General features: G+C 41.2%; 1 protein-coding gene across 1 annotated transcript; it reads right to left on the bottom strand.

Annotated features, from left to right (window-relative positions):
* Positions 1 to 13,048: 13,048 nt before the first annotated feature.
* On the bottom strand, positions 13,049 to 71,343 carry epha5 (EPH receptor A5; the record flags this gene model as incomplete). Its single annotated transcript, XM_080047309.1, has 19 exons — positions 13,049 to 13,160; positions 14,004 to 14,168; positions 15,469 to 15,662; positions 18,931 to 19,080; positions 20,409 to 20,550; positions 20,728 to 20,795; positions 24,447 to 24,508; positions 25,223 to 25,408; positions 26,259 to 26,384; positions 27,167 to 27,234; positions 30,725 to 30,827; positions 30,976 to 31,045; positions 31,230 to 31,319; positions 32,515 to 32,639; positions 40,365 to 40,703; positions 41,434 to 41,589; positions 54,379 to 55,099; positions 63,858 to 63,922; positions 71,241 to 71,343. The coding sequence occupies 19 exons, from the start codon at positions 71,341 to 71,343 to the stop codon at positions 13,049 to 13,051; spliced, it is 3,045 nt and encodes a 1,014-aa protein (XP_079903435.1).
* Between the last annotated feature and the right edge of the window lie 746 nt (positions 71,344 to 72,089).

Genomic DNA, 72,089 nt, shown 5'->3' with positions numbered 1-72,089 from the left:
CATAGGAACTATTAATGGAAACACCATGGGGACAGATAGATAAAGCCCCTCATTGCCAGAGTACTGATCTGTAATCACCGCTGTCTTCAAGCAGGGAAGACAAACTGGACCCAGAGGACTGTTTTCCTGATTCTGGGCTTTGACTGATCCCTCAGCAGTATCTGCTCACTCAATTTCTGCAGTGTCAAGACAAAAACGTATGTAAATGACCATGTTTACATAGATGCCTAGACTCTGATTTCACGTATATCATCCCCTATCAAAAGAGCCCAAAAGAGACCATGTTTCCTTAAGTCAAATTGCTTGTAAAACGGTTTGAAAATCACCTTGCCTGTGCCATGAAAGACAGGTTTTTGTTGACACAGGATCAAGTTAAAAAGGCTTTTGGCCAATGAGGCAAGCAGGTTTGGAATTGCAGTTCCTGTATTTGGTCTTATCGTGGTTCTATTTTAAGTTTTTTTACGATGTTAAAATTGGTTCCGTCTTGCCTTTGGTGTCAGTGAGCTGATAAAATATGCATGGTTTGGACTTTTCACCTTTCCGATTTTTATTCCTTGTATAAATCAAAGGAAAATGGAGCCTTTTATGGTTGGAGCTCATCCATGTTTGATGTGCAGCCAGGAGGGAGACCTAGATAATAGAAGCTATCAGAGACATACAGCACTCTGTGTGCATGTGTGTGTGTGTGTGTAAGTGTGTGTGTGCGTGTGTGTGCATGTGTGTGTGTGCAGAGGCGTATGTGTGTGTCCTTTTTCGGATTCTGTTTCCTTCCCAGGCATTAATGGACTTGAATGTATTACGACATACACTTTTAGACGGTCGGGTACTGAGCTAAATGGGTTCACACACACACACACACACACACACACACACACACACACACACACACACACACACACACACACACACACACACACACACACACACACACACACGTACGTGCCGGCACACAGACATACCTGTATTTAATAACTGCCAAAAGATCTGACAGCAGTCAAATGCGACAACATGAGACGGAGTCAGCCACTGCGCTGAATGAGGTCAAGCCAGCAAGAATGTATTTTGTGTCTATCTCTGACATTGTAAAGAAGCAGGAAGACTTTTGAATTGTGTGGTCTGAAACGCTCCCCATCCTAAACGTATGCATCATTCATTCACTCCTCATCCATTCATACACATCCCCCATTCAAAGTAATTCAAACATTTCATGAGTTTTCTGCCAGGGAGTTGAGAAAATAAGGGGGAAAATACCTCGAGGGCAATATCACGAAAGTAAGTGATCAAAGTACAGCGAAGAGATTCCCCACCAGCTGTGGATCATAACTAATCGCCTGCTGGGATAGTCCTCACAGAAACTTCACTCACATTTTTCTATCTGTGCGTTTAAGTCCGTGGCCCCTCAGAAGCTCGCTATCGCAGCGGGACAAAAAAATCGATTCAGTCATTTTAGAAACATGACTTAATAATGACTTATTACACACTGCAGTGAGCACTACTGTTGAAGCAGAGAGTCAGACAGAGCAACCACATCTCTGAAACGTATTCATTCAAGTTCATTACTTTGTTTTAGCGAAATATGTTTGTTACATTACCTTCTTCATATATCTTCATATTGAACACTCCTGCAAGTTGGGGGGGGGGGCTACTGATAGGTAATTTCCTCAAGTGACATCACGCAAGTTAGTTGTGAAGAATACAAGTTTGAAAATGAACAAAATCAGAGGGTGTGGACTTAACATGAATGTAGTGAAAAGGAAGACAAATAAACATGGACCTTGCTGTCAACAGTTTGTAATGGGACTATTTCTTTGGAAGTGACAAAACACATACAGTAGCATAAATAAAATGACATGACAATGACATGTACTGCCACTGAAATGTTGCGATGGCAGACATTGAGATCTAGAACATCTCAAAAACCTTCAACACTTAAATGATCTGCATGGCTAGATACATACAACCATGGGTTTTGTGAGTTACATTTAATGTTAAAAACTGTAGATAGATAGAAAACAAACCACCTTGGACACACTCTGTATGCCCTTTCTCCTCCGACACACATTCACTTGTTCTTGTGCTACAGGATTGTCACGCTGCTTTCTGCATTGACAATCAATGTACAACGGCCCGGTGAACATACCTCACAATTGAAATTCATTACATGGAATTCTAAGGAGACAGGGCTGAACTGAGAGCCACTTTAATACACATACATGATGCATTACACATGGGTGATACTGAGCAATCTATTGGCTAATGTTCATAAGGGGAGAGAGGCTGACTAAGGAAGAACATTAATACATCCTCAGTGTACACACACACACACACACACACATACACACACACACACACCACACACTTTTTTATTGAAATACAATAATCCAAGTGATGCATTGCAGTCATTAGTTTATCTATGCAGAGCACGTTGAATATTAAGACAAATGGGATGTCTCGCAGCTATTAACTCCAGTTTATACATATCTGAGAAGAACCACACATTTTCATATCATGAACACACAGAAAATGGTGGTCCTGGTTTTTTGGTAAAATTACCATAAAATTGCATTTTCCCGTACATAGCAGGGAATTGCCTCCTTACATTTCTATGCTCTCTCGGGAGTTTTATAATTCTGATTGAACCCACTTTCTGGAAAATGAGAGCCTGATCATCTCTGGCACAAACATTTTCTTGTTTACTGGTTCGATGTGAATTTCAACTGAATAACATTGAACTAGATTAGATTGTACATAAATTAACCCTGCTTTCATCTCAACTGATATAAACTATAGACTAAACCAAATGAAAATTAAATTAATGAAACATACTCGTGTAAAATTCAATTTACCAGATCATAATGAAGTTCAACTGAGGTCGCCTAATTAAAAAATGTAAACAATTCAATTCCACGCGGGGAATAATTCATAGACATATGCTAACGTCGCAAAACCAGAAGCATCTGGCTCCGTGCTCCCTCTGGATGCTTTCACAGAGCCCTGCTGCTGCTTTACCCTTATTGTATATGCAACACGCTGAACCCAGTAAGTATTATGAGTAGGTGTGTAGGCATCCCAGCTGTGAGGCATATCTCAAGGTTAATAAACATTACATTGCGTGTGGAAGCCGCAGTGTTGTAGGGAATGTGATATAAGAAAAGAGCAACTATACTCTAAAAGCCTCCAGCACGGTTATCTGTGTTTATTTTTGGCATTCATCTCCTGACACGCTAGAACAAAATATCCTTTATCCAGTAGACCAACATTGCCATACTAAAGCGCTTAATCTATTGTACACGTTACACAGCCACTGATCCTGCTTGGACAGTTCACAGTGTGAATAGAAGAAAAAAAATATATATAGCAAAGCTCTGAGTAGCTGCTAGGTGACTTAATTGAATAACACAGTTTTATGACTGTAAAAATCAGAGTAATTGTTGCCCATCTGTAACATGGTATCCCCAACACTGCTGCACATACATACACACACACACACACACACACACACGCATGTTGTACCCGTGCACAAATGTAGCCATGCGTGTCGAGGCTGATTATGGAGAATGTATGGCAATCAGAGCCTGTGGGGGATAATTCCCTTCCAGCTCTCAGTGGGTAATGTCAAAATAATTATCCGAGCAGACAGCGCAGTGGGCAGGCAGCAACCTCTTCATTATGGCGCAAGGTTGAGGGGGCTAACAACCTCCGAATGCAGCCGTGCACGCCACACGAGGTTTTGACATGGAACTCTTCAAATCCTTTTCAACTTCATCCTTAGTTTTTGATTTTTAAATTAGTATTTATTTTTAGCACTCCTCATGCACCATCCTTTCTTGTTCACAGGGGTTATTTCACAGCCCTATGTCTCTCGCACTTTTTTTTTGTCCAGCAGCTAAAGTCAATGCTGTTGAAGCATTCACAGAAAACTATAAGTTAGTTTCTCAACTCATTTTATAGATTTTAATTTTTATAATTATAATCCGTTTCTCTTTGCATCACAGCATTCTTATAAAGTCATTCGAGAGAATCATGAATTAAATTGTGTTGTGAACCTTTTGCGGGACTGGTTCTTTGTTGGTGAAAATAGGAACAAAGAGCGTGTGCCCAGCCAAGTCAGTTAAAATCTGTGTGTGTGTGTGTGTGTGTGTGGGTGCCTGTGTGTGTAATTGTGTGTGTGTAAGTGTGTCCACTTGTGCGAGGTATTGTAGTTATTAATATATTACCTCCCAGCGTTTCAGGTTAACTGCACTTTCATCTCACCTTGACTGACCTTCCACGTATGGACACACACACACACACACACACACACACACACACACACACACACACACACACACACACAAAACACAAACACCCACCCACACATACAGCCATTGCACAAAAGGGACTTCACATTAGGGACATTTCTGCTCATATGATTGACTGCTTCGAATAAAGGACCTTGGAAAAACATCTGGGCGAGTGACAAATATGTCCCTCTGGCTGCCGTTTTATGAAGGCGACAGATACTGTGGACGAGAGCGAGAGAGAGAGAGAGAGAGCAATAGAGAGACAGAGAGAGGGAGGGGGGGGGGGGGAGAGAGAGAGAGCCAATGTCTGTGTTGAGTTATCTGCCGCGCTCCACAAAGACCTGCCAGACTGCTACCGCCGTCAAGGTTTGTCTGCGAGTGTGTGCGCATGTGTGTGTGTGTTTGTGTGTGTGTGTGTGTGTTAATGTGTGTCCTTGCCAGCCACTTGACATCACACAGCCCTCTCATGGCAGCCCTCTCGGATCAGTAGCAGAATGGATAAGGCTATTTACCAGCAGCTTATTTGGTGTGGGTCAGACCCCCAGTAACAGTTTAATGGGTGTTGAGGGCTGCATGCTATACACAGAGGCAGGCAGCTTTATCTGGCCGCATGCACCTTGAGCTCTCACCATCTGCAAGAAAAGTGATCTAGAGAATAAAATTTTGACATCTAAGAGGTTGTAGCGTGGACATATGAAGGAAAATATGTATTCTGATGATTGCATTTTACAAGTGGACATTATACATTATACTTCAAATCAATGGCAATTTCATGGTACATTCCCATACTACTAAGAACTCATTTGAATGCTTATACTGTAGCCTGCAAGTGGACTGATGAACCATGTTTATATCATGCTGAGAGACTTGTTTCGTTTTCTCATTGAACTGATTAAATGCTTCATTGAGCATGCCCATGTAAACACTGTCTAAAGAATGGCTAGGGATTTCAATTATGCTGTTAGAATCATGTAACATGAATAAATAAATATTCCACTTAATGGCTTTTATTTGTACGAGCACGTACAAGTTACATGGATTGTAATTGAGATTTTATTAATGCAAAGAAATTGGCCACAACAAGCAGTTTCTCTACATAATAGGCACATTGGGCAGGCATGCACAGACCAGTATATGCGCCCACAAGCAGTTGCTATTTCAGCTCCATATAAGTGGGAGGTCATTGCCACCCCGCAGAGCTCATAATAATTTCCCTGCAAAGTTCTGCATTTATAAAAAGGCTAGGTCAGGTCAACTTTTGAAATAGCATTGGAATTTTAAACACACAGACAACTATAAAGTCTGTACCAGCACCACACTCTGACTGCAAAGTACTCCATGGACGGCCTTTTCCTGCAGCAACTCTTATGATAACGTTTTAGACAATCAAAGTGCATACAAGGTCATAAACAGCCCACCTTAATAAAACCAACACAGAATCATGTACGTAGATGCGCACACATGAGAGAAAAAAAACGGTCCAAAAATTGAATTAATACCCACATACATGCCGACATACTTACTCAAAACCCCATATAATTCACATACACCCCACACAACCACAGCTAAACTGACAGCTAAGGTTCTGCTGAAGGTCATTTACGATGATTAAAGAGGCATCTCTGCAATGATTTCCAAATGACCCTCGGGAGTCGGGACGCCTCGACCACGGACACTCCTTCAATAGAAAATTACTTTATCGTGCCTTGGGATACCTGACTCTAAAACTGACACAGTGACAGTCTAATAGACAGCGAGACAGTAAAGAGCAGCAGTCTGGGACAGAGATGTGAAACGGGGGGAAAACACAATAGGCAGACAGGAAGAAGAACCTAATAGAGTTGCAAATTGAATGTCATGCAGATATGGGGAAGTAAAGGCATGTCGTAGCATTCAGAGGGAGCCGGTCAAAAACAGAGAGAGGAGGACAAGTATGTGAAGACATACAGAGAGACAGCCGGTCTGTCCATCCATCCAAGAACAATCAACAATCCCATTCAGCACTAGTGGGAATATACGCCGCCTGTGCAATCCCAACACTCAAGCACACACACACACACACACACACCCTGCAGCTCTTTTTTCCCAATCCGCTGATACATAGGTTTTGGTAATAGCCAAGCTGATGGTGTGATGGCTAATTTCACCTTCACACACATTGTGTGTGTGATTGTGTGCGAGTGTGCGCGAGTGAAATAATCATTTGGAGTCATTGCAGGCGGTGGATTCCCCCAGAGATCAACCAGGTTTGATGTAACATCATAACACACACACACACAGCAATTCAGTGCTGCTATTTACATATAAACTACTGTAGAACTGTAATGACTGAGCATCACCTTCACACACGCTCCAAGGTTATCGTAAAACTCATGAAAGTGTATGAGTGAGGGATTTTTTTTCATTGTGCATGCAAAGGAGATAAAGCAAATCATTTTCCATTGTTAAAACGGTCATATGGATAGAAGCTCCATGATGACCATGCACCACATTCTGTGTGTGATTTTGTAGAAAACATAAAAAAACCCCATCATACATTCTAGTCCTATCAATATGTTCTGTTAGCAAGGCTTTCACATACAGTATTTGGCTCTTTTGTGAAAAGAGCGAGCACACAGTAGCCTAGCCTATCATGAGCAGCTGAATTCAGCAGCTACTTCATCTGACAGACACATTATTGCTTGTTCTTGCATCATTAGGTTTTTAAAAACATCATGCATTTTACAGAACCTCGCAGCTTATTATCACCATAACCCAGTGATGAACTGCAATCTGCTGGATTGTGTTGTTAGCCGTGGTGCACTATTGTCAATAACTTTCATCAGATAGCACTGCATATAGATGGGGTCTGTGTTACATCGGGAGGTTATTTTTTTTATTTGGGTAGTATTTGATTTGATTCCTAGATCAAAATCTGTTTCTGTGTTCATCTATCCATCCTCCCCTCCCCATCCCCTACCAGTCTCAATCTACACACAAAAAGAAAAAGCCGCAAACTGGCTCCCTCGTTACCCTGACAGTCGGTATCTCAACCAATAAACCATGTCTAATTGCATTGCTTGGAAACATCTTTCAGCGATTACATTGTTTGGCTGAAATAGCTAATTACGTAGAAACCAACCAGGGATATAAACAAAGAAGAAAAAAACAGATCACAAATCCTAACAAAGTAGGCTACATCGCAATAAAGTTTACAGCCTGTAGTTTGGTCTATTAACTGGTGGAGATTAACAGCACTTACAGCAAGAAGTGTTTGTATTACATTTGCCACTTTCCATAAAGTTAACTCAAAACATGCGTGGCTTTGTCATTGAGAACACTGGAAACAGCTAGGAATCTACAGCCATGCTATCTGCTTTATGAGGCTGTACCATACAATGTCTATTTGAGGCACAGTGGGGCTTTGCTAAATGCTAATGCTGACAATGTTAGCATGCTGATGTGTAACATCTGCCAACTTAGTTGAGAGTGTCAGCATGCTAGCATTCGCTAATTGCACCAAATGAGGTACAACCTATAGGTTGAAAGGACAGTCTGTTTGTTTCACAGGTATCTGGTAATAATCCAAAGTGTTGTACAAATTGACACATGGACTGCAATGCTATCAGACAGTGAAATAAAGAGTCAATTTTTGAAATGTTTAATTGCAAAAATATAGAATTTGATAACACACTACAAAAACATCAACACAAACATAATACATGACAGTCTCAAAGACGAACCAATAGCACATCAATAGCCAAGTATTTAACTGTGCTTTCAAATGATCACGAAACAGTTCTGCAGTTGTTTAAAACCATATGTGTAAGTTTCTGACAACATTATAATTGTCTTTGTCCTGGGGAAAACCTAATAACCACATACCTGCTTTTGTAAGTCAACACTGAGTGAAAGCTGAACATCTTTACCTAAGAGCAAATGTGTCATGATCCAATACATGTACCTGTTTTCCACTTCCTGAGAAGTTTAATATACAGTAGTAAAGTGAGTAGGGCCACTGGTAATATAAATTATTTTCCCCACTGCAGATTTGCATTTAGAAGTTTACTACTAGCAAAAAATCTCAATGTTACTGAACACACAGACACAGGAGACGTTGATAACATTATACCTGTGCTAAGTGTTTCAGCTCAGTAGCTTTTTGAGAAACATCTTTTAAATAGTCTCTGCTTAATTTCTGAGGTTTTCAAAGACACCAACATAGTGTTTTTCATCAATATGCTTCCACTAAGATGTTAGTGCAACATGTTATGGTTTTTATGTCCCCATGCATTTGCGTACGGCAATTAGTTTTTTTGTTGTTGCTATTAACATCAGGTATTGCTTTTGTACATTTGCTTGAATTCAGTCAAACCTTAGATCCAACTGTTTATGATGTGCTTTTATAATGGAGCCAATGCCAACAAATTCAAGAACTTTTTGGAAATTCCTGTGTGTTGATGTAACTTTCACGAGAGGGTAATGTTATTTGTTTAACAACAAAGTTGTTGATGTGGCATCAAACATGTTGCGCAATTACATTTGACTCAAAATTGGCTCCTGCATTTACACTTCACTGAATGGTCGATGAAGTCACCTTAGAGTCACAACACTGCAATAAATGTGGCCTTGGCTGGATTGCTGTGCTTTGTTATGTTCTGCTTAATAAGAGGATAAAAACCATGCCTTTGCCTAAATGCTGAGAAGAAATCGTTTGAATTCCTGAAGGAACACCTATCAGCTAAACTGTATTTATTGTTTGCAATGACTACAAATCAATACCTGTTTTTAGAGTTTTGTACATAGCTGTGCTTATGCTGAAATGCCACAAGCACTCATACAAAATGTCTGACTGACGTTTGTTGACATCAAGGGCTAGTGCTATTGACCTTTGTACAAAATCACGTCATCCGCTCACTGTCCTTTAAAGGTTTCTGTCAAACCCTGTGCTTACGTTCTGAAGGTGTATCGCTGTGCCGTACACAAGCTAATGGTGCTCTACATCAATTATGCTTTAGATGCTTTACGATATATAGCTTTAATTTGTTTGTTTTTAAAATATCACCAATGTAAAATGGTACACCATGGGACGCATTGAGAATATGAAGTAATATAATCAGGGACCACTGTAATTATAGTAATTATATAGTAAATAAGAAAAACTTTGATACTGAAAAGTCGGTCACCTAAAGACATGTTTAGTCAAAGAAAAAGAGCAACCGATTTCTCATAAAGTGCAAAATAAATTAGTTCCAACATACACATTGTCTGACATTCTTGTTATTGCCTGTAGATATTGTCGGCAAAAAGCAAATACAAAGAAAGTCGGGGCACAATTGGGGCATAGTATTTTGGCAGGGAGAGGAATTAATGGTGCTTGAAAAATGAGAGGCACTTATAAGGGTGTACTATTCACCAATTGTTCATGGCCCAGACATAGGCTTTAAGTTTAAAATGAAGTTTAAAAGGGTGGTTGTAAAAAGCCAATTCCATGAAATTTGGGTATAATTAAAATACTGTGAAACTTCATCAAACACCTATGGTTTGAGGAAAATGTCATTTGAAACATGCTGGGTGGTAGATTAAAAACACCCAGCACATACAATTTCACTGTACATGCCTTATAATGTAGAATATAAAAGGTACATCATATTACTGATGCATTCCCCCACTACATTTAAGATCTGCATAGCCACACTAGTTTACACATTGTATATCCATTATATTGCCAAACTGATTTTTACATTTTTGAAGGGAGAAACAAGACCAGATGAATCAGATAAATCTACAGTGGCTTATACATTTACAAAACCACACATGTTGCTTAATGGATCCCAGTTCCACATCATTACACCTGCAAAATAGTATAGAAATGTAGACTAAAGAGGCTATGCAGTTGTTAATCTTTCAAGCAAACCTTCACTCTGGTAGAACATTTCCACTTCTTAAAACACATACCCATATTGATTACAGATGTGACCATTCCCCACTTTCATTCCTTTAATGAAACCAGTCAAGAAGTACGATCTTGATCTCGACTGCAGGTGGAAAAAAGCTTAAATGCCACCAAGGCCAGGCAGCTTTTTCAATCACCTATGCCGTCCTTTACTTTGAGGGAGGTTCTCTAAAAAAAGTGAAATACCTTTTGAAAACCTTACATTCTCCTTGTGTGCTTTTCTATTCTCTCAATACAGTCGAGTGATACCACCTCTTATAAAACTAGCTTTACAATCTCATTTCGTTTCCACTCTTATGCCACAGCACTAGCGATACACTGTGTACAACCAAGACAAATATTAGCATGTCATCTGCAAACAACATATATATTACTGTCAGAACTCAGTTGCTGCTTAGGTGAACAAAACGGTGAATAGGGTCAAGTTTCAGCAATAAAGCACCGAGTAACAACGTATAGCATACCATACCAAAGAGAAATAAAGCAAGGGCTTGATCATTGACATCATTATATACGTTGAAACCATACCATAAGCTCATATATCAATCCCTGTGCATACTTCTCTGGATTTTAGAGACAACCAAGTACTTATTGCCGTCTCATTTAGGGCAGATGAAAATATTTCTAGGTCTTGCACCAAAACTCGAAATGAAACACAATAACAAACAATATAACATGAATATATATTTGATAATTCTGCATACCCTTAAGGGCACCCTTATGCATGGGACAGATGTGCTGGTTGTCCCCAAATGACAGTGGCCCAGGTCTAAGTAGCAGGAATGCTGATTTAGAATATTTGTCACTATTTACTATTTACGTACTACTCTGAGATGCTTGATCAATACCAACCTGTCCACATGATGGTAGACAGAAGAACAGCGCTCCCTGCTTTAAATATATAACACATTATATACATCAAAGACATGTTGGCAGAGCTGCTCAGTAGTCCAAGGGGGAATATAATGATGAAACACAAACTGTCTGCATCATTTATGCTCATTTCTTTTTTTAAACAAGTAGAAATAAATGAATGATTATCAAGTTGATCAATATTACCTCCCCTATTCTCAGCAGTCCTGTAAGAGTGAGGTTTATTGTGGTGTGGCAGACATGTGGTGGAGAGAGACTCTGGTGAACTGAACATATTGCTGAGGGTTTTCTGTGCGACCTGAAGGTTTGTCGGTTGTAATTATAGGCTCCATGAACATCTGAGTGCACTCTTGAGTGAAGGCTGCATTGGGATCCTAGTAGAGATTCCATTAAAATCCGAGCAAAGGTACCATTTGAATATCAATAAGCAGTCCCACTATCTGAGTGATCCTTTCCATTAGAATCTGAATGGCATTTCCATTATTACATGAACAAATGTTCTGTCAGGATCGGCTGAACTTTCCATGTACTGTATTTCCAAGAGGAAAGTTTCATTGGATGGAATTCTCCAACTGAATCATGCAGGAAGTGTCCATGGACATCAAGTGACATTTCCATTGGAACCTGTGTGACTGTTTCATTTGAATGTCTGATCCTGATGTGTGACTGATTTCAAAGTGTGAAATTGTTGCCAGAACCTTAACAAAAGGCATCTGACTAACTGTTCCACAAAAAACATGCATGAAGTCTCCAGTAGATGAGGCCATTATAAATTAGAATCTGCATGGTTTAGGAGCTGATTTTTTACTTCACTTTAAGTGGGTTCTTTAGGAACCCATCAAGATCTGTGCGGATATCCCTACAGAGATGACAGAAAGCTATTCCCTTACATAATCTGCGGCTTCATGCAGAAGCTGGTTTGAAGGACCAGAATGGTCCTATTGCCACATTCAATTCATATGCCACATAACAGGTTTATGCTGCAACTGAGCGTTCTGTTCTGTGTAGTGCTATACATTCAGCCAGTTATAGAGTATCCAAAACCATAATATCTTTTTCAGACTATTCTTATTTTGTAAGTTCATTAAGACCCACACTTTTCTTGAGAAAACCATTTCAAGAGGGTTCCCACGTCACTGGCCAGTCTTGCATTACTTTGGAGGATAATGATGTAAATTATGCTGTGTATGGGTCTGGACCTTCAATGAGTTGTACAGCTAGATTACAACTGTGGTCTTGTGGCATGGACACCTTTCAAAAAAGGTAAACGCCAAGCAACCCAATGGCAAAGCAAATACTAAAACTGATCTAGACTCTTCTCCCGGTCCATTATGACATGTTTACCCTGCCTGAGAATGGTGTTCAATTCAATGACTCGTGATCAAACTGTGAGAGTTCCAGAGAATATTTGCCAGAGAAAAGGTCGATACTGTTCAGATCCACTGGGGTCAGATCACCTGAGACGGGCTGAAAGAGTTCAGTTTGGGCCCGCTGCATGAAAGTCCCATACATGTGATACGGCCAAAAAGTGCTGGGTGCTCTCAGAGCGGTCTTAGTTTCATGTTTGATCTGAGAGAATCCAAACAGTGCAAGAGATATAAAAATCCCCAAGATTCACACGAATGTTACATTTAGAATGAATAGTCTTCACTTCAGCTTAGCTCACTATCGTGTTCCCTTCATGTAGCACCACTCAGTTCAGTCCAAGGTTGGTTTGGTTTCAGTGTTGCAATGTCAAATATCCCCAATGACACCACAAGCAAACTCCACACACAAGAGCCACACAAATGTGCATCTTTCAGTTAAGATCCATAAACACTGGGTTTCCCTTGTCCATAGAAAGTGCTAAGCCGCTCTAGGTCCAACAGCAAACAAGTCTTTTCGCCACATACTAGGTCCATATATTGTGTGTACGTTTATATGCGTGTATGTGCGTGTGCATGACTGTACATATACATCAGATGTTTACACCAGAGTTGGTGGTGTTCATATGGACTCTCATCTCCTGAATACTAGTGATGATTTTTTTCTGATGTCCAGCCAGGTTCACTCCTACTCTTCGCAAATCCCTGGAAAACAGCACACAAACAACAACACATTTATCAAGCAGTCTGGACACAAATGAAGTAAAATAAATGATGCAAATGATAAAAAGTACCATACTTAAAGTTGTATACATTTTCCCTACAATTTTTTGATATTTTAGACAATTAGTTTTATGATGCCATGTTTATTGATGGTGTGGCCTAGTGTTGTTGTAAAAAAAGATAATTAATATATAACCTTACTCGTACTGCAAATTCCCTGATACCCTTAAACAATTTAAAACTGATTGTTTTTTCAGAAGCTTGCAACCTTGTACTATATACTGTATTCTCATTTTGCTTTGACCCTCAACATGTGTTTTGACAATGTTCATTACTTCTGTGAACTAAGGAAAACCCTGTAATAATGAACAATGTATTGTAATGTGCTGTATCTGATGCAGTAAGTGTCCTTAAAACTGCATTACACATGTGATTGTTGCATTTGAGTATTGATCATGTAATTTGACTACATTTTGTTTCATTTGAGTCTTGTTCATGTAATTGTACTACATTTTGAACTTTAAATGGTCAGACCACCCAATCTTCTTTTAAGGAGGAAGTTCTTAAGAAATAGATATAATGAAAAATGCATGGCAGTGAAATCTGTGGATTATCCAAAGTAACGTGGGATAACCTGCTGTTGATTTTTTTTAAATGTAATTCTTCACTACTGTAAGTCCCACAAACTAAATTATTGAACCCTATTGCATTGTAGTGGCAACGTAGCATCCAAGAGACAGAAACAAGTGTGAATAAACCCAGAGAATATATGCGTGGGTACATGTTATAGTGCGTGTTTGTTTGTATGTGAGTAAGTGGCCTTACTCTGATGTCATCTGAGCCACTGTCTCCAGTGTAGAGTAACCTCCTTCCATGAAGAGCTCAGTGTAGCGGCCCATCTTGATGGAGTCAAGCCACTCCCCTACAGTCTGGATACTAGTGCTGCCGTCCCCTTCAACACTGGCATGCTCGACTAACAGGTTGGAAACCCTGGTGGGTAGATTAGCATGCAGTGAGACAGTCATCAAATTAAAGCCCAAGATTATTTCAAACAGTATCCATTGTTAGGCTGACAGACTGTCAGATTAAAAGGACTTAATTGTCACCGGCCCCGTGGAGATGCATTCACTGTCTAATCAACTACAGTTTGAAGCCCCAGGTTTGAGCTCAAAAGTCCTGACAGTTAGCAGTGGAGGCTTCATGATGCTACTTATGCACCAGCAAGCAAAGTGGAAAAAAGGTTATTTTCCAAAAACTTTGACATTCAGCTCACTCTTTCTGCTAACAAATAGAGCTCTCCGTGCTATTATAAGAAATGTTCACGCTAGCTAACACTATTCTCCACGCTGTAGCTACAAGAGGAGTCCCATGCGGAACAAACACTATCCTCATTGGCGTCCGTTTCATCATAGCTAACTGTCATATGTTATTGCATGGGCTGTTAGACATGGCATTGATTTAATAAGTGTACTTCTGTGTCTGTGTGTGTGTGTGTCTGTGTGTGCGTGTGAGCGAGGAAGGGGAAAAGAGAAAGGTAGACAAAACATCACACATTATTTCATTACCTCTGCAAAGAAAATAAGGTATTGAGGGTGTCTGATTAAATGTCTGCTTCCGAGCACTTAGAGACATTGCATGCCATTATCCACTAATGCAATGCATATACATAGTGGGGAATTACTAATTGAATGTTCAAATGTTGCGATAATCAAAAGGAAACCCCACTGAATACAATTCACACTAATGTGTACTTTTAGGGAAAGTGAGCTACTTTCATTTATTCCTCTCCTCTTCTTTAGCGGCATGCAGCCGTTAGTGACTATGTCCATACTGATTTAATTATGCAGTCACACAAGATTTAAATGGATACTCTGTTTAAATTTCATCCAAACAATCTATGACTATTAACTTGCAACGCTGGATTTTAATTCACTTAAATATGAATTGGTCAATTAAAACACAATGCATTTCAAAGATAAAATGTTCCCCCTCTTTAAAAAAATAAATACAAGTTTACTAGAAAGTAGCGGGAACACATTTCTGAAACATGTTATAATGTTGATAAAAATATATATTAACATCTTATACTAGTGTAAATGTTTGCCTCATCAATCCCCAAAAATACTTTTTGTGTCTAGTGTGTGTGGCTTTCAAATTTAAATGTCTAAATTCGTAAACCTATTCTTAAACAAGAAAAAACATGACCATGCCACTTGTATCCAAGCAATTAACATCTCCATTTCAAATAGCCAAAATAGAAATTATGTTTTTGTGTGGTGTGAATCCATACCTGTGTGAGGAGTTGACCAGTTTTTTTAACGAGCTGGGGTTGCGAATGAGCTTGTCTAGTAGACAGACAATCTCGTCAAACTTGGGGCGGGTGCTGCGTTCTCGCTGCCAACAGTCCATCATTAGGTGATACAGAGCCTCAGGGCAGTCCATAGGACCTGGCAACCTGTAGCTCTCCTCTACTGCCTTTATCACCTGCAATCAGACAGAAAGATGGGTATGGATGGAGACAGGAAGAGGTTAGCTTTGTAAATGCCACGATGTAGGACAATACCTTATACAAATGACTTCTCCTTTAAGAAGTTGAGAAACAGTAGTAGTGAGATAGAGGGAAAGAGTCAAAGAGTAACAACCTATTTACAGTACACAAGGGTTAGGGTTAACAGAATGGAAACCATAGAGCAGTACAACTCCAAAGACCCATGTATGTCTCCATACTTGGAACTGCTACACCTTCACTTTATAAAACCCCAATAGAAATTTGTCTTGCAGCCAGGGAAAACACATAGAAAATAAAACGTAATAAAAATGACATGCACAACGTATGCTTAAGCCTCCTGTACAAGCTCACATAAGATAATGTGCAACCAACCCTAACCATCAGCGTCCCATCCAGTCGTCTTCCATTAAAACCAAATCATCAGCTCACTCAACCTGACTATTTAACTATGTTTTGATGGATTGGGGGCATAATCATTTCTCACCTTATTAGACATGGCCTTTGGTATTCATGATTCTTAGCCGAGCAGTTACTGAATCTTGATTAATGTTTAACATGCATTGATCAGTTTTTAAAGTCGACACAATTTTGTCCGTAAAGTGAACAGCACTGACCGACCAGCTGACTGCATGTGTTTTAAGAGGAGAGTTATGAGGTTTTATGATGACGCCACACACACACAAATCCGCCCTATCACCTTTATTCCATTTAAAAGAGATGGACAACGAGAGCTCACAACTAAGGGAGAGAGAGTGGCATATATGAGAAAATATATGGCTATGGATACGGAGCCTAAAATTAATACAATTAACCATTTCCAACATGTCTGCCGCTCAAACGTGATACCTTTTTTTCACAGCAGGACACAAGAAACTTCAGAAGTTATTGTACTCCCAACCTCCCCAGGTAGTTGCTGCTCTCCATATGACCCCATACTCAAACATCAATCAAGTTGGTAAGGCAAAAAACAAATCCCCCCGTGAGAATCAACATTGTAACACACCATAAACACATTATTTGTATATTTTACACGCTGCATCGCCCAGTTAATCATACCCGTGAGTAAAATACAAGCAGTACTGCATAACTGAAATATTATTTTGGGGGGCTAAAAATTGAGTCAGATGAATAATAAATAAACCTAGCTCTATATCCGTTAGACCCTGCAGTGGAAAAGCATGCTGGAGTTCTCGGCGCATAGTTCTGCTACCAGTGCAATACGCTTGGAGGGAATTGATTTGTTGAGTTCATGACAGCCTTTACTTGTGTCAAATTCACACAAAAGACAGAGGTAAGAGCACACACGAACACGCGCACACAGACAGACACACACGCACGCACACACACACACACACACACACACACAGCGAGATAGAGAAGCTCAGCATCGAGTCATCGCCGGGCGCCGATAGGGAGAAGAACACACAGCTGACTGGCAGGGAGGAAAGATCAGAGAGGGGAAAAAGGAAGAGTGGGCGTACGAGAGGCAAGGCAGAATATACAGAGAGAGATTGCAGTTTTTTTTGGAGAGACAAAAGAAAGGAAGAGAGAGAGGGAAGTGTGGAAGGGAAAAGGGGCTAGAAATGGGAAGAGGCAGGAGGAGTTCGGAGCTTGGAGAAAGAGAGTGTGAGAGAGAGGAGCCTGCATGCCCGCACTCTCTCTGGCACAGATCAGAGAAAATCCAGCATAACACTTTCAATTAAACATCAAACGTCTTCTCCTCTGCCATCCTCTCATCCTCCTCTCCTCCCCTCTCTCTCCCTCTCCAGACTTCTCCGAGACAGACGGCCTAATAACCAAAAAGGGCGAGGACGGGGACGGGTGGGGGGTGGGGGGGGGTTGAAGAGGTCATTCGAGGGATGTGCGTGCATATGTGGTTGTGTGTGTGTGTGTGTGTGTGTGTGTGTTTGTTTGTTTGTGTGTGTGCATATGTGTGTGTGTGTGTGTGTGTGTGTGTGTGTGTGTGTGTGCCTATGGGCGGGTGGGAAACGGGTGCATGCTTGAGTGTGCTGGCTAAATAACATGCTATACACTGATTCATCGTCATGTGACACGATTGCACTAGTCATTCAAATGACCTCCGGGTTGCAAGGCAATGCCAGCATCTCCTCCTCTTTTCACCAGCATATTTCTTCCTCTTCTTCCCTGACTCACTCTCTCTCCGTCTCCTCTTTGATGAACAGTCACATGCAGGTCATTTGGGTATTTAGCTGAGTAGGGCTCTGTCACTACAGCTATAACAGTTCACTCAACAGCCATTCATTTAGAAGTGTTTAAATTTAGTATTGTTCAAAATATTTTCAAAAAGAACGGGAATAATGCTGCAATCAGGATATACATTTCCGCATCTAAAAAAGCTTAAGTGCTAATGGTTGATACAAAGGTAGCCTAAGTGAGTGGGCAGACTGCTGTTTTCCACCTGCCACGTGTTTTGTTTTGCATCGCGCTGCACCGCTGTGTGTATTCACCTGTATTCACTCCTTTTGCTTACGCACGCCTTTTTTTTCTGCATCACACAATGTCTCTGTTTGGGCTCCCATTAAAGCTATTCATTCTCATTGTCACCACTTTGCAGTAATAGATTTATAATAATAGGTTCCGGCACAAACCCTCATTATATCAACCCACTGTCAAGTCCCGAGGAGAACAATGCACTCCCTACTCTAATGGAAGTAAATGTTGCATGCAAGCACACTACACAGATTGTATGCTGTGGGCGGAAAAAGTTTATAGAGTTGTATTCAGGATGTACAGCTTTAAGTTGTTCAGTTTGTATGTTTTTTTTTAGAATCCTCCTAGCATGGCATTTTTTGAGCTGAAGAGTTGATCATTCGAGTAGTATGAGTAGGAGTATTTTTTTATGAATTTGTTCAAAATTCATTCTTGACTTTCGGAAACAGCAATTGACAAAAACTGCTCTCTCAACTGTATTTCCTTTAAGGTACTTGAAGCAAAAGCTTAACAAAAAGAACATACTTCTAGTCTTTATATTGAAATATAAAGCTACAAAGCCAAAAGGTAGTCCCCTCCCCAGTGAGTTTTCATTGTGTTCGTTTTTCTTACAGTTATAAACAAACACGATTGTTAATTAGTGAGAAAAAAGGGAACTCTATACAACTACAAGTCCATGTGCCGTTTGTACGGACCACCCAAAAGGCGAAAAAATAAACATGCTTCAGAGTGAACAAAAACATACAGCATTGCAGACTACCAATTTCCATAGGAATGTCATATCAAACTTACATCTTGATTGGACATCTCCCAGTACGGCCTCTCTCCATACGACATCACCTCCCACATGACGATCCCGTAGCTCCACACGTCGCTGGCTGAAGTGAACTTCCTGTAGGCGATCGCCTCTGGAGCCGTCCAGCGAATAGGAATCTTCCCTCCCTGTGACAACAAAGCAAGCACATTTATGGGATAATGCAAAATACAGCAATGCTTGATAAAAATAACTATGATGCCACAAATGACCTTCCAGCATATAAATACAGCTGCAGTCATTCAAAAGTTTTACGTTTTTGTTACACAAAGACAAAAAAACCAGAACAGACCCTTAATAGAGACACTTCTGCCGCCACGTGCGGTCCAACCCCACAATTACACTAATGAATACCAATTTGGGAGCACATTCACCACACCAAGTTTCACTTTATATATCGCAATCTCCCTGTGCTAACTGTCGGGTGGCCCGGAGAGTCCGCTACTTCGTTTTTATTTTTCTCATCTTCATTATCGCGCTTTCATTGCAAAAGGGATAGGAAGGTTCCCGGGATGACTGCTGGGTTCCACAGGAAAAACATGTGCTTTCCGCTGATGAGTGGTAAAATTAGCTCGATGCAGTATTGATGAACACAGCAGCGGTATGTCGCGGGGTCTGATTATTTGAAGGGTGTGAAATTTGTTATTCTCACCGGAAAGGGTGAGCGAGCGAGAAAGAGAGAGAGCGAGAGCGAGAGATAGAGAGAGAGAGAGGAGAGATGTAGCCTGGCAGCGAGAGGTGAATGACAGAATATTTGGCGCGAAGGCAGCAAGACTCGGTGCTAATTGAGTGTTGCAGAGAGACTGAGTACTAATTGGCCCTTCTCCTGCAGGAAGCGGCCCGTCAGCCAGGACGCCACTCAGCCTGGGACACATAGCTCAATTTAAAACCCGCTGCGTGTGTGTGCGTGTGCGTGTGCGTGTGTGTGTGTGTATGTGTGTGTGTGTGCTTGTATCTTTGTGTGTATCCGGTTTGACTGTTGTCGTGTCAAGAGTTTTCTAGTTAATCCGAAGTCTGATAGGCCAGCATCACTGCACACAGCGCACATATACACACAGCGGATTAGATATAAATATCTTCAAAGACACAACAGCGTGTCCTCTGGTTTACCCTTCGCCTTCCTCTTTCACACTAGTGCCGAATCAATCTTTCTTTTTTAATTGGTCGATCGAAGTAAAAATGACCATAGATTCATTGTTTTCAGTCTTTTAAAAAGCAAAAGTGTGAACATAATGAAGGCTAACAGCTCACATATGGGAGCATTTGCTACGTTTGTCCTTTTTTATATCATTATAAATTGTCAAAAATGTTCCTGTGTTCCTCAACCTGGGCTCTGGGAAAATTGTCACAAGCCTTTTAGACTTGATTCATTGAAATGATAATGTACAGACTCATTTACAAAGTAAATAGTCAGTTGCAGTCCCTATCATGTCAACAAAAACGTGCCCAGTCTTACCCGTGTGGTGTACACAGCCTCCGGGTCATCCTCCAGGACTCGGGACAAGCCGAAATCAGACACTTTACACACCAGGTTACTGTTGACCAGAATGTTACGGGCCGCCAAATCCCGGTGGACGTAGCCCATGTCGGACAGGTACCTGCAGTTATCCACACAAAGGGAGGGGATTAAACACTGGGCCGCAATGATGTTTTCAGTCAAACACTGTGTGTGTGTTTATGTGTGTGTGTGTGTGTGTGTGTGTGTGTGTGTGTGTGTGTGTGTGTGTGTGTGTGTGTGTGTGTGTGTTTGTGTGTGTGTGTGTGTGTGTGTGTACCTCATGCCCGATGCTATCCCCCGCAGCATACCAACCAGCTGGATTACAGTAAACTGAGCATCATTTTTCTAAAGAAGAAGGGACAAACACAGAAAAAAATATATGCTTTTTGATATTATGGTATATTTAGTTAAACCATTGTATACGGTTTATGAGAGCAGTGAACAGCATTCAGAAGGTAGTATAATAAACCATGACAGGGATAATATCACCTGACAAATATTTAAATCCAAACTGCTTCAGCTAAAATAAGTCATATATAATTTGCCTAACTGCCTGTGCCTACCGGTAACGCTGTTGAGCCAGGATATGCACTTTCAATTATGTGGCATGTTGTCACTGCAGTGCTCCTCCATAGTGTCGACACTGCATTATGACTCTGTATTATACATGCACTATTTCCCTCGTGGGTTGACATTAATAACTGTCTGGAAAAACTGCAGTGAAAATATGTGGTTCAACGGCGATAGCCTTAGCTGTGGGTAAATATAATATGGAAAGGCAAAAGCACGAGGACAAGTGTGACCTCTGCATTGAAAAATGATAGCATAAGTAGTCTGTTAACGGCCGCTTAAAGGTTGCCTTCTAGCATGACCAAAAAGCCAATTACTGCTACTCGCATTACGGCAATAAAGACACAACTCTGCATGTGCGAAATTGAGGAGGGATTTGAGGTTAAGCACATCATGGCAGCTTACTCTCATTTACACTTCTCATTGCTGGAAATATACATATTAAATAATACATTATCTGATGAGTACAATTTCCTACGTTCCATGGAAATAATAATGGCCATTTATTCACCTGTGCACTAATGTACCTCAGGCCATTCCTCCCACATGTGCCCACACTAGCTGTCCTGCTCTGTATATTATAACATCCATATATTATGGTAGAGAAACCAGCTGAGAAGTGCCTTTTTTCCCTCATTTTAAGCACATACTAAGCCTTCTTCTCTTTAGGGACCTTCAAATCTCCATATCCAAATATTAATAAGCTCTTTCAATAACCAAGGGGAAATTGTGGGGCAAAAAATATTTTCGATGAGGACAGAATGTACTTCTTGAGTACCTTTGCATGCTAGTCAGGCAGAACCTCCTTGACAAGAGCTAGCAGACTTTAACAGGTGCTCCATTGATCTAGAAAGACTCTATAATAACATTGTCGGACTCCTGATGGACTGTTTAAAGAAAATAATTAAACCTAATGCAGCAGAACTAGAGATATCTGCTCTTATTTCAAACATTTCTCTTTTATGTCAACACTTGTAACTCAATTGCTGATTACACTGTCACACCAATAGCAGATAACCCTAGTATTTTTTTCCATTTTCAAACGTATATTCTCCACGTGAGGCAATTTATCAGACTTCTGACATCTTTCTCTGAAGCTAGAGAAGGATTTATTAAAACATTTCAAATGTAGTTCTCTTTTAGTTCCAGTGAAGTGTTTTAATAGCCTAATCTTAATAATAGTAATTCAATATTTATTTTTCCTCTTCCAATAACCAAGCTATATTCCTAACTTTAACCGTGCTGTTGTTTCCATGCATACATATTGTAATAATTAAAAAAATATATCAGAACTAAAAAAAAAATGGCACCACTGAACCTAATCCTGGTATTTGCAGAATTGTTTAATATATCAACATCCTGTCTTGACCGGGTTGAGCCAAAGGATCCAGGATCTACGTACAGTTTGAACAGCTACCAGAGAAAAATTAACATTTGTCTTGCCGGTTTTAATGCTAGAGGAGCAGGTGTTAGCTCTTTTATACTGTATAACACTGTTAAAAAAAACAGAAATTACAGCACAGTACAACTCTTCCCCTCCTAAACCCATCTACTGAATGTTTCTTCTTCGTTGTCTCCCGATGACAGCTCACAGTGTCAGTTTAAGCCTCTGCTCCTTCCAGAACCCAAATGCGAGCTATCCATCTAACAGGACAGTTGCACTTACATGTAAAATGAGACGTTAAGCCCGAAAGATGTGAGTTATTAGCCTCATAGCGCATTGTCCATAGCGGTGACACTTAATCCAGGAGCCAGTCAGGCACCAGCCCCCTTTGCTCTTCTCATGGCTGCGTCATTTATACCGGGCCTCAGTACACCAGCCATCCATGTAATTACTTCACAGCGGTTTTTTTTTTTTTTTTTTTTCTGTACTTCTCTGCCTGACTCTTCTTGGCCATGCAGTATTACTCCCCCAAGGCACACACACACACACACACACACACACACACACACACACACACACACACACACACACACACACACACACACACACACACACACACACACACACACACACACACACACACACACACACACACACACACACACACACACACACACACACACACACACACACACACACACACACACACACACACACACACACACACACACACACACACACACACACAGGACAGTCACCTCAGCAGTTTCCAGTGACCACAGCCCCGTAACATGTCTCCTCCACCCTGTCTCTGTCTTTTTCTTTTGTCTAGCAGCGTCCTTCCATTTCACACAGCCCATAGGTGAGAACATCTTGTACAGGTAAAGGTCTTTTTTCCCTAGTCCGCACTGCCCTTCGAGCACCAACGTATTATTCTCACCTTTCCCCAAAAATTTCCATAATTGCCGTCTTGCTGCAATTGTATGACCTTTTCCCTCTCATCTCTCCCATTAGCCATCTGCTGCAGGAGTTTACCCCCTGTTTTCTTCCCCTCCCTCATCCAGGATTTAGCCTTGTCCGCCAACTGAGCATCTTGCAGACTGTAACCAAGTGAATACACACACAAGTGCTCTGGAGAGGGATCACTTAACACAGAGATGTGCCAGCCTGCCTCTTCATTATCATCCATCAGCGGAAGTCTAAATTGTCTAGACAGTGCAAATATGATTCCAGCTCTTGTGGGTTCTCAGATGTCTTTTTCATATTTTCATGGCTAAGTGAGCCGTCTCGCTGTTGGGTCTAGATAAAAAATTCCCATTTTAGCAGGGTAAGTTTAACATTTGTATGATGTAGACACAATCAGAACAGGGCTTTTGATTTGATTATTTAGTATTGTTGGATTGCTGCACTACTAAATGTTGTATATAATGCATTGAAAAAGGCAACTTTAACAACATAACACAACTAAGCAATCGTGAACTCCCCTTGAAAGATCTTTCACACCATCCTTCCTAACGTTACACATTCTTATCTAGTTCATTTCTGCTTGAATGTGTGGAATGATGAGGTAAGGCATCGGAATAATGATAGCTTTGGTAGACATATTAGCATTGCACCAGACCTCTTTACACCAACAGCGGTGCATTTTACTCTTGAGAAGATTTGAATGTTTTCCTGACTGATGATTTTCCTCCCAATTTGGCATATCAGCAGCAAAGTAGTGTCTCTCCACCCACTGCCTGATCGCCACTTACTTCAGTTGTGAGTCTGAAAAACTGATCTTTGTCTGAGAGCTTAACTCACATTTTATTTTAATAAACCCCACAAAACATGCTGCTGAAACACTTCCTCTTAAGAAGCAATGGTGGTTTTCCTCACCCACTTCTTCTTCTCCCTTACAATTATCCACTCTGTCTAAATCCTATTATTATCATTCTAGTCTTTCTCACACTCCTCCTGCGCATCGCCTAACAATCCTTCACTTTATTCTCCCTATTACCCACAAGCCCTTTCTTTACCGTCCTTGTCTCCCTCATTCCTACCTTGAGGAAAGTGTCCAGCGATCCATTCTCCATGTATTCGGTTATGATCATCACTGGCTTGCCTGAAAAGACAAAATATGAGAACATCACAACAAAGTCAATAGCACATACATAATGTACACAGAACACATGTTGAGAGAAACAAAAGATATTGCGCCATGAGCCTAACATTGCATTGGAAACATTAAAGTAGAATTTAGTGATGTGGAAAAAGGAACCTAACACGTATGCCACTTATCAGCCATTCAGATTGGCAACAGTGAAGCGTTTTGAATAAACTCTAATTCTACTTTGTGATGGATTTAAAAAAAGAAAAGTCTGATAAAGTATAGCTTGATAATCAGACCAGAGCAGACGATGTACTTGTATCCGACAGGTTGAGCATGAGATTCCTAAACATCTTCACAGCACGACTCTTAATACAGTTAAAGGTAAAGCCAGTGATTCTGGAGAAGGCTTGTTATCAAAATCACTTTTTGTCAATATCAGTGAATATCACCTCTTGATCCTCTACCTGTCCGTGCTGTGTGTGTGTGTGTGTGTGTGTGTGTGTGTGTGCTGAAAAAAATCTGGGGTTAATTCACAGCCTAGGTTCTGTAAACTGGTACGTAAAGAAAGGGGTTATTGTAGCTGGTAACATGCCAGTTTACAGAGCGTGAGGAGATATGCACTTGTGATTTTCAGGCATTCTCTAGGAATCGCTGACTCTGCCTTTAGATGCTAGACATTCTTCTTTGTGGAACATTTTGGAACAGGTGATATTGCTTATGACTCACTCTTGGTGACCACGCCCTCCAGACGGATGATGTTTGGATGGTTGAACTGGCCCATGATTGACGCCTCCCACAGGAAGTCCCGCCTCTGCTGCTCTGTGTAGCCTGCCTTCAGGGTCTTGATGGCTACCTGGATCTCTCTTTTACCAGGCAGCCTCAGTGGCCCGCTGCACACCTCACCAAACTCTCCTGAGGGCATGACAAAAAAAGGCAGAGCTTGACTGTCTTGTCTAATGGTGAAACAAACCTTATAGTGACCTAAATATAAAAGTCTAGCATTATAGTATTCTATTTATCAACTGTTTTGATTCATATATGTGGTTTCAAATTAAAGTAGCAAACCCAAACTAGTCTTGGATGTAAAGAAAAGCAGTGGAAAAAGTGAACACCAAATAAATCAAAATTTAGATGCAACAATGAACAATTCCATTAAGAGCCCCAATAGAACATCAAAGATATAAACACACATACGTGGATTCAATTTGATTTTTTTACAAAAGTGTTGGGACTAATTGTAACCATATGGACATCTTCAGAATAGTTCTTACCCGACACCTGTTATTTGACACCTCCAATGATATAAATACTGGGAAGGCCTCTCTCAGCTTCGTCCTCATCATTATCATAACAGAGAATAACCTATGCAGTGTTGAAAGACCTATTGCACTGCTGAAAGCACAACATTGACGTGTATGTGGGCTGAGAAAAAAAGCCACGTGAGCTGTCATTTTCTAACAAAGTGTTTGGCTTAATTGACTGTGTCTTAATATGCGTCTTTACAATGACGCACACTAATGAGGAGAGGTTTATGCAGGCAGAAGAAAAGATGATGCACTATCCACAGGTAATGAGACAATGGTTACATTCCATATGAAAATGAACAAATTAGACTAAATACATCACTGTTATCACTCTCACACGCACACACACACACACACACACACGCACACGCACACGCACACGCACAGAAACACACACACACACAGAGACACACACACAGAGACACACATAAACACACACACACACAGCGTTGACTCACCAGCTCCGATGATCCTCTCTATGGAGATGAACGAGACGTCAATCTCCTGGGCAAATTCATGCACTGCCTGGTTGGGGTCTTCATAGGTCAGCGGGTCAATGTAGGTTCGCACTCCTGGGAACTTTACTGCAGACACACACACACATGAAATCATTACCATTTAGATGTCATTGGCTATTATTACACCTATTTAGCATTGCATACACAGTTCAATGCATGCATACACAGTTCAATTCATGCATACATAACAATGTGATCGCAACAAAACTCAAGTACCTGAAAATGCTGCTAACTTTGCAACACTTTTAGAGTGAATGCGATGTACCAGGCACAGTTGATGCCATTGCCAACAGAAGGAAAGCAGGGTACGAGGCCAAAATGTGGCCATATTTATAAAGCTGTCACAGCCTATTAATCAATGTAGCATTGGGTGTCCTCTGTAAACCTGGCGGCTGGTTTGCAGCTGTGACACTCATAGAATAGCCCGCAGTATCAAACATTGTCAACTGTGATGGGAACACACACACAAACGTGCCCGAAACTACGGGGGCGGACAAACGAATACTGACATGACCACTGTCTGAACCCTCTACTGTACTGTACATGTGGGCTATTGTTAACTTTGGGTGAACTTCCACACACACACACACACACACACACACAGTGACACAAACACACACACACAGAGTGACACTGACACACACAGCAAAACTGACACACACACACACACACACACACACACACACACACACACACACACACACACACACACACACACACACACACACACACACACACACACACACACACACACACACACACACACACACACACACACACACACACACACACACACACACACACACACACACACACACACACACACACACACACACCTCTTAACTTACTATGACCGTTGTGGAAGTGCATCTTCTCCTCTTCAGGATCCTGCTTTGCCTTGCTGTAGCCACACCTCCTGTGAGGGAGAAAAAACATCAGCATCAATGCCATGCTACACTATTGTTATGTGCGCTATAATATAATATATTGACCTGCAATTTGTGTCATTGTAAAATCACCATTGTATGAATGACATACTGACTAATTAACAGGGAGTAAACACAAACAATGGGAACAACTCATGATTAAGGAATTGGAAATAATTGAATCAACACTTCAAAAAAAGGTAGGAGGAATGATATTGAATGCCAATCAGTTTGAATACATTTCAAATTTCTAGTACAAGGAAGAATACATAATACCATACACCCTGGTACAGTTTATCTACTGTATAATCTACACAAAGAGCAGGCAGTGACATTTACACTTAGATGGAAGAAAGGGAAACAGACAAAACCACAGAAAGGCCCAGGCATGCCAAAAAAGAGCAAATCCATGGTGAACAGAGGACACGATCAAACTTGGATTTAAAGTGCCGGGATAAGCTTATTTTATTTCCTCACAGGGATCTGCTAACTTACATTTCAAGGTTTTCAAAGATATTGCTGAAAATGCTGAAAACAGCCAGCATTTTAGACGTAAGCAAAGGGACGGCAGTTTTCAAATACCGGTAATACTATTTTCCAAGAAAGCCCATGTCAACAGTTCAACTCTGACTTCTGGCAGAGGAGAGCAAGTCTTGTGATTTCCATTAAAGGCCAAATACAAAATATAGATTTTTGGTCAAAGGAAATGAAATTATTCTAGCTTTGGTCTGCATCTATAGCACATCCATGTTCGTTCGCTTATGCCGATGTGAGAAAGCATGCTCAGTAGCCACCAAAACCATCTATTCATTTTTCTGCCACATGGATTGTGTGTTTGTGTGTGTGTGTGTGTGTGTGTGTGTGTGTGTGTGTGTGCGTGTGTGTGTGCGTGTGTATGTGTGTGTCAGTAAGTCAATATTTAGACCAGCAGCATCAGAGATAATCACAGATAACCCTGATTTCAAAGGATGATTGATTTTAACCTTGATCCTATACGCAAACACACACACTTATGATACTGACAGACTGATACCCACGGACAAAGTCACATTTTTGTGAGGTCAGAGCAATAATTAACTTTACTGCATTGGTAAAACAAGAACTATGAAGTGCATGAACACAATGACAGCATACGACAATACACAGGGTCTTGCCCATTACAGCTCTCTGTAGGACAGCTACACTTGGCCAGAGGGGTTCGGTATAGACAGCTGAATAGTCTGGAAAGGCAGGGGGTCTGTGTGTGTGTGTGTGTGTGTGTGTGTGTGTGTGAGTGTGTTGCGTGCGTGCGTGTGTAAGTATTTTGTAAATGTGTGTCGGCCTGAGGGCTTTTAGCTTGCCTGTTGAGTCAAGGGGTTTGAGAACGCTCAATGCTCAGCCTACCCTCCAACTTCGTACTTATATGCATCTCTGTGTGTGTGTGTGTGTTAAGTGTTAACCCATGCATACATATGTGCCTGCTCCTACACATCTGTGCTGGATGTCTATGCATGCATGTGCAGTCTGTTGGTCATGCAGGAGGAGGGGAGAGGGGAGAGGGGAGAGGGGAGAGGGGAGAGGGGAGAGGGGAGAGGGGAGAGGGAATACAGCGGTTGGAGGGGGTTGTGGTGCTTGTGTCCTAAATCCATCACCGGAAAAAACATTGGCATTACTCCATCTCTCCTACCCCCACTCCAAACCAGTACGAACCAAAATCCCCACGGCATCTTTCTACTACGTTTTAATCCTGAAAAATGACCAATGCCCACTGTCTATTCATCAGATAATTATGTCCACTTATTACACATTCACCGTCATGGTCTTAAAAGCATTGAATGAGAATTAATTAAATTGCTGAAATTCTGACCAACTGGTTAAAGGTTTGGAGAGTTTTAATGAATAAAGATGCAACAGAATGTGTGTAAGGATGAAGAACAATCAAAGAACAGATTCATGAAAAGATGGAGGTAAAATCAAAAATACTTATGCATGGGCAAGAGTGATGAGTGGTTTTGCAGACCCTTTAAACATGGATGTGAATCTAAATTCACACTCTGAGCTTTGTCCATTACGGTTCAGTAAAAGGCTTTTGGCACACTGTATGGAGCTGATTAGATACATATCATGGGAATAAGTGGTTACGGAAGTTGAAGAAACAACTCTGGCCAGTGATTACGTGCTTTGCATGTTTTCGTGAGTTTCCTTAGATTTATACAATATTTGCATTTGTGTATGTTGCATGCAGGTCTCTGTGTAAATGATTTAAGAAAATTGTTTGTACCAATTACAAGGCAAGGTCTTAAAGGTCATATGAGCCCCGGAGGCATGCAGACACAATGTTTAAATTGTGCATAATGTATGGAGCACATGGTGCTACATGCTGAGCTGAGAATAGTAGAGATATACAGTATAATAAGACTTGGAGAATCCATGGGCTTGTATGAACATTTTTAAATTGATACCCTGCATTCCAAATCAAATACTTTATTTTCTTTTGTACTACACTAGAAACTGCAGTTGCCCTTAACAGTATGTAGTTTGCATCCAGCATGCATACAATTGGGACATTTTATTTCAATAAAACAATGGCCTTGAATTTGACCCTCTTAGTAATTTACCAGTTGCATCGCTGGTTGTTCTCTCTCAGCGGCTCAGTCGATGGGTCATAACTTCCGCTGCGCAGAGAATTCTGGGTCAGAACAGCCAAAAAAGCATGCTGGTTTGCATACTGCAAAATGCAACCGGATGTAGCAGGACATCCAGGTATTTTAAGCATGCTGCATTTGACAAGCATGTATTGGGACATCCTAAGTGTTTTTCTGGGATACTTAAATGGATGGATAGTGGACTAAACTGTCATGTCAGCAAATCAGCAATGGGTCAGAGGACAACAAGGGGGTGTCCCCTTAATAAGCTTACGTAATATGTCCATGTATTAGGAGATGGACATGACTGGTGTGCATTAAAAAAAAGATGACGAACTGTGTTCAAAAATAAAGAATAAAATCTCAGTCTCATCCTGTTAGCAGTCTCTTCCTTCAGAATTTCATGGACAGAATTGTTCCTTAATAAACTATGTCAGAAAGTCCCATCTTCATAAAATGTATTTTGTCGTTTTTACCTTGAAGCGAGCAATGCCAATTAAGCTTACAAGCAATATAAATGACTGGATGTCACTGCAAACCTGCACAGGAATGTCTTCCATAAATTCACATCATGCAGCCGGTAGCAAAGACACTGTACATGCTGCCTTTATATGTACTCTGATCCCAATAGCACAACATAACAACACATATAATGCAGCATAGTTGTACTATAATTAGGTCTGCTTTTTAGCTTTAAACACTGGAGACTTTAACGTGCTGTATCCTATCCAAAAGGAGAAAGATGTGTGTGGGCATACAATCTGTACCTACATGTGATTACACCTGCATTCATATCCATATACACATGCTTTCCTGGTTGTGTCTATGTCTCTTCCAGTGTGTATTTACGTCTTACCGTCCACTGAGCAGGAATCCAGCGACTACTGCCAGTAGGACCAGAGCCAGCGTGACGGCCATCGCCACTATCAAAGCCTGAGCACGCTCACTGGTTGCAGTTACTGCCAAAAAAAACAAAAAGAAAAACACAAAAGAGGTGATATTAGACACACACAGCACAGACACACACAGAAACACACCTGGCATCTGTTGTGGATGGATCTTCTCCAAAAGCAGTTGGTACGGTCGTGCTCTCTCAGGTGTACTCACAGTAAGGGCTGGTCTGGAATTCAAAGCGACGACTAAACGCACCATAGCCTGCCGAGGTCCTGGCTCGCACCTGTAATAATAATAGGTTACCAATATGTGACATCCAAAATATCGACAGCAAATGTGCTACACATGACTTGTGCTGTACTGAAGTGATTTTTGTCATAATGCTTTTGTATATACATTTGTTCTCTTGTAAGAAATGAGTGTGTTGTTATCTATTATGCCCTTTTTATTTTTTGAACATGTTTTACCTGGAAGATGTAGACTGAAGAGGGCTTCAGGCCTTCCACCACCATCTCAGTCTCCTTGGATTTGATGATAGTGTAACTAGAGTCCTGCTCCTGTTGTAGGAGAAAGGGACAGAGTGCGTCATAATGCCGTTCATTAAAGGGCCTTATATACATTTGTGTATTCTTGATTCATTATTTGCCGTCGATGTAGTCATTGTGCCAGATTTTGTAAATGTCGACGTTGCATGCCCTCCTTATCCTTTGCACATTTCTATGTCTAGGCTACCTGTTGTATGTGCGCGGGTGCGAGTGTGTTGACGTGCGTGTGTGGAAGGATCAGTTTTCCTCCCAACCGTGACCACATCAGGTTTAAACACGGCTAAATGGCCCGTCCATTAGCCAGGAGCCATTAGCTAACCACTGACCACAAACCCCTGCTCTGCTCTGTCTCCTGTATAGCTCTTATGCTGACCTTCCCGGAGAAAAATACATCAGAGGATGAAAGAGAGAAGGAAGAGGAAGGGCACAGGAACAATGATCTGGCATCAAATTGCTGTCTCTGCCCAAGACCAACTCAACAAAGAAAGAAGAAAAATAACACGCAGCTACAGTGATGTCACATGAAAGGAGACTTTGAAGGTAAAGGTTTTACACAATAGAGCTGAACAAAATGGCCCCATAAGTAAAAAAAATAATAAAAACACGTCAAGGTAAACTGAATGTAAACTGAAAGTTGAATGCTTGACAATTTATTTTTCGCAAAGTTATAGCAACAACAATTTGACATCGTAGCAAAAACACCCTTTTACATTCTTGCCAAGAAGTAAGCTCGATAATCGATACCTCTCTCACATCTGTACAGTAACCTACATGTGAGGTTACTGCCAGCAACTGGTTAGCTTCAATTAGTTCAGCTTAGCAGAGTTACCCTTTAACAGTGCTAGGCTAGATGTTTCACGCCTTCAATATCCCTCAATAAAAAGCTTATATGCAGCATTTTGTTTAACGTTATGCAGTGATTAACACAGGTTCCCAAGAGACTAAACTAAAATCTCCACAAAAACACACTGCTAAACCAATTGTGACTGAATGGAACGCAGTTTGTCAATGCATGTAATTTACTGCACATTAAATACACATGAGCATTGGAAAATCAATATCTCTGTGACAAGCTCAGGCCCTCATCTGTAAAATATGAGCATTAGATAGGTACTCAGAAGCTACAGGTAGCCAGCGGACAGACACACATAATGTAGCTTTGTCTAAGGAGCAAAAAAAGAGCAATTAAGATATATTTTTTTTTTACCTTTTCAAAGTACTTGATCTCATATTCAAGGATGATGCCGTTTGGACGATCGGGCTCGGCCCAAGAAAGGGCGATGCTGCTCTTCCCCGTTTGGCCTTTTCTCACCACACTCACTGGGGAGGGAGCTGCAAGAACACACACACACACACACACACACACACACACACACACACACACACACACACACACACACACACACACACACACACACACACACACACACACACACACACACACACACACACACACACACACACACACACACACACACACACACACACACACACACACACACACACACACACACACACACACACACACACACACACACACACATAAAGACATAGTACTATTTCAATCACCTTAATTTTTGCTCACAGTAGTACAAATCCAGCAGTTTAATGCGATGCAACCCAGTGGTATCTCTCTATCTCCAGTATTTAACACGACAGACATTACATGCTAATAAACAGCAGTGATTAAACACAGGAGACTAGTATATTAATTCCTCTTTTGATGAGACCACCTTTGATGTTCACGTGTGCAGACAAGAGCTAATTGGAATGCTTTTTGTGACTACACCATTGCTACTGTACGTTATGAAAAATTAAACTGACGATGACTCTACACAGTGTATGTCTTGGCACGGCTGTCGTGCTGGCGGGAGAAAAAATAAATAAATACATTTTTTTTCTTTCCTTTCCAGAGTATTTTCATTGAATTCAAGTGTGTTAGTTACCAAAAGTCTACTGAGGTTATTTGACACATTCCATTTAGCCTTTACTCCACCATTGAGCTTGGCTCTTGTTCCGAAGCAGCTCCTGCCTCTGAAAAAATGTTTGCAATCTGGCAATGAGGTACACCTGTGCCTAATTAAACTATCCCTTTATATCTCGCTATTCAGAATAGAGATGCTGGCATGAGGAGCCCATGGAGACAGCTATGACTCTCTACACATCTGGCACACAGCTTTTTGGTGGCAGGCCGCACTGGATGCTACACACATTTTATAATGGTCACGATGCAGTGGCACAGTCTTCAGAGTTGTAAAATAGCGTGTGTACTGCTAAGTAGGTTCAATCTATTTATCAATTTCAGAGTTTTCCCCTATTTATTGATTGCTGGTATGGAATGGTCATACATACTGTACTAAAACTGGGGGAAATAACCTAGGCTTCTTTAACTTCTCTTTCTTCAAATTGATCGATTGTCATGCTTCCAGTCTGAAATATAAGCAGAGTAAAAAGGTCTGATGACATTTTTTGTTTGTGCTTGATTTTTAGCTCTCAGAAAAGTTTCCGATTCCATTATAGTTTTTCCGGTGATATATTCTGTAAGTCGGGCGAGTGTGAGTTTGCATCAATCATGGAGCCATCCTGTTGAAACCTGAACTGTTTTGCCCATCTCTCAGAGGGACAGTTGGAGAGTCTGTGACACATAAAGAGCTTTTCAACAGGCAAAATGCTCCCTCAGGCATCATCTCAACAGTGTGTGTGTGTGGTGTGTGTGTGTGTGTGTGTGTGTGTGTGTGTGTGTGTGTGTGTGTGTGTGTGTGTGTGTGTGTGTGTGTGTGTCTATGAGTCCTCTGCAAATGCTAAACACCGTATAGGTTTCAAAAGCCTCAGCGAAATTCCACAGGGAATAAATCATCGCTACAAACAAAGTAACTGTATCCTGAGTGGATGGTCGCACAGAAGTGTTATCTGCAACATCTTAAAAGCCTGGAACCAGAAACCGAATCACACACACACACACACACACACGCACACACACGCACACGCACACAATGCTTAAATGGTACAAGTGCTGGGATGCGATGATTAGAGAGAGCGGGCTTCTTTTCCCAGCAGCTTAGCGGGGAAACAATACACCAAAATCTAAGTTTAAATCCTCCAAAATGGATACAGTTTTTCCTGCGACATTTATTCAAAGGTTTTGAATAGGGGGTTGTCATATGAGGGTGAACTGATCTGGAAAGCTCTCTGGCATATACAAATTTATGATTTTGGGTTATATAAATACACTTGAAGTGACATAACACACATGCATTGAATAAATGTGAACGGCTGAAGCTAAAATACTTTAAAAAATATGTTTATATTAACCATTCAAATATGTTGCAGATAACTAGAATAGATGGAAATAACACCCACATTTATGCTTCAACCTTCCCTTTTCACCAAATCCTAAAGCAGGCACATACGCACAACACCTGTACGTAACACAAAAAGTTTAGCAGTTCAGTCAACAGAAGCACCTGTTCTGCACAAAGAGACACCTCGGCGACTGAGCCCACACACAAACAAGTCTTTTTTAGAACTCTGACAGAGCTGAGAAAATGGACTGGTGATGCGGAGAGAATGCATGAGAGGTGACGGAAGAGAACGGAAGGGGTGCTAAAGGAAGAGGAGGAGAGAGTGGGTTGACAAAAATGGTAAAAAAAAAAAAAAGCGAGAGATGAAATATGAGGGATAGAGAGACATGTTGAAAGAGTGCAGACAGGTCCCCCAGCAACACTTTCAATTTAGCAACAGCGAGGGCAGTGGAATCACACTTCCCAGTTTAAAACACGTGCTGCAGTGCGTGTCACATCTACTAATGAGCACTGCCAGTATCTTGAAAGGCTTAGAACGAGTGAACACAAACTTCTGATCGTCTTGTCATTGTTTGCGTCTGTTTCTCTCCATCAATCCGTGGCTGGGAAACATTCAATTTTCATGGAGATATCGGTTTGACAAAGCCTGTGTAAGCCATTCGGTGGACGAGCGCAACCCCTCCAATGAACTACTCTGGCCTCAGAGAAAGGGGGCCAATGTTATCACAGTACAGAACATAAGCCCTCTCAGACCGCAATCTGTCTGAGGCATCAGCAGAATCAATACGGAGCCTCAACTATCTGGTTTATTATCCTTTAACTAGCCTCAGAGAATGACGGAACGAGGGATCCACGGACAACATAGAAGAGAGATAGCAGACGGGAGAAAGTGATGTCTCTCTTAAGGTTGTAAAGTGCTGAAGCTGCTCTCATCTGTTTTTCTTTGCAACTTAATCTCCCCACCTATAGTATACCTGCTCCATCTGACACCACTATTATTTTTGCAGTGAAAGTGACAGTAAATTGACAGGCTAGAACTGATACGTCATAGTTCATAACAGAATACAAAATAACAGTCAGTCTAACAATACAGAACATGTACGTAAATCATCTCTGTCAGATGCAAGATGTGTGAAATAACAAAACAACTCTGTCTCTACACTATCAATAAAAAAAGCATAAAGAAAAATGCCATAAAAATATCGTAAAAAAATTAAGTACTGCAGCACCGGAATCACACCGATTTTATGTATAATGGTCTTGACAGAAAAGAAGAAGAAGCCACCTTAAGGTTCCAGTGGTATCAGCAACACTCAACAGAGCATCAGGTCTTTGAAGCCAGAAGAAAATTATGACATTAGAAAGTTTTTTTTTTCTATGACTAAATGACTGTTGCATTGTCATCAGCACTTTGGGGCAATACACAATGAACACTTGTCTATAGTGACAATTCTACAGTGTAGAAGAGGATCTTGAGGAAGACTCCGATCAACACACTGAAGTCAATACAAGTGTTTGCTTTACTTTACACATTGATACATTTCAGCTAGAGCTAAAATATGTCTCAACAGCAGCAACTTTTCAATTCGTTTTTTCGGTGTGACCTCCATTTTGTCATTGTGCACAGCGGTCAAACCATTTGTGACATCGCATGTTTAGGCATTTCCTAAAATTCATTCAAATCCATGCAACCTTAAACATGAGAGCGTATTGCAACACTTGGGCCTGTATTCACTAAGGGAATGTGACTTAGAAAGACAAGAAAGGGAGAGGGCCACCTAGCGAAAGATAGCATCCTGCCGGAATTGAAGAGGTAAATCCTTTTCTAGTCTATGTAGTATGTACAACTTATTTCAGTTTCACTGTCAACACTCCTGCGACCCCACACCTTTTAAACAACTGCGCCTGATACAAAAGCAAGACACATGGGCAGACTTTACTTTTTACCACCCACGAGTTAATGTATCACGATTCATTTGATTAATGGCCAACAACAGCAAACTCAATATATGGCTGGGTGCATTTAGTGTGCAGTTGCCGCGCAGTTCTCCCACACTGTGAACAACATGAAAAACAAAGAGCAATAAACAAAGGCATAATGGAGCTGAGCTACCACAGAATCTAATTTAATGTGAATATAATTGACAAGCTTGGTTTGGAATCATGAATTCCATTTTTCCTTGCGTGGAATTTTACAGCACATTGACTATACTGCATTCCCAGCATTATTCACAAGGCCTTGCCAAAAATCTAAAATATACATGCTTGGGATCATTAGTTGGACCGCAGAGATGGTTCTAGAGAGAATTTTGTGATTTATTTTTTAGTTTTTGGAATTAATTTCTACAACCTAGCTGGCCTCCTAATCAAAATGATGCACTGGTGTGGAACGCAAAATCAAACGCAGCCTAAAATATATATGACTTGCATCTTTTGAATTGATAATCAGCATCAGGCTGTAGGAGTGTTTTTGAATGTGCACAAGCAGTCACAGTTGTAGTCAGTGAATCAAATACACACTGGAAAAAAACCATGAGAGAACCAAGTGCCTGTGAGGGCTGCTTTCCTTCCAGTATGTATGTGATTCTACAATGACTTAAAACGTGTAACAATATAGAGCGCAACATAACATAGTCCCAAAAAGCACACAGGAGCATTTAGCGATGTTGTTAGGTTTATCTTTTGACTTGGTCCCCTTACCAATGTTTGAGCTAAGCTAACCTGGATGAGCGACCTATGCCCATTTACACATCACAAATACATGCACAGTTACAGGAATGGTTTATTTCGCCTTTTCTTGAGCTAGAGAGTGAGGCAAAATGCTAAACATGTTGAACCATTTCAGTTCCAGACCGGATTTTTTTTCAGCACACAGCCACACACACAGTTTGGACAGGTAGTGGATCATGAGCTATTGACTGATATAAAAAAAAATATCTTCAACAAGCATTCTCCAGAATCTCACCTTTTCTTTCCTTATCACAACCAACCCATCATTTCTCCTCCACAGTTTGTCCCCTCTGCCGCCACCTCTACCTCCGTCCTGTTGTTCTGTCCTTCTCTTTCACCACTCCCCCTCACCAGTATATAGCAACACTTTATATTATTCAGCAGGTCTTCACAGGGACACTGTGAAATCACCTATTTCACGGCTCCCTTATCGAGTGGGACACATCCCACACATCAAACAACAGATCCTCAGACTTTGTCACAGTTTGAGTCCCCCCCCTGTCCGCTCCATCTCTCACGACTTTTGTCTCTTTATCATGTTTTTACATTTTAACACTCACAAGCAGAAGCACATGGTGAAACACCAATGTTTATACAGATGCTGATCACAGTCATTATTGGATCATTGCATCTGAGATACAGTGGTCGAAGCAGAGTCCATGTACAATTAAAGTGTGTAGTGAAATGATTCCAGGATAAATGTTACAATAGATCGCTCCGATATACTTCGGGAAATCACATAGACCTCCCGTTTCCTAAACTTGCTGCAGTGATCACACCATCAATGTGTGGTCACAAGTGCAGTATTACAGCTTGGTGTCTTGAAATTGTTTAGGAAGGCATCCAAACTCACATTCATGGTTGTGCGGAGGCATTTCGCAGGAGCAGTTGCCTAATGCAACATGTTAAGATACAAATTGTTGTTACTGCTTTTACTTGGCAAGTATAGTTTTTACTCTTGAGGTTACTGTAACTGTTTCATCTGAACACTTTGGATGTGAGCACACATGTTCTGCATTTACGATGCATTGTATTGAATTTCTGTGTTTGGTTCATTGTCGTTCCCAATTAACAAACCTAAGTACTTACCAATGTGGATCATACAATTTTAAGCAAAACTTCACACTCCATTTTCACACCACCTTCATTCAGCCATTTGGCGTCATCACAGGCACAGTGGCAGGGAGTTCAAATAAGTGAGACTAATGTAAAGTTGTGAACGAGGAGCCCTGTTGTGAAATAGCGCCACAAAATAGCCTTTTTGCCATTAGTTATTTTAATATGCAGAACTCATGGTTAAGTTTTTTGCAACAGCCTGATTTGAAGATTGCCAAAACTGTTGATTTTTTAATATAAAATGCCAACACACCATTGTCATTGCTTTTACTTGGTAGGATTCAATGACCACTGCTTGCGTTTAGTTTAAACATGTTGTTATAGTTATCTAATTTAATGTAAATCATGATTGTTTTTCAACCATTTTTGCAAAGTTAAATGTATATTTCGGTACCTGTGTGCATAGTGTGTCACTGTGTTAGTATGAATTCATATGTACTGTATATGTGCTTCCCTATTTGATTGCTGTACACTCCACACACAGTGCTAGTGCTCAGTGCTGCTTCTAGCATGTATTGTATTTCCAGTTTTAAGCAGGAACACTTATCTTATATTAAAAGAAAAAAAAGAGCCTTTACCACACCCAATTTAAAGAGCAACACATTTTCTCTGTCAGTTACTCCGCCAGGCCTATGTAATCTGACGTAATCCCTAATCTCCATTTGGTCCAGTGACTGTCTATCTTTAATCCAACTACGACTCCAGTTAACTGAATGGGAGTTTCTGTGGTGTGCCGTAATCCACTCAGTCTGCTGACAGCCACAGTGACAACACAGTTTTAAAGGCCTGTCACTGCTCTTGACAGTCAGGAAACCATCTGCCTCTCTACACGCACACGGACACACACACAAACACACATGCGCACACACACACACAATCCAGCCTACTACCACTACTATCTATTGACTTTCCAATTAACCATTTGTTCAAAAACAGGACAGGACTTTTTTTTCTCATCCCTCCCCTGTTAGATGCTAAGTCTTGGGGAAAGAGAGGATTGAGCTCATATTTTTCTCATTCAATTACGCTGTGTGAAACCCATTTCATTACAATCAAATATAATAAAAAAAGACTACACATAGCTCCCGTAAACATAAAAATGGGTTCCCAAAGCAGATATGAATTTTAATCTCCGTTTAAAAAAGGAAAGCCAATAAAAGCTTCCAATATTTACAGCTATTGGGGAGCGGTTGGATGCTCTCTTTGTCCAATTATTAGAGTGGTATTTTATGTTTGCCCTCTGCGCTTCTCACTTTAGTGCGGGTTAAGTGGCCTGCTCTGACACACTTTACAGTTGATCAGAATTTGTCTAAGCTGCTCTGCTTTTACAGATAAGACAATATATCTAGCAGCGACAATTTTCTTTAATAAATCCAGAGTCGATGAATACAACTACTTCCCAGCATCAAATGAACATCAGCCTGATTCATTAGTCTTGACAGGCATGCAAAATAACACCTGCTGCCACACAAGACAACCCATACACAGACAGCAAATCAAGAGCGTTTCCAAGCTGCCTTTTCCCAATGACAAATCTGGATGCAAAAGCAAAAATAAAGCAAAAAAAACCTTTCCACTGTGCAACGTTCCCTCATTCAATGAAAGGCAAAATGAATACAGTGACATATTTGTTGGACAAATACTGAGGATAATTTGATCATCTGGTGTCTTTGTTATTCTGTGGCAGTCTCAATAAAGACGAGTGAAAAAATAAATCATTACGAAATGGGGATGATTCCTGTTGTGCAATTCAGAACTGAAGTGTGAGAATGCTGAGGGGGACAGCTGCTGTGGTGCTGATTGGAGAGAGAGAGACCTCATGGGGAGGGAGGGCTGTGTGTGAGTGATTGGCAAAAAATAAAATCAAGTATTGACAGTTGTGACAGTGTGATTCTGGCGCAACCCTTACCTGCCTGATTGGTCGTCACATTGAGTGACACATACTGCTTGGCGTGCTCTTTGGCCAGCTCCGACACCCCGTTGGCAGCCTCCAGAAGGAAGCTGTAGTTGGTGTGTGACTGCAGGTCGGCCACCATCACAGAGGTGTTTGACAGGCCAACGCGCCGGGGCAGAAAGCGTACGTTGGGGCCGCACTCTTCCAGGCCCCTCCCATCCGGTAAGACCCGCCTACACAGGATGTTGTAACGCACGTCCTTCCTGCCGCCCGTCTCCAGGGGAACGGCCCACTCCAGGAAGACGCTGGTCTCGTTGACGTTGGAGATGGCGTTGCGTGGAGCAGAGGGAGGCCCTGAAGGAGATTTGGAGAGCGGGTTAAAAAGAAGTAAAGCAAATATAACAGTGGTTTACAATGTGAGACAGTTAGGATTTCACATGATATCTAATCACAAGAAGCACTAGATATTAAATGTGCCTGCCGCTTGTTGCCAACCTTCTAGCTTGGCATTTGCGGTGCTCCCGATAGGCAGGGATTAAAATGGTATTGACACACAAGTTATGAAGAGGTCAAAGATTTACGGCCAATTAGCTGCCAAGCCCCACCCCCTCTGAAGTTGTTTTGGTCGATGGCGGCCATGTTTTCTGACTGATCTTGCTCATCTTTAATAGGCAAGTGTATCTCAGGCCCATGAGGCTGTGTACCAAGTGTGGTGTCAATTGAGTGTTAATTCAAGACAGAGTTGTGAAATAACCGTTTTTCAGTTGATATAGCAGCATACAAATCCATTGTGGCGGACTTCCCTTGTCTGGCTTTTTTTCATGAGAACATTGAGCTAGACTTGTGTGTGAAATTTCAAGTCAATTGGACTTACGGTGTGAGGGGCTTTGTCTCTCAAACATGCAGTATTCCTTTGGGGCTTAATAACAACGTGTGTCCGATGGCTTAGGAAAATAATATAGCACACCACTCCCGATGGGGACACGCGTTTCAATGATTTTTGCGTTTCTGTGTGTATCGGTGTTTTTCAGTATTGCACATACGGAAAAGAATGCATGAATATGAAAAGCTGTTATATGCTCACGTGTGCAGGCCATGTTGGGAGGGTCGGAGTCGATTTTGTAGTACGCCTCCTCGCAGCTGCAGGCGGTGGCTCCCGTCTGCCTGGCCACACTGTGCGGGGGGCATTTACTGCAGGCCAGGGACTCCAGCAGCGAGCGGTAAAAGCCCGCTCTGCACACTGAGAGACCAGTAGAGAGAGAGAGTGAGAAGATAAGAGTAGACGTACACACAGGAGAGGGAAGGGGGGAGGGGGGGGGGAGGGGTCATGTCGAGAGATGTAAGAGAAGAAAGTAGGGAGAAAAAGCAGGACACCATGGTTAGTTCCTTTGATAAAAAAAGGAGGTCAGCAGCACAGCAGTAGAAGCATGTCCCTTGAGGGCGGTGGTGGGTTGTGTGGAGGTTCCTCATCTAAAATACTACTGTAGTTAAAAAAAAATAAGCATTTGTTGTAGTTTTTCTTTGTTCCTTTAGAAGTGAGAGTTCTTCTTATATGCCTCTAGGGATTATTTCTTTTATCTCTAACCTGTGCAACCCCGCTCTCTTCTTCACGTTTTATTATCTGTACCCAAAAAAAAAAGCTTATTTTTTGTATCCCATTGTTGGGGATTCCCTCCTTACTCAACGTCTTTCAACTCAGTTATTTTGCATTTGCATCTGCTGCACAATACTGTAACCACCATGCCACTAATGTGAAACATATACAAACAAATACAATAAACACACACCTCTCTGAATGTTCTGCCACATAAACCCACGGTTATACGCTGGATCCTAAGTGAAGCAGTTAGACAAGCAGGGAGACACACCTGGAATGTTAACACGGAAGAATACATCAAGAACCTCTGTCGCCATGGCTGCGCCCCCAAGCCAACCAATCAACGACTTATCACGGAATGGTATATTTTTCCTGAATTAGCTGTCGCACCCAGAAGGATTCAAACGGACACACTCAGTAGAGGATGAAATACTAATGGGGTATTATTGGACTTTTGACAAGAGGAGATCCATGCATTTTCTTTGTCCACAGACATTGTGAAGCCAATGACAAACTTGTGGCTTCATTTGTGGAGGGGAGCATTAGACAAAGGAGAGCGGCTCGAAGGTCAGGAGCTGCTGTTTTTACGCTGTGATTAATTGATTAACCGTGATTAAGAACAACATAATTAAACTTCAGATGGGAGAATAAAGAACAGGAGAGAGAGGAAGGTTAAATTAGATGTGAAAAAAGGGGGATGCTGTGAAGAGAAGGGAGGAGGAAGAAAGCCAAGTTTACGAGGGGGGAAATGGGTAAAGGATGAGACAAAGGAGGAGTGGAGGACAGTGTGTGTGTGTGTGTGTGTGTGTGTGTGTGTGTGTGCGTGTGTGTAAGGGTGTTTTAGGCGTTAGGCGGCAATGGCTCTGATTCCCCTTGACGGAACCTTGGACCATTGTCATGGAACATTAGGCCTGAAAAATGCTCCCTCTGCCCTGGATCGCAGTGTGTGTTTCACCTCTGCTTTACACAAACACATGCGCCCATGCCCATGCGCACACACACACACACACACGCACACGCACACAGGAAGCCCTTTAACAAAATGCGCTTGGCGTGCCACACATACCCTAATTATGAGTTGAAGCTCAAGACATTGCTTTTGAGGCATTCATTAAGCTGGCCAAGCTTTGAATGAGCAGATAGTAATACATTTGGCAATTATACATGCTCAACATAGCACAGACAGTTATTTATGCCTGAAGGGTTTAGAGAGATGGTCTGAATCCTTGTTGTTGGCGTCTTTAATTCTTTATTAAAAATGCATAACATGGGTCCATATAGCTGTACTAATGATGACTTACTTTAGTAGCTAAATGTATGTTTTGTATTGCATTTCTACATACTTAATTGTACTGGGTTGCAGCCTAATTATGTACAACTGTATGACTATCACTATGTGTGTGTGTGTGTGTGTGTGTGTGTGTGTGTGTGTGTGTGTGTGTGTGTGTGTGTGCATTCAGCATACAGGGCAGTAGGACACACCTGATCCTTTGTCTGCTTCAGCACCGTTGCCACACGCACATTAATGGCTGCATTCAGATTTATTGCCATAGTCTGGTGTCTAGCTCCCCTTGACTTCATCCTCCAAACCCCCATGGCCATATCAATAAAAATGGGGTGGCAGCTCATTTCACACACACACACACACACACACACACACACACACACACACACACACACACACACACACACACACACACACACACACACACACACACACACACACACACACACACACACACACACACACACACACACACACACACACACACACAGAAGAGGAGTAGAGGATTCAAATCAAGAAGGAGTACTGACAAACTAAAACTAATTTGAGTGATACCCCCCCCCCCCCAAAGAAAAATACAAAAAAAAAAAATCTGCCAATCAACCTGGATGATCAAGCATTGAAGCCTGTTGGCCACAGTCCCCATAAGATATCACTGCTTAGGTACATCTTGTTTGTTTTTCTATTTATTCCACACACAACTGGAGCAAAACATATGATGTTTCTTTTATAATCACAGGAAAAAGTGTCAAACATAAGGATTTGACTTACTGCTTATGCATTGAGTTTGCTGTTACTATAAAAAAAAGACATACCTTCACACCATATAGACATTTGCATAGACACAGCTAATTTTTTCAAATGAGCTGTCAAAGACAAAGTAACACAGTTCTTCTTTCGGATGTTGCAAATGATTAAAAGAACGATATAAACACTTGCAATTAAAATGTGCAAATTGCTGTGAATTAAATGCCGCTTTAATCAAAGTCAATTCCAGTTGACTAATAAGCAGCAGCAGTGTAGATGTTAAGGTATTTATTATCATTAATTCCAGCTCATTTCCATTTAGGATAAATAGATTACACATGATGCCCTACATAGGAAGTGAACATCTAACATGTACATTGAACATGTGTGGAAATTGCTACAAGTGTAATAATAATAATGGATTGGATTTATATAGCGCTTTTCAAGGCACTCAAAGACGCTTTACAGGGTTCCAGGTTCCATTCATTCACACACAGTCATACTGGTGGTGGTAAACTACCATAGTAGCCACAGGGGCAGACTGACGGAAGCGTGGCTGCCATTCAGCGCCTACGGCCCCTCCGACCACCACCTCAAACATACAGCAATCATACACTTTCACACGAGGCAAGGTGGGTGAAGTGTCTTGCCCAAGGACACAACAACCATGACACAGGTGGCAGAGCGGGGATCGAACCGCCAACCCTTGGATCATTGGCCAACCCGCTTAACCACCTGAGCCACGGTTGCCCCATCAACAATCATGTCATGTCTAACAACACAAGTGTGTGTTGTTAGACATGACATGATATTGTGAGCGCATATTACTGCTTAGTTGTATAATGGTAAATCTTTGAAGTTATTCACTTAAATATGTGTATAAACATGTTTCCACACACAGGCGAAAAGGCAGCATAGAGGTCAGGGTAGCTTGCTTACATGGGGTAAAGCAATTCAAAAGCTACAACAAGTGAATAAGAACATGTAAGTTCAGTATGGAATCTTAGCGCAAACCAAGGCTGAAGGGCAACCTTAAAGTCTTCCATAAGGACAGACATGTAAGTTGAATACATGTAATTTAAATGGCAAGTGGATCACTTTGGATATAACTTTATCATGTACACACACACTATCTACTACCATAGTAAAATCAAGGGTGTTGGTCCAAAATACAGACCTATATTTAGATATTGTGTGCATTAAACCGTTCCATTTTTGAAAATGTGTTGTATACAGTATATACGGATTAAATGGATTATCCTTTTATGAAAATAACTTGGGTGATCCCATTATGTTATATAGAGTCATTATAGTTCCTATTTTCTTTGTTTAACTCAATCATCTCTTCATTACTCATCCTGTTTGATTTCCAACAATGAAACGTTTCCAGGTGCACGGCAGGCGGGCTGTTAGATCTTTATATCGCTTCCCTTGGTGGAATTAGTTATGGTCATGGCTGGTTGACTGGAATGGCTCATTCCTCATTGTGAATGCAACTTGAATAGACAGCGTTGGTGGTGTGAGTGTGTGTCTGTGTGTGTGTGTTGCCCTTGGGCAAGCTGTCTTTTAGATGCCACGCAGCTCCTAATGCACAGCACAAAGGGTAATAGGTAATTAATATGCAATACACACGGATGTGCCTGCATGCATTTGTGTGTGTGTAGGGTTCTGTGTGTGAGGTTAATACGTAATTAATATGCATCACACAGTGGCATCCCGGGCAATTAAGGATCCAGCGGTGTCCATTGATGCTTCTTAACGAGCGTCCTCTTTAATTGGAAACATTTCATAGTAAACATGTTGATTTATATGATGGCTGTCGTTTGGCGGGATTAGAGGGAGTAAGCGATTCAGGCAGAGGGAGAGAGACATACTTGAAGGGGGGAGGGGGATATAAAACAAGTTAGAGTCAAGGGCTCCATACTGTGTATCTACAGAATGGATACTCATGCATAGTATTTTTGGATTGATACAAAGTATAGAACCAATGGCAATGTATAACTTATTATTGGCTTATTACTTGCAATATTATGTGAGTTGCATTTGAATGTTATGAAGTAGCAAACACACATACCCAACTAATGTTCAGGGTAACCACAATGCGTACTTAATACCACTACCTACCTAACCAACTCTCAAACGTCAGATTTCACTTCTGATCAGACAGGACTTCACATTAAGACAAAATAATAACAAGAAAACAAACAGCTCCCAGTATTGGTTGGACGTGACATTCACTCATATTTCCATCTTTCCTGTTGCTCTCCCAACTGTACACAGATCCAGCAGGATTGACACTAAAGTAAACTTTTACAGAAGAAAAATACAAAAATGGTGAGTCTGAATTCCAATACAATGCCTCTGTGGTTAACAGATACTATTGTGAACCAATAAACCAGGCAAGGAAACACAGTAAATATCCTTTTCCTGTATTTGTCCCACAGCGCGCTACTGGCCTAAGGAACATAAACACAGCCTGTGTGTGCCTATTCGTGTGTGCATGAATGAAGGGGTGGTACCTTCACGTATTACTGTTGAAGTACTGCGTTTGTGTGCATGCCTATGCATGTGTGCTTGTGTGTGTGCAGATGCATGCTCATATTTGTGTACGCCTGTGTGTGAACACAAACAAAGCCAGATGATAATACCATAATAATATACAATCGAGTCAATGGGGTTTTCCTGTCTGTTGGATGCCAGAGCAGGTCATTGTTCAACACCCACTTATTCTCACAATCTGGCCAAAGGCAGAAACCAAGAGGTCAAATAGGTCAAAACAAGCTTTCAAACATTAACCGATTTATGGCTCTGGGGAAAGTCGGCTGAGATTAAATATTAACAATACATCATAATGATAAATCAAGTGTTACGATATGCTGACCAGATGTGTTGGGAAATAAATCAAGATACTGAACAACAATGACACCAGACTACATATTATATCATGCTTTCAGCATTTAGCTGACACTCCACGAAAAGACCAACAATTCTATACACAAATTGCAGACACCCACAAAACAGGTGTACAAAGGTCGGGATCTCAGTGCCATTTCAACACTCCAGAGACATGTGACCTCAACCAAAGGTGTAGAGCTGTCAGGTCAGACGTACATGGGAAATGCATGCGCATGAATGTGATTCATTGAATCATTTTGACCCATTTAAATAGGTATGCAGAATTTATTTTTGTTATATATGCACTTTTGTCTAGACACACATCTGCAGATGCACATGTGGCAAGATACAAGTCCTACCTTAAATGTACCCAATGCATGCTGATACACTATTTTAAGTATGTACATTCCAGTGAAATTGTGTTAAGTATTTTTTTAATCAACCAGATTATCAGATAATGTAGAGGCATTTACAGACCTTTCAGTACAATAAAGTACAGTGGAAATGTATCGACACAGTTGTTTACCTTGTACAATGGCTGTATATGTCCAAATGTCCCTAATGCAGCATGGCATAATATTAAACGTTTCTAGACAAGGTAAAAGGAAAGACACGTCAACAGTGCGCAACGGCTGTAAAATTGTAATAGCTTTGTAAACTATAACTGCATCACTCCTAGCCAACTGAACGCATCACAAGTGTCCATAAATACCAGTCTAACCAGTCCTACAGTCCACCACTGTCTGTGACTCTGGAGACGACCAGGCTCTCAAGGAAAGAGGCTGGCTCTGGTGAATGAAGCCTGTTATTAATATTTCACCTACTGACGGAATGTGTGTGTGTGTTTTGTACTTGTATCGTTGTGAGGACAGTGTGGCCGGACACATTTCTTCAAATATGTGTTTGAGGGTGTAGTTTCGGTTTTAGCGGATGGCTTAGAATTAGGTTCAGGTTACGTTTAGGGTAATTGGGGTCAAGTATCTTGGTGCAATATGTTGTTAAGGGCTGGTGTTAGGGCGCTTGGAAATGCACTTTGTCAATTAGGCTCCTCACAAGTACAGACAAGAAACATGTACATTCGCCGGGGGAAGGGAGGAAGTACTTCGGGGGAAAGTCAGTTTACCCAACAAGCACTCAGGAAGCACTTTAGTTGTCATGACAGCATCACCACGTTGAGATGATGGGGGGGATGGAGAGGGGGGTGGGTAGAAAGATGGAGGAGAGAACGAGAGAGAGAGAGAGAGATGCAGGAGGAGAGTAGAGAGTGAGAGAGAGCAGTGGAAGAAACCAGTAGAAGCTTCCAATTGAACAAAGATCTAAAAAGATGAATGGTGACTCTCAGAACAGTAAATTAATTTGATTCATTTTTAAAGGAGATGATGGAATCAAAGAGGCTTCCTGCCACGTGCAGATTTTTGTCCAATCATTCACCATGCTGTTCAACTCAGAGATGAGGGAACGGCTATATTTGGAAGGGTGACTGAATACTGTTACAGTAACTCATGATCAAAAGTTAAGGATGCATCCATGGCTGGGGGATAATACTGTATCGCTAAAAGATTTGTTTTCATATTTCCCATCATCCTCTATAGTGGAAAACCATAATGTTTGGTTGGAAATAAACTTTTATTTTAAATTGTGTAGATTGAATATTCTAAATTTGTTGGTTTTGAAAATGTTGTAGTGGACAATGCTTTTTTTTTCTTGCCTATAACTGTGTACCATAAATCCTAAAACACAAAAATTCTAAATTATTTTCTAACAGTAAAGGATAAACATAAGGCATCCCAAAACAAAATGGTGTTGGAACGCTGATCCTTATCAATGCATATTCCTATCATCATATTGAAATAGCGGATACCGCCATGACCACGTGTGTGCGCTTCTCTTTGTGTTATGCAAGCGACTGAAATACCCTTGTCACCACACCGTCAACCGCAAGCCCCAAACAGTGCAAGTGTGAGCCGCTCGTTGGCCCATCCTGCGATTCCCTGGAGGGGGTGGAAGGCAGAAAGCTTCCTCACATTACTTCAGCGGTGAGACACTTTCTGAAGGCACCACCAGCACTGTGAACTGATCGAGTTTGACATGTGCTGCAGTGACGTCTGACAGGCAGGCCAACACAGGACCATCAGGGGAGCTCTGGCACCGAAACAAAGTATTGTCAAGGGGGAAATCCAGAACTAACCATGACACACTTACTTAGATTGTATGAAATGCTACATGCTTTTGTTTAGTTTTTTTAAGATACCAGTGAGCGGCGCTTTGTATTTTGATGCAGTTGTTTTAAAATCGATGACATCATCAATCGTCCTCCTTTTCACTTGCATCCTCTCTCCCGCTGTCAACCCTTTTTTCCTCTCCTCGGCTTACTCTTCCCCTCCCCCCCAAAGTCACTTCCTCTCTTTCTTTCTTCCCCTGACTTCTATGCCCATCCACAGTGCAAGTCTTCTTTTCTTCTGTCACGTGAGTCCGGTAGTAGCCTGAATCCCAACATTACAAAGCTGTCATTCCCACAATCTATTCAGCCCTTATTCCATCGTTCCAACATCCAGTTAAATCCATATTCCATCATCATCCCACTATGTAATTTAGCTCTCTTACTATCATCACAACGTTTCACTCAGCTTATAAGGCCATTACCACATCATTCAAGGAATCCTTATCCCAGCTTATATTACATTACATCTTTGAGCAACCATTGAAATTTTTTTTTTGGGTGCTCAATACCACTGTTTCCACTCAAAATGCCATTATTCAAGCAACCCCTTACCCTCTTATGCTATACCATTTGCTTTAATGGTATTAATGTATGGTTCTGATGTAATTTCAGGGTTTGCAGCGATGTTAACGGTTGAACTATATTGTGTAAAGAGTGAGGGGGAAAAAATATTGTCTTTTTTTTTATATACAATATGGATGCCAGGAAAAGTTTTTTTTTTTTTGCCAAGGGAGCAACACATGGAAATCCCAATAAACAATTTCAACATTTCTATCGCATTGAACCATTCTGCCACTGAGTGAGTTTACAGGAACATCCTAGTTGTGATCAGGCTTTTGAATTATCCTCTTCAAGTGTTTGCACCAACAAAGCTTTGAGAACTCTATACTCATTTCAATAGAGTGTGTCATGTACAGTTAACACCATATCCAGGTTTCTGAGCAGTGTGTTATAGAAAATAATTGAGAGGAATTGACTGAGGATAATGTTGAAAAGGATAAAAAAAATAAAAACAGATTTATCATGTTCTGTGTAAGTGTCGTAGCCTGAATATGATCCAAACCGTTCTGTATAGTCTACTCCATGTAGCTATTATTTTTTATAAAACCCCACATTCAGTTTAAACATTATTCCGATGTTCCGTTCAGCTATCATTCCCACATTCCCCTAGTATCTATTCAGCCTCAAGTCACATCTGCGAGGATGAACTCAATCTACAATACCCTCCTTCCTCCTCATCATCTATCTCTCCATCCATCTGCCCACTTCCATCCTCGGTTATCCCTCCTTCTATCGCTCTATCTCCACTAAAACAACACTCATCCGTCTCTCTGCCCTCACACCCCGTGGTGAGAAATCTTCCAATATATCTTGCGTCGCCCCTGTTTTGCCATCACTTCTCCAATCTGTAATCCTCCCATCCTTCCTTCCGTCGATCTATCCATCCATCTAACTCGTGGGTGTGCCCCCCCCCCCACTCCCTCCCCCCATTCTCCCTCTTCAGTCTCGCTGGGTCGACAGTGCCGGAGGCCATCGGCAATTACTCCGGCTCAAGCATGTGCCTACATCCATACATCACACACACAACGACAAACCTTTAGATGTCATTTAACACAATAGTATCTCTGGTAAGAATGGATCACCAGAAGCTTTATATGTTAATATACTTACTTTCTATGATTTTTTTTTGTCTCTTGCTACGCTAACACTTAAAAACCTTAAAAAAAATTCTGGACAATAGCGGAACAAAGCAGTAAAGAACAACACAAATCAAACAATGCATTCCTGTGACAGTGACAATGTTTTTGTCCAGCGCACTTCAGTAGTTCCAATGTGGAAACCCCTGACCCTGTGCAGGAGTATAGTCGTGGACTGGTTTTCATAAATACAGATGTACTGAGTACTTTTAGCAAGGGACGTGTGTATGTGGATGAGAGAGAGAGGGGGAGGGTAAAAAAGACAGTTGAATAGAGAAAGATGGCATAGATTTTTAAAGGGGGAAAGGAGAGGGAAGTGAAAGGCACTTGCAAGAGTGTAAATGACAGGAGAGTGCTAATGAAGGTGGCAGATATAAGGTGGATGAGAAAAAAACGGAAGGATGGGGAGGCAATCAATGATAGGTAGTCACGGAAAGATAAAACGAGAGAAATAAAGCATAAAAGAAAGAATTGTGAGAGAGAAAGATGGGGGAAAGGAGAAATTGAGGTACAACAGACCTGAAAACAAAGAGGAGTAAGAATGAAACGGAAACGAAGGAATAAAAAGACAAAGGAAGAGGAGAAAGAGCCGTCCGTAAACGACTTCTATCCCACATTCACAAAGGCAGCGTTAAATCATGCTCTACCAGGCAGCACACACACACACCACCCAGCCAACACAGCCAGGATACGCACAGGCAACCTTTCTCACATGCACGCATCGTATACCTGGAAATCCATTGCTTCACGGTCTACTGTAGGACTAAGCGTGCCTAAAGCGCTAAGTGAAAAAGGCTGAACAAAGTTATAGAATACAAATGTGTTCATTCACAATGGTGTATGCATTTTAAAACACGCCGATATTCACCGACGGGTCAAAACAAGACATAATAGAATGACAATTAAATCACCACACGCAGCGCAGGCTTTTTGAAAATCCAGATCAGCAGATGTTCAAGGCTTCCACATCTAAAAAGGCAACCACACACATCACCCCCCCCCCCCCTCCCCCCAGCAAACAAGAAAAATAGACTGGATACTAAATACTATAAATACTATACTCCTCCTCGCAGTATGGCGTCCAGGCTGCTCGGATTGGAACACTTCACACTCTGATGTGAGTGATTGAAACGCACATGAAAAAGTGTTTGCTAAAGCCGTGGCGGGAGCACATATGGTTACAAAGCTGAGTGAGGGGAAACCCTGCCACGTTTTCCCTCTGTAGACAGTTTCAAAGGCTCAGTTTAATGTTCTCATCTGCATAACAATAAATGAAATCATCATGTAACGTCCCTAATTGCCAGGAGTTTTTCCAATACCCCGACAGCTAACTGTTAAGTTTGTTTACTTCATTTTTGCTGTACATATGGACAGCAACTAAAGAGAACCAGTGATGTTTTTATACTAGAATGTAGAACTAATGGCACATATTTGCATATCAGACAACTTTTGTAAAACTCCTTCAATTGAAAATCAAAACGTTGTTCTGTTGCAAGAAAACAGACAAAAACAGCCCATTGGGGAGGGGGGGGGAGGGGCTGTCAGCTTCTTGCAATACATGTTGGCAGGGTCAGATTTGAACACTGCATGTGTCATCAAAATAACACCACTCACAGACCTTTGTGGATAAGGGTATAAAGGGAAGGCCACATGTTAGCTGTCTCTTTTAAACTCAGTCTACACCTGAACAGACTCAATGTCTCACAAAACAAAACCACTGTAATAATCTTTGCTGTTAAAGACTTATAAAGTATTTGTATCAATGGTAAGGGGATGATAAAGCATTAAAAAGTCACTATATTGACATCTAACCGTCTTACCATTGTGGATAAAAGCATTTGGCATACTGTCATCAGCACATTTGGAAAGTGGAAAAATGGCTTCTTCCATGTTGCCTTTAGCTTCTGTTGTATGATAAATATGCACAGTATGCAAGTGTGTATTACAAAATGTTTACATGCTTAATTTTGCTTATCAAGCAAGCATGCTTTTTAAATCTATCTTTTTTTTCGGTGTTAGGTACAATGTTGACTGTGGTCACCACCTTAGTTAAATTTCATAATTTAAATTCAACATAATGTGGCCCACAGCTAAGACTGATGGGAATGTTATGTCTGTGTTAAGTCATAAACCAAATGATTGAACAAATGCAAATTCTAACCTGATGATAGCACTAGAGGAAGGCATCACCAAAGCTATTGTAATGTTTCCTGAGGGACACATGACTAATCTAATCATAAAATTACATATCGATCCACTCAGTAGTTGTTGATTATATTTTAGACTGACCAACAAAAAGTCAACATGTAGTTATTACGCGGCACCGGTAAACAGCACCCAATACAGAATGAGCTCTTGTGTGGAAAGGCCACAGATCTGTAACAGTCTGTGTGACTTTACAGTGTGTGGCAGTATATGACTCCAGGCAGGGCCAATAGCATATACTGACAGCTATGTCCTAATGATCTCCCTGCAGAAACTCCACGTCCAACCCAGTTAAACAATGGATGATGCAATCTTTTTGTGAGACAAAGCTGACAAAGGTTCTAAGAATTTTGACTATAATGAACCAATGATGGCTATGCATGTGAAATACTCCCTGGAAACACTGCTCTCCTCCTTCTCATTACGTTTATTAGACTACACACACACACACACACACACTCACTCATACACATATGCACATGCATTGTGCTGTTTGTAGTCGAGCATATGAGACCAATCTTTCAGTCCATCGCATGAGACTGACACTTCATCAGCAGGGCTTTGTGTGGAGAGGTTAGAAAAACAATCAAGCTCAACCAAATAATCACACATTTCAACATCCCGTACCACACAATGCCATGCCGCTGTGTAATAACCACTCTGTGGATTTCTATTCTGAAATTTCTCTATTCCACTCGGAGCTGCTCTCGGTTAGACTCGAGTAGTAGTCTAGTGTGCAAGTCTGAAAATTGAGTAATTTAAAAGACAGCACAGAGGAAGATTGGAGAAGAGTGGAGGAGAGAAAATAGAGAGGCCCTGCAGTGCCCGTGGAAATGGCAGTTAAGGTCGGGCGATGGGAATGTTTGGGCTCGAGTCAGGAGCAGAACAGAGACTGTGTGAGAGCGGCAAAGTGCTGCAGGGCTCAGGGGAATACCCTCCACTAAGCTTGAGAGAGAACTCACACACACACACACACACACATACACACACACACACACACACACACACACACACACACACACACACAAAGACACACAGTAAGAAACACTCTTAGTAACAGTATAACAAGATCCGTGCGCACACTCAAGCGCACAATACTAAAAACAAACATGTTGTGCATGGATATAAAAATAAACAAAGGCGGCGAACATAGCAACCCAAATGTGCCTGTACACTGGACAAAGATTTCAAAAGGTAAAAAGCCACAAATTCTCATCATTTTCATGATCAGTTCGCCAATTTTGCTTAAGAAATTACACAAATGACTAGCTGATTTACCAAATGTATCGCTGACAGATTGTTGGTAAATTAATGAATCAATAAACTAATTGTTAAGCACTACCCCACACACATACTCCCAACCACTTTTTTATTTATTTTACCTTGACAGGATCCGTTGATCTCCTCGAACCCCGGCTGGCACACGCACTTCCCGATGGGCACCAGCCACTCTCCCTCCGTGCTGCAATGCATCCTGGGAGGCTCGTACAAGGGCAGGGAGTTATTGACGCAGCGGCCCACCACCTCCACCAGCTGCGACGCCTCCGAGCCCGGGATGGTGTCTGCGAACTCGGCCAAGCTCTTCACCAGAAAGGGGCAGCGCTTGTAGAAGACGCGCACCGACACCAGAGCGATGCACGCGCCCAAATCCTGAAAGGCCAGGTAGATGCCCTTTCGCGTCAGGGGGCCCAAATCTCTGACTTCCGTGTTGAGCTTCATGACTCGATCCCCTAGGTCCAGCTCTGTGAAGCTCTCGTCGGCCGCTATGGTGTCTATCTTGATGTATCTGCTCTCCTTCATGGCCCTGTCTTCCTCTTCCGTCATGCCCGTTCCGTCTCTCATTTCTCCCTCCTCCATTTCCTCTTCGTACCCGTTGGTTTCATAGTAGTACATGTTAAAGGTCTCTTTACAGGTGCCCACCCCGCCTGGCAGGCTGTTGCAGTCCCTCAGGGTGAACTTGAGCTCGATGAAGACCCGCTGGGCGCCCTCCGTCAGGATCCAGTTGGTGTGCAGCCAGTTGTTCTGGTTCTGCTCCATCACCCGGCACACTTGGTAGGTGTGGATGGGAGCGTAGTCCTCGTCCACTTCGCCGATCTCCTCCCACTGTAAGGTAGAGAAGAGAGGGTGGTTAATTAATACAGAGGACAAAAAAAGTGGAAAAGGATTACCTCACTTTTTGTTTAGAGGGAGGTAGAGCTGGGGCAACCTCATTACTTTTTTTTTGGCATTGACTGATAGTGGAGGAAAACTGATTAATTCCTTGACTTAATTAAAAGTACCAAGACAGTATGGAAATAGGTCACAAGTAAAATGTCTAATTCAAAATCCTTTTTAAGTTAAAGTACAAAAGTAGTCGTTCTAAAGTAAACAATCCTTTGTATCATACCTGGCTATATTATGCATCAATGTGTATGTAGTATGTATCATTGTACAGCAGTTGGTCCAGGTATAGTTAGTTTAACTACTTTACATACATTTAAGTTAAGTCTGACTTAGAGGATGGGCCCCCCTCCTGAGGGTCACATACTCAAGCCAACACATTTGCTAAACTTGGGTTTAATTGTTAAGTCTGCACAGTGTTTAAGAAAAAAAAAAAATCTGCAAAAGTTACTGTCAGATAAGCCTAGTGGCGTATAACATACAACATTCACTTCTGAAATGTAGTGCAGCAGACTAGAGGTATGAAGAAGTATAAAATGGAACCGATCAAGGATCTCAACCAAAACTTTGATATCATATCTACCTTATCTGAAGATTAAAAATTAACACAGAACCAGGCAAACAAAGTAAGACAAATGTGTTACAGCCAAAGCTTTTAAAAATGCTTAACAGTGGTGAGGAAATTAAATAGAGGGTATGTCTGTGAGTGTGCATGTGTGTATGTGTGTGTGTGTCGGTGCGTGTGTGCATGTGTGTGTGTGTGTGTGTGTGTGTGTGTGTGTGGTTTAGATAGTGGAGTAATCTCTTCCACCTCATTCCCTCTTACTGAAAAAGAAAGAAAATAATGAGATAGTGTTATAAGGTACATATATGGAGGTATCCTGAATGAGAGGAGGAGCTCTTGTCAGCAGAAAAAATAATTATCATGCGCTTAAAGGTGTGTTCATCTGTGCATACTGTAAAGCCATACCTGTATAACGTGTGGCTGTGTGTGTATCCATTCTGGCCTGTGAGTGTGTGCGCATATATGTAAATGATTCTGCCAGTGTTCAAGCTGGTGTGTGTATGATCATGTGCATCCACGCCTGTGTGTGTGTGTGTGTGTGTGTGTGTGTGTGTGTGTGTGTGTGTGTGTGTGTGTGTGTGTGTGTGTGTGTGTCAGACAGCAGCATTAATTCCCTCTGCAGGTCTCCTGGGACGTGGCTATTATCTGCATCACTAGCACTCTCCCATGGCTAATACAGGCGCTTCATCATGTCACTGTAATATGGCCAGAGGGACCAGACTATGATCTGGTGTTATAGCTTAATAGCCCATATTAATCAATCCTTGCTGTAGTCGTTGTATACAACCTTCTGTCTTTGTCTTTATCCTATCTCTCTTCTCTGCATGTTGTTCTCCCTCCACCCATCTTTTTTTTCTGTCCTCTCTGCTTTGGTCTGCCTCATTTGTTTTCTTGTAATTTAGTACTGAGCCTTTTGTGAATGGAGGCATTATAATGAATTAGTAATTATGCATGATATTAAGATGTGCATGCATCTGTGTTGATATGAAAAGTAGAGAGTGTGTGTGTGTGTGTGTGTGTTTGTGTGTGTATCTGTGTCGTTTGTACTCTTTTCTTTGAGAGGACCAATTTGAATTTAAATGTGAAGACACGTTTGAAAAGTGAAGACATTTGAACAACCTAACTTCTTTAAAAGGGCTGACATTGAGATTAAGTTGACATCTAGTTTAAGGGTTATGGTTAGACACAACTTAGGTCAAGGAATGGGGTAACATAACATGCATTATGTTAACGAGTGTCCTCACAAGTGCAATGTAGATGCACATACAGATCTGTGTGTGCTTTTGTGTGTGACAGGGTCCCTATTTCTCACAGACTCCAGCCCAGTCAGTCCCAGTGCAGACATTAAGCCTCTTACTGGTTAGATCACACAGATCCACCAGCTTGCACTGAGCTTTACACAGCTTAACACACACACACACACACACACACACACACACACACACACACACACACACACACACACACACACACACACACACACACACACACACACACACACACACACACACACACACACACACACACACACACACACACACACACACACACACACACACACACACACACACACACACACACACACACACACACACACACACACACACACACACACACACACACACACACACACACACACACACACACACACACACACACACACACACACACACACACACACACACACAATTATTGGTATTCCCAGCAGGGAGTGGGTTTTAACAGACGACCCTAGTTTTGCCTGGAGCCAAATGGGTCCAGTATTTGTATATAACTGGAAGTTTGCCCACTCTGCAGCTCTACTGTATAAACAGTGTTTTTTTTTCATGACTCGGTTTAAAGATTTAACCTAAGTGCATTTACATTAGTAATCAATGATTTACCATGAGCCATTTGCATGTCAATACCGTGTGAAATGAACACTGAAACACAGACTTGCATTAAAAATGTTTTTGCTTTTAAACATATCATGAAATAATATCCTTACTTCCTTAATGTTGAACTGTCCTTTTTTACTTGATGATGTATTTGAGGACTTTACATGGTATTAAGTGGGCAGGGGCCCCCCAGGTCAAACACAAAGCTGGGTGCTTGGGAGGGCAACATACTAACTCTGTGGGGTCACGACCACCCATTGTAATGTGAGTCGCAGTAGGGAACAAATGCCTAATAGCTTTGTTTAGTTAACAATACATGTATGTCTGCTTAATGCCTCTTCCATTCCGAGAAGAAATGCACCATTTGTTTTCCAAATTATGTAATTAAATATTCAGTGCACCTACCTAATTTTAGGGCAAGTCATACATCCTCTTTTTAAAAGGGTAATTTCACCCAAATTCCAAGAAAAAAATTCTTAAATTTGATCTTTAGGCTGTTCTATGTTCCCTAAATAGCATCCAAGTCACTTATATATAATAATAATTCTACTATTGAAAGCGCAGGACATTGCTATAAGCAGGACATTGCTTCTTAAAAAGGTACATTTCTTGCATTTTATTTCAGCCAACATGAACAAAATTCCATGTGCTCACATTATATACAGTACTATTTGCATGGCAAGATACCACCACCACCAGCAGAAAAAAATGGTTTGGTGTGATTAAGGTGAATTGGTGCTTTAATGTGTGCAATCAAAGGCCAAGAATGTTTAGTCCAAGCGGTGGTAAATGGTCCCAATAATGAGAGGCTCTTAATATCAGTCCATTCAGACTTTCTCGTGCAGCCCTAACCTCTCGTTCACCTCTTCATGGACACTTTTCTTTTCTCTCCTCTTGCCCTTTCCTACTTTACTCCTTAGGCTGAAATGTCCCTATCGGCATCTGTCTAGCTCCCCATTAGTGAGTGTGTGCGCGTTTGTTTTCTTGACTATTGTGTGTGCGTGTGTGTGTGCGTGCGTGCGTGTGCGTGTGTGTGCGTGTGTGTGTGTCCGCGCGTCCGCACATCACATTTGTCAGCAGACCCCCCGAGGCTGTGCTGAGTGGCCTCCCGGCTCTAAGTCTATAAAGCTGTCTCCAACTTATTATTACCACCAATTACCGCTGACCGTCACAACACTCTAATAGAGCGGTTCAACTCACTCATACAGGACCCCCCACCACCCACACTTTCCCCTATTTCTGCCTCCATCTCATTCTCTACGACATTCCTTTTCAGTTCATCCGTGTCTATCATCATTTTCCCCCTATGTGTCCTCTATTCTTCCTTTAATTAGTATCTAGTATAACCCAGAAACAATGTTGGACTGCATCCCCCACAATCCTTCTCAGCCCCCTCCACATCTTCTAACTTCCTGTCTCCTTCCTTGTCCCCAATTTCTGCTTCATCCCTCCTTCCCTACCTCCAAAAACCCTGTTGAGAACAGCCTGATATTGCGGGCTTCACATTAGTTTATCGGCTGCAGATCAGTCTATACTTTCTCCAATCTCAGTGGGGAGGTGCCCGGGCTCCCATCCGTTATTGGAAGGCGGCCCCTGATTGGTTTCTGTCGTCGTCAATCTAGCCTCCAGTCTGCCTGGGCCTTCCTCACGTTCCATCTGTTAGTTGAAGGCAGCCCCTGATTGGTTTGTGTAGCCGTTGACATGTGGGAAATGGCTGGTCTCATGAAGCTAGATTGAGGACTACACAAAACAATCTGAAGCTGTCTTCCATAAGGGACAGAATGCAAACCTGAATTGGCCAGTTCATTTTCTGACCAGACTCCTCCCCATTGGAGATTGCAGAGAGGCCAGACTGATCTGCTAGATAGAAATGTATTTGAAGCTTACACGATCAGGCTGGTCTTGCCATGCTATCATGTGACAACTTCCCTGGCTAATCTTAACCACTCTCTCTCATCTGTATCCTTTCTTCTTTCATTTTAACCCCAACCATCCTTGTCGGCCATCCTTCATGGTTCTGGTTTATGCTATATGGGGGGAAAAGGAGGGTCTGCTTTGATGCTAGCGTGCCCTTATCTTTGGTTTGAGCTTGCTGAATCAGCAGAGGCAGTTGATGGAACAGAGCCCTCTGAATTGCAGTTCAGCTTGACCAAATTTACTTAGGTTTCATTTTTCAGTTAGGCTACTTTTTTGCTTCATGCACATACACAACATTGTGGGAACTGTAGTGTTGAATGATTGATTGACTGATACATTTTAGCTTGTTAAAAGGTAGGGCAGTCCTTGAAACACAGAAAGCTGGCACAAAGAGTTTTCACATTTCCCAGTTAAACTTTCAAGCAACGGACCTCAGTCAGTCTGTGAAGCTAATGCTTACATTATCTTAAGTAGCTTTGAGTAAAAAGCTGCCCACAATATCATGATGGGTTGTTAGGCTGATATCTGAATTTCAGACAATACTCTGTATGTAGCCACGTTTAATCACATTACATGACAAAATAAGCATCACACACTTGGTCAAACCAGTTATAATCACAACATATGGGCAAATATGTAGCAGTTATCAATACATATAACACACTGCTCATTTAAAAAATGTTGCTATGTGGACAACTAACAGTTCTCGGCTTTACATGTACAAATAATTCCAATTAAATTGCAATTGCAACATTGGTCAGTGGTACATGTTCCAAGCAATTAGAGCTGCGACGATTAGTCAGTTAGTCAGGGAGATTAGTCAATGTGAGGATTTGCTGCTTTTAGCCGTTTTATATCATTCCAAAATGAGGAATATTTTTGGACTGTTGCTCAGACAAAATGAAGACATCTGAATACTGGGACATGTTTCAATAATTTCTGGCATGTTGTAGACAAAACAAGTAATACATTCATTAAAAATACAATCTGGAGATTAATTAAACTTCTAATTGCAGCACTAATCTTAAAAAAATGTATTCATCTGAAATCTTTCAGTCCTATACAATAGCAAGAATCCGCAATGCAAAACCAAACTTCAGTCCTACTTGCAACTTTTGATTAGACATATTCTTAGTATGTATCAAGCCCATGTTGGCAGATTCAGAGTGGTTGGGTAACGGTGGGCTACTTGGTATTTTTTTCTGTCAGAGTGTATTTAAAAGTGTCACGAGGAACTTTTAAATATTTCTGAAACAGCCTAATTTTTCCTTTGATGATCTTAAATTACATGTAACAGCAAACAAGACCATCAGTGCAAAGAATGCATTGTTTTTATATATTTTTTCTTAATGCCTTTGTTATGGATACGCTCACCCGGGAACAACAGCTGGCTTAAAAAAAAAACCACTACCGCTTCTGTCCAAAGGGGGTGCAAAAATGAACACAAACTAAAAGGTCCTCGGAGCACCTTTTAATGTGAGCCGTCAGCTGGCCACATGTAGCTTTTGTGTTTTCTTCGGATGAAAGTTTCGGCAGAAGGATTGAGGTGATATGAGGCAATGTTAAGGCTTTGCCAGTGCTCAGTTGGTTTAGGGTCAGCTCAGTGTGTTAGGGGCTTTGCAGGCCCAGTGGACAATAACTACTTATGTTCTGGCAAGGACAACTCTAAATGGTTCCTGGATTTCACAGACTGATAGGAGGCAATGGAGACAGATGGATTTGACAGCTAAATAATCCATATAGTGGGATCTATTTCTATAATGGAACATAGGGGGTTCTTTCTTCTTACTTTATTGTGTTCCTTTCAGGTGCTTGAGGAAGCTGCAGATAACATAATCCATCAAATTGCAATATGATTGGAAGCCCACACAATATATGAACACACACTCCACCACCAATACAAAAGGAACAGGAAGTAATGGAGGTATTAGATGAAAGGGTTGACAGCCAAATAGTCCCGATGGGCACGGGACCAACATCTACCAGGTTTTTTGTATCATATTCTTTTCATTTATTGTGTCCCTATGTGAACCAGCACCACATTAAAAGGTGGAGACAGCGATTCTGGACAATGTTTGTCAAAAAGCAGTTTTGGTCAAAATCAGTTAATATCTCCTAACAATCCTCTACCTTTCCATACTGTGTGTGATCGCTGAAAAATAGATCAAATGTTGATACACAGCCTAGGCTCTGTAAACTGGAATGATACAAAGGGTATGAAACTGTCCGACTGTCTACAGATCTCTCTCTCTAATTACCTCCATCTCTGGCTCACAACACATCTGTCTTCACATTGCCAGATGAATCTACTAAGAGGCTTCAAGGCAATAATTTAAATTTAGCCTCCTATGAACTCTGCCATGTTCAAGATAGGCAAATTAAAAGGGCACTTCTGAAGGATTGTATGATTTCAGTTTAAATTGTTCTTGTGTATGAATATGGCTGTGTGTAAAGAAGAGAAGAAGCCCTAACTTTAAACACTAAGGTTCAAGGAGCTGGTGATAAGGAGAAAGGGTTTTTTGGTGACACCCTCTAGCTCCTAACCCACAACATTCATGCTTTAAAATCTTGAGACTTCACTTCCAAGCTTTTTCGTCATTGTCACACTTGTTCATTGAAATGTGTCATAACATTTCAAGGTCAGACATCACAATTCAAACACTAAAAAGCCCTTACTTTAGTCTTGTCTCCTCTTTGCTCAAATACATGTTTCAAGATGTGTCAAAGCACATTGAAGCTTTGGAAGAGGAAAGCAGCGGATGACGGTGAGATTTAAAAAAAGACACAAGACACAAGACAAAGAGGTACAATGGGGAAAAAGGAGTCAAATGAATGTTAGGGGACAAGGACGGATGGGAGGGGACATGGAAGAGAGCTGAGCCAGACAAAAAAGAAGTGAAGAATGAGAGGATATACCACGCTGGGGGAGGAGGAGAAAACGATGGATGAAACAAACCATCTGGAACATGAGGCAAAAAAAACAAAACTTCCATGCCTCTTCAACATCTTATTTAGCCACAGAAGTCTGACGCTGCCAAGAGTTAATGTGTGATGGCGTGCACGGAGAACGTGCCAGAGCATGCTGCAGATTGGGTTCTGTCACATACATACTGAACACGATAAGAATTATAATGGCCAACAAGGATAACGTCTGTTATTTAAATGCCATACAGGGGAACAAATTCATTATTTTGTCAGCCGTGTTTTTTTCATTTTCACTGCCGGAAAATAAGTTTGATTGGAAAAAAGGAATACATTTTAAACACCTTAATAATGAAAAAGAGAGGATGTCCTTATGAGATCCTTATGCAGTCTTATCACATAATTCATTTCCTCCCTCCGTCTACCCCCGAATGCAGTTATTTATGCGGTTGCATTGTAGAAACCACACACACGCCATAATCACGTCTTCATTAATACGATTGCGCATACGGCTGCTTTTGTCAGCACTATCTCTCCCATCTACATACAGCCACAGTGAGTGGGCCGTGATTTGAATAGCAAGAGCTGAGAGAAAAACGCTGTGGTCAGCAGCTATTGGTTTTGGTGTGTACAGCTGCGTATTTGCGAACACGAGTTGTGACGATTTTAGAGATTTTCCATGTGTGTCAAATGGATGCACAAATGAATTCCTGTTTAAAACCAACCACAGCAGCACTATCAATCCCCATGGAGGTCGGGGGAATTCAATTATTAACCAAGAAAGGTGGCAGACTCTGCTGCGAGCAACTGAGTCAAGGTGCATGTTGAAACTCCAGAATACAATACTTAATTTTTTGATATGCCATTTCTTTTCTTTATTAAAATATATTGTATTACACATTGAAATAAGTATTTTCCAACTCTAGTGAGTCACTGTCTAATTAGCCTCCAACCTGGGAATATACTTGCAAATGGAAATTCAATTCCTGGCTGGAGAATATAATGTATTCCATGGTGACTTCCCAACCCTTATTCATGAATTCAATTTACGCTGATAATGAAGTGAGAGTTCTTGGAAATGAAATGACCTTTAACCTTGATTAGAAAAACGAAGAGCCTGCAATTCAGGGTGGAATGGTAAAGTTGCAGATGTCCTTTGTCATACACACAGTGAGTGAGTTTACAGCGCAGACTAGCGAAACTGTGCTAACGGTTCATTGAATTGCAGATCGTTCATTTTATTTGGACAGAAGTCTATTTTTAAATGTGGTCAATGCATGATATTGATCCTTCTTCGATTATGATGTCAGATATGTATTTCCAATGGGTGACTGGGTTTAGAAAGGGTAACACACACACACACACACACACACACACACACACACACACACACACACACCTTAAGAGTGGTCATACTCACCCCATTCTTAGGATAGGACACCCACGGGAGGTCTCCCTGCACTGAGCGAGAATCCAGCAGGTTCACTGTTAAAGATTAAAAACACAGACCGTCATAAGCATAAACAGCAGATCATTTAATCAAAAGAAGAAAAAAAACAACATAACTGCAATCTTTCTTGGCAGGATATTACAGATAAATAACCAATTTTATAACATACTAAACAGTTTTTGAAATGAAGACGTGTGAACATTTGAAAGGAGATTTAGCACATTGTGATTGAAGCCACTTCTTGAGTCAGATATTTAGTCTGACATAACACTTGGCAAGGCCTGGTTGTATTTAGAACGGTTGCTATTATCTATTCATAATCTTTAGTGTGGGACTGCACCTTCACCTACCTTGTTGACCAAACAACTGCTGCTCAACTTTATAATCCAACTGTACTGTCAGCTCAAACTGATCCATTACAATCCTCCCTTCTCTGCCCCTCAGTCCAAAAGCTGTCCAGTGCAAATGCCTGACCACTGCACTCCTACAAAACTGTTTCCATCTCCTGCTGTCGTGCAGCATTGGTGACAGCGTACTCCTATGTGAGTTATGTCTTATCTTCTCTATAAGTGTGTCCCAATGCTTCTTCTAAGACAAAGTCGCACAGGTTTTTGTAAAAGGGGCATCGGATTGATAACAGCAAACGTGAGATCAGTCAGTGAATATGTCCTCTGGCTGCAGCCTTTTCCATTGTGTTCTAATACAGATAAACAGTTTGCGATGAAAGTAAAAATGTATATTATGATATTGATAAGTCCAACCGTATCAACATGGGGCTCAGAAAGAAGTCCTTTTATTGGTCCAAAGTATTGTTGAGTTACTGGATGATTGTTTCCAAAGCATTTTACATGAAGTGAAAAAAAACATCCTCAACAGCATTTTTTTACAGACACTGAAAGCAGTAAATCACTTGGCTGAACATATGGTGTGTCTTGTTCTAGGCCGTCTTGTAATAGCTTCAAAACTCATCTGACCTTGGCACAATATGACATCTACGGTCGTAAAACCGCAACTCGTGTTTTGTTTTGTTTTGTCAGGCCGGAGTTCAGTTTATGTTATCTTATTTTATGACAATGTTTGGCTGGTTCTGTGTGTGTAGACACCTTGTGTACTCAAACAATAAAAGAGAAAGTCCAACTGAAAGCTTTTGATATCATGAGACGGTGGTCATTTAGGGGCTAGGCATTTTGCAAACGTTGTTGCTTAAACATCATAATATATATTCACTATGAAATATAATGTGTTGAGTACTTTAATATTAATAGAAGCCAATTAATATGAACATATCATGAGCTAGAGAAGCACTGCTTTTAAGAGGCACACATTTTAAATGGTTATTACTTCTGTAAATCCTGTTTTTATCCTATCTGGTCCTTATAAAAGTAGTGTTAAAGACTTTTAAACCACTATTGATTTTCAGAATTGTAGTTAACATCTCTCTTCCCTAACCCTAACATGGTTCACAGTAGGCTGACAAATCCCGGGATAAAGTGCCATCACACTTCCAAAAAAGGTGCCAATAATCAGAAATATGCTTTTAAATTGTATACAAGTTCTTAATTATTCTCTTTTCCCATTAAATAGTCTTTTACTTGTATGTGCACATATACTACTACTTCCTTTGAATGGGATCAACTAATGCAAACTTCACACTAATATCTACATTTTGAGATTGGAAATGTCAATTATTTCCCCGTGGCAACTTGCAAATTACAATTGTGTGATGATATAGCTTGATGTCTATTTGTTAAATGTGTTCTCTTTGTTTTAATAAAGCATCGCAAACCAACCAATATTGTGAATATCTTCTTGCTTGAGTCTTCGGTCAAGTCATGTCAGTTTAGTTTGTATTGCCTTTTATCATACATTTACTTTAAGGGTCTTTCCATTCTGCACAGCATACAACACCCTTTCTGCTTAAACCCTGCAATATTGCTGGGCACTGAAGCTGTCTGGAGCTGCCGACAAGGGGAGTTTCCCAGTGTAAAATAAATACAGAGCAAACAATAATACTGTATCTAAGAGCTTAAACCAATCACTCAAAGTTCTATCTTCATAAATCCCATCATGTCTTAAACCAGCTATTGAGTATACAATATTTTTCCATTCACTATGTCCTATGATAAGCCATGTCATACAAAGAGCCAGTCCTCGAATCAACCCTCCAATGTCAACAAAAGGATAGACATCCGCACTCTTAAGGTGGGGTAAGCACTAAGCAGAAGAAACTATGAAGCAAGAGCTAGTTCAGTGAATGAGGCACGGTCACTCGTTTCACACACACACACACACACACGCATACATAGACTACTCTAGTCTTACTTCCTTGACTGCTCTGCGGAGAATAATAAAAGATGTCCCTAGGAGGCGATTAGACAACTAATTAGGCCATAAAGAAGAGATAAGTGATGCTGAACTAGATCATAAGGATACGTTACCTCTTTCACTCTCTCTTTCTCTCTCTCTAAGGATCAAACCACCTTAACAAGTGTGAGCCCAGCCGTGACAATGATCTACAGAACTTATTATTGTAAAAAAAAAAAAAAAAAAGTCATCACCATTCAGGGAAAAAAGTCTTATAGTGCCATTACTTTGAGGATCCTCGGACGCGTTTCGAATATGCTGAAGAGTAAGTGCAGGGGGATTACTGATAAAATTCTCCTTGAAATTTAAAACGGAATATTTGATGTGAGAGGCAAAAGGGGATGCCTGGGTATTTATTTTCAACTGCTCACTTTTACTATTCTAGCAGGAAATATGGTTTAAGCGCCCAACCTGACCCCATGATATTTGATGGTGGCATTTTACATCATGTTAGCTTGGATCACTCTAGGCTTAATGGCCTGCCTTCTCCCCTATCTCCCTTGCTATCTCGGGCACACAGGGAAACATGCACTTGTTTCAAGCCATTTACTGTAATTAAACCAAATCCACCAATCCTCATTTGATCAACAGCATTACAAAAATAAAGGGATAGGTTTTAAAAATGCCTAAAGAGTAGGCTCACACACTCCAGATCATAGTCAGAAATTAGACATTGTATTATCAATCGAACACAGTGACAATGTAATCATATTCATCAGTGGTGGTGGGGGGCCCCACTGCGGGATAACTGTCCTCACTGCCTAAGAAATGTTAAAGGTGGAGTCAGCGATTCTGGAGAATGCTTGATGTCAAAATCGCTATTTGTCAACATTGATGAATACCTCCTCACATTCCGCTACATGTCCATACTGTGTGTGTGCTGAAGAAAAATCCAGTGCAAACAGAAAGCCTAGGCTCTGTAAACAGGCTGTTGCTAGCTATGGTGGGCCCCCTTTGTTTACAAACCCTGTGTTTACGTATCAGTTTACAGAGCCTAGGCTGTGTATTGCGCTGTACTTTTTTCAGAGCACGCACAGGTAGCAAATCGTGAGAAGATATCCATTGATTTTGAGCACAACTATTTTTTGAACAAGCATTATCCAGAATCGTTGACTCCACCTTTAATATAATTAGTGAGGCATCAGGACTTCCTTTGTTAGCTTTTCCCCCTTCAATTCAAACTTGGCCTGTATTTGCAACTGAATAGTCACATGAGGTAAGTCCTTTGTGCAATCTAAAAAAAAATATCAATTATCCCAATGAGAGAATGGTGGTTGTAATTACGAGCTTTACCCTCCTCTCCAATTATGCATGCACATCGTGATTATCAACTGCAAAGCCAATATGTGCCGAATGTATCTAACATCAGCCTCTGGCAAAAGTACTGAAGGGGTTAGGTGTTGAACAGATTTGTCTTATGCTTATGTTTGAGTAGAAGCATGTGGATTTGAAGTCAAAGTTGACATAAATATTTTAGAAAAACAAAGCAGATCAATGTTAAATGACATTGACAGGTTTGATTAATAAGTACGGAAAAGAAAACACATCTGACTAAATCTAAGATGATGTGAGAGATCAAATGTGATGCCGATGTTTTTCTGAGGACTTCAATCTCCCTCTCTCCATCTCTCGATCGCTCTTCCTTCACTGCAGTCAACACACAAACATAAGATCCAGAGTGCCATTGATTCACAGTTCTCACAGCCCGGAGCTTCACTTAAACAAGGCTGTGCTTTTACAAAGTAAGTCAAGTATTTAAAACTTGATATTGGTGCTATGACAAGAAACCTCAGTAAGAACCGTTTTGGTGAGATACAGTCATATGAAAAAGTTTGGGAACCCCTCTCAGCCGGCATTATAATTGACTCTGCTTTCACAAAAAAATATATAAAAGTGGTATGTCTTTAATTTACCAGGAACAGCTAAGTACTGGGATGTTTTCCAAACAAAGATTTTTTGAAAAGCAGTATTTGGTTGTATGAAATTAAATAAAATGTGAAAAACTGGCTGTGCAAAAATATAGGAACCCTTGTGGTTTTGTTGATTGTAATGCCTGTAACAGCATGTAAAACTGATGACTTTAAACACAAAGTTGGTTGGATTATGTTGTTAAGCCTTGAACCTCATAGAAATGTCTGTTTAATCATGATAAAATATATTTTAGGTGCCTAAATGCAAGTTGCACTTCTCTTTGACTCTCTGCTGAAGTGAGACAGAATGGGATCATCAAAGCAGCTCCCAAAAGATCTGAAAAACAAAGATTGTTCATTGTCATGGTTCAGGGGAAGGCTACAAGAAGCTTTCCCAAAGGTTTCAATTGTCAATTTCGACTATAGGGAACGTTGTCAGGAAATGGAAGGACACAGGCATAGTGGCAGTTAAACCCAGGCATGGCAGACCAAGAAAAAAACAGGAGCGGCATAGGTGGAGGATTGTGAGAATGGTTGCACACAACCCACAGATCACCTCCAAAGACCTGCAAGAACATCTGGCTGCAGATTGTGTATCTGTACATCGTTCAACAATTCAGCGCAATTTGCACCAAAACATCTGCTTTTTATAAAGACCAAATAACTTAATTTTTGTCTCATCAGTCCAAAGCATTTTCTTCCAATATGAATCTGGCTTGTCTGAATGAGCTTTTGCATACTCCATGCAACTGTATCTGTGGCGTGGGCGCAGAAAGGGCTTCCTTCTCATCACCCGCCCATACAGATGTTTTGGTGCAAATTGCACTGAATTGTAGAACCATGTACAGATACACAATCTGCAGCCAGATGTTCTTGCAGGTCTTTGGAGGTGATCTTTGGGTTGTGTGCAACCATTCTCACAATCCGCCGCATATGCCGCTCTTGTACTTTTCTTGGTCTGCTAGACCTGGGTTTAACTGCAACTGTGCCTGTGTCCTTCCATTCCCTGACAGCGTTCCTTACAGTAGAAATTGACAATTGAAACCTTTGGGAAAGCTTCTTGTAGCCTTCCCCTAAACCATGACAATGAATAATCTTTGTTTTTAAGATCTTTTGGGAGCTGTTTTGATGATCACATTCTGTCTCACTTCTGCAGAGAGTCAAAGAGAAGTGGAACTTGCATTTAAAACACCTTTTATCATGATTAAACAGACCTTTATATGAGGTTCAAGGCTTAACAACATAATCCAACCAACTTTATGTTTAAAGTCCTCAGTTTTACATGCTGTTACATGCATTAAAATCAGCAAGACCACAAGGGTTCCCATATTTTTGCACAGCCAGTTTTTCACATTTTATTTAATTTCATAAAACTAAATACTGCTTTTCAAAAAATCTTTGTTTGGAAAACATCCCAGTACTTAGCTGTTCCTGGTAAATGAAAGACATACCACTTTTATCTTTTTTGTGTGAAAGCAGAGTCAATTATAATGCCGGCTGAGAGGGGTTCCCAAACTTTTTCATATGACTGTATTAAAAAGGTCCTCCGAGGAACTTTAAGTGCGTGTTAAGTCTTACACCCCCTTTGGACAAAAGCGGTAGTGTTTTTTTTACTTTGCCATATAGTTCCTGGTTGAGCGTTCCCATGACAAAGGCATTAAGAAAAAATTTGACTGTTTAAGAAATATTTTAAAATTCCTCGTAGCACCTTTAAGTGAGATACTCTTTTTAGGTGATTTCCGTGAAATGTCAACTGTTCCCTTTTTGCAGTATACAAATTCTACTCTATCCATCCACCCATCCATCTTAATACAAAATGTGCAAACCCCTATTGCTGTATTTGAATGCAGAGGACAGCGATACAAAGAGGTTACCCATCCATTCAAGGTGAACATCAACTATTTTACATGTTGCCAAAGGATACCCCCCCACCACTACACACATCGCTTGATTGTCCCATGGTCACACTTCAGCCAGCACTTTTGTGAATCTAAACGTAGACCAAATAAATCTGCCACGTGAAGAATAAGCAGGTTGATGAATGTTCTCCCCTTTCCCGGACAATAGTGTAGCCCCAAACAATGGCATCCATCCCCAGCTATTAAAATGCTGCTCAGTCTACAGACAATGGTGTGGGAACAATATCTAACACATGCTGTTTCATACATTTTTACTCTTTCTCCTTTTGTTTTGAATGTTCGGCCATTTTTGCTACTCTCCTTATTTGGTATTAAAATGCTGCGTTGGTTCAGTAGAGATGAAAGTTGATTAGTAAGCAGTTTTACATTACGCATATGAAAATGATTGCATCAATGTATACAAGTAGTGCCAAATGAAACTGTAAATAGCTGACAAGATGAGTAACATTAATGCAAGGCCATATCTACTATTATCTGAACTCTTGGCTAAAATTAATTATCCACATATTTCGAGACAGAATGCCACACCACCAGAATGAACATAAAATAATCTACAAAAGAGAACACAGAGACAGTAGCAAAAGCCCCAAAGTTTTCATTTTGATAAGGAATGAAAACACAATGAGGGCAATTCAAACTCACCATGGCACAAAGGCAAGCCAAGGAAATTGAAACACCCATAGTAGTGAAATGACCAATTTTTATTTTATTTTCTAAGAATAACTTAAAGTGAAGTGATTATCCTGCCAATGTTAACAGTGTGAGCACAACTGGACAACATTTAGGAACACTACCTTGTTTTTTTTGTTGCAGCGCGCTGTGCGTCTACTGGCGCTGCCAAGTGAAGGACTGGTTATCAGGGGGAGACTCATGTTCTGATCAAAGGTTATTTTTTTTATTTCAGCAATTACCATTTTGGAACATATAGTCATAACAGCCTCGGGCGAGACAGCTGTCATAAACATTATCTGCTCAAAATAATGAGCGAATTTATATCTGTCAAATGGAACCGTGTAGCCAGCCTAGAGGAGACCGAAGAGGCAACATGAAGGAAGGGACCACTAAGCGGTCAAACTTGTCAGCGCCAGTTAAAGCCCAGTCGCGCACCAAACAGCAAGTCTCACTAATCCCAAAGTGTCTCCGTGTACGCTTTATGTTACCTTCGTTTGGGGGGATGCACCACGCTCCGAGCAATGCCAGACTCCATACCCACGTCCATGCCAGCAGCCGAATGCCACCACAACTCCAACAGCGAGATCGCATGGCGCATCCAAAAAAGACTACACAAAACCGCTCACACAGGGGGGTAGATTTATCCTAAACAACGGCAGTTTGGGTCAGAAGAAAGCGGGATACCGTAAAGAAACCATCTGTAATCGTCATGCGTCCGCTCGGTAGAGAAGGAAGCTCATGCTATGCGGCGGGTAGGGGAAGGTAGACTGAGGAGCTGAGTGCGCTCTGGGTTTGGGGGAGGCGGGCAGCGCGCCGCGGGGGGGCGGGGTGAAGCGCGAGGCTCTCCAATCACAGACTGTCCTGTCCCTCCACAGGTGAAGCCCCCCCCCCCCCCCCCCCCCAGTGCTCCTGCGAGACTCGATTTCTCCCAAATGATAATCGATTGCTTCTCGCTCCCCGCCACTTCCAATTGAGACGCCATTAGACTATTTAATGCCTAAATGAATGGGAGGTTGGGGGTCCTGAATTTAAGGTGATTTAAATTCGACTTTGTATAAAATGCCGAGCTTTTGCTGTCCTGGTCCAGGTTATGAAGACGTCTCCTACTACAGGGTGAATTCAGCAAACTCTTACATCTCAACAAGACCTATGTGTTCCTAAATAATGTTTGGATGCCTTTTTAATATCACTTGTTCTCATGGTTTCAACAATGTCTTACATTCTTTCATTTGTAACAGTCGACCACTTTATAATCATACAAATAGTGCCTGTTACAGTAGTGGCATTGTGTGACATCCTGTCCAAGAGTCTGATGGTTTTCAGGATGGGATTTCACT

The sequence above is a fragment of the Ammodytes marinus genome (genome assembly GCF_949987685.1).
Source record: "Ammodytes marinus genome assembly, chromosome: 18".
NCBI lineage: Eukaryota > Metazoa > Chordata > Actinopteri > Uranoscopiformes > Ammodytidae > Ammodytes > Ammodytes marinus.
Note: the sequence above shows the minus strand (reverse complement) of the source record. Positions and strands in the feature narration are given on the sequence as shown.